The following is a 71,903-nucleotide window of genomic DNA, read 5'->3' on the forward strand; positions in this document are numbered from 1 at the left end:
CTCCTACCGCCAATAGAGAGGGTCTGGGGTTAGAGTTGGAGGACTGGAACGGGCCTGATCCAGGGCACAGAAGCACGAATTCAAGTTGGCAGGGTAGCCTTTTCCCTCCGCCTGTGATCCATGGGCTGGAGCGCAGCCGAGCTGGCTGGCTGGTGCAATCTCCCGCACGCCTTGCATTGATGCAAGAAAGGGTTGAAACAGTAAACCCGAGGGAGAGCAACGGCTTCCGGCTTCTGCTAGTGAATACGACCAATGGGGACGCGAGCCCCATTGAGAGGACCAATCAGAGCAGGACCTGCTACTGTGCAGGCCAATTGGGGCGCCGGCCAGGCACTGGAAGAAGACAGAGGGTAGGCACTGGTGACACATTCGCACAGCTCACGCGTTCGGTTCTTTCCAGCTGACTCGCCGCCTGCGCCGCAGCAGCATGGACACTCCACGGCAGGTGGTCAATTTCGGGCCCGGGCCCGCCAAGCTGCCGCGCTCGGTAAGTCCCAGCGACCACGCGCCGAAAGTGCAGTCCCAGCGTGAACGCGCGCGCAAGTGGCTGTGCATCTCTGCTCGGGAAGCTGAGCATACTGCGCGAGTAGCCGTGCATCCCCGCTCTGGGTGCTGGGATCCCCATTCCTGCTCCTAGTCCCCCGATCGTCCTCCGCCAGCGTGCACCCAGTTCAGGATCTCTCGCATGGGTGCTTCTGGAGAAAGGCAGTTGGGAGAGGAAGCTCAGAAAGCATGCCTGTGCAGCTGCTCTCTGGAGCGTAGCTGGCAGTCGCTGTAGCACACCTGGAGACTCCTGCAGACTACTTTCTCAGGCTCCGGCGTGGGCGCCACGGAAAAGAGAAAAGAAAGCCCCTCATTCTGCGTTGACCTCGCTAGTGCGGCAAGCCAGTATTGAGTGGGTGCATGAATGGACACTGAATGAATGGCGAACGGGGGTCGCGTTAACTGGAAGGGATTGCAAACTGGAGGGCTACACATGCCCCGCCGCCCCATTCCCCTCACTCCCGCCCCGTAAACAGTGTTTGGTTAGCCAGCACTTGGGAACATTGCTTTTCAGAAATGTAGAGTAAATTTGAAAGTCTTCCAGTCCCTCGTCCTCTCCCAGACCCTACCCTTCCCTAAACCCCTTTTCTCAGCTCTGTTTTGCGCGTATGTTTTTTGTTTTGTTTTGTTTTTAAATCGGCTTGTCCCCCACAGGCATAAGAGCATTTATACTCTGGTAGTCTTTGAGCTGCTAGCCTAGTTCCCTTCACTTTGTTCTGGAGCCAAAAGAATGATTGAAACCTACTCCTTCCCCCCCACCTCCCGGGCCACAACCAGACCTTTCTAGTGCAAGTGGCACTCTTTCCGTGCCTTCCCAACCCCCAGCCAGGTTCCAGGGCCTTGGCTCACCCAGCCCCAACCCGTCGCAGCTGTGAAGAAGGCAAAGCCTCTGATGTGCCTTGAATACTTCGACAAACTGCCGCAGCTGCTGTTAGATTTTTATTTTTCTAACCAAGATGATTCTGATAATATGTTGTAGCAACATGAGGCACCGCCAGGCACTTTACAATTATCTTTTGTTGAACAGTGTAGAAATCTCCCTGGGACAGAGACGCCTCTGTATTGTAAATACAGAGAACCTTACAATTTTAGAAGGGAAAGGACATTTCACTTTTTTAGGGATAGCGCTCACAGTAGCTGAGAGAATAAGACATTTTCCCCCCTCTGCTTTTGCAGTCCGTTTTAGGTGAGATTCTCTGCTAGAGCTGTGGAAATGTTTCCTGTACTCTCTTCACCGTTTTCCCCTCTTCTTTTGGGTTCAGATTGTTGTTCCCTGTATACTTTGTTATGCATTTGACATAATGACAGTTGTCATCAGTAATACAGTTATTTGTTTATCATTTATTTTCTGGGGAGGATTTTTGCCCTCAATGTGCCCTGTAACCTGGGGAACAGATGTTGCTTTGCGCGTAACTTGATTTAATTGAAGTAAAACAACTAGAGAAGCTTCTCAAACTTTGGCTGTAAACACAGTGGAAAATAGATATATTTTACAAAATGACCAAGTACATGCATGTAATTATAACTAAAACAAAACCTTATGAAATAACCTAATTAACTATGACATACACAATTTGTATTCTAGTCTGCTCTAGTCTGTTCAGTTTCACTTAAAAAATTCTTTGTGACCCACAAAAGCCTTCTGCAGTTTGAAAAAAAGAAATTCCACTGGATTATGAGGGCTGTGCCTTATGGGTGGTAGTCTTAAAACTCTTTGTAATGGTTTTGGGTATAAGCTTAGAGATGTCTTCAGAGAATACTATCTATAAGAGAAATACAGTCTTAAACAGAAGTTCAAAGATGAGTCTATCGCAGATGGGTGTTTCTTTTTACTGAAGGTAAGGATTCACTCAGGTTTATTTGATCAACCAGTGCTAATAAGCATCCAACAGTTTGCAAAACAATGACAAATTCTTGAACCCCCTTTTCAATGGGACCTTTTTTGTCTAATCTTTATTCTTCAAATGTTGTTTCTTCATATAAGACGTAATCCACTTGTGTTGGTTTTGTGATGCCTTCCTTAGACTGTATCTTTTAGGAAACCATCTTGGATGGCTGGATTCTTCTACAGAGATCTTTCCTCGCCTATTCTGTGCACATGTTTTTTAGCTTTTCTTCCTCTCTTTTTACTTTGTGGCATTCTCATATACACAGAAGTAGAGTTGAATAATATAAAACCATCCATTGGCCGTCTCTGGGATTTAACAACTGTGGATGTTTTTCCATCTTGTTTCAACAACTCCCCTTCCCCTGCCACACGTGCGCGCGCAGGCACACACACACCATCTTTCTCCTCTCCTTCCCCAGGATTATGTTAAAGCCAATGCAGGTATCAGTCATTTCACTCATAAACACATCAGCTTGCATCTCCAATGAGGGCTTGCTATCCTTAGCATTTTACTTGCCTTTGGGAAACAAAAACAATGGATCTCCTCCCTACCTCGGAGAGATTTAGGAGAGATTTAACTGTGGCCCTCACACTCCTCCCCTCTCCCTTTCCTGGCACTGGAATTAGCCCTGAACTGGATCCTGCTTTCTCTTTTGCCCCTGTGAGGTAGAACAGGGATATGGGACTGCAGTGATCCTACAAGGCAGGCCAAGGGGCTGGCCAGTGCGTATAGCTAAGTCACCATCTGGAACCTCAGCTGAGATTTCTCCTGGGCAAATTAGAGACAAGAACATCACCCTCATGGCTCAGGTGTGGAGACCAAAGATCAGTACATCAGTCACTCCTGCAGGAGTCCTGATTCACAGCGGGTGCTTCCCAATTCATGCCCACCCCACCCAGCCCAGTCCAGCACGGACACCAAAAGTATGGATAATCAAGTTACCTGTTTAATTTGGGGCCAAGCTGATTTTTCTGTTGTTGTTTCCTGAACTCAGAACTATATGCATTTTGTACTTTTGCTTTAAGACAGTGGCACATGAGATTGTGGAGGGGACATATTCTAGTTTTTCACAATGGTTTTATCTTGACATTTAAAGAGTTGCCATTAGAAAAATTGTATACTTGCTCATTTTCTTTTAAATTCAAGTTATTTTAAAAAAATATCTAAGTTAATTCATGCCTTTGGAAAAACTGTCCTAGCATCAATTATGTATGGTAATTTCACACTCAACTTTTGTGAAAATTGCATCTTCTGGGCAGTCTGGGAGGAAGGGGATTGGCTGTGGGAGGGGACAGAAGCTTCCAGATCTCACAGGTTCTATGGGTAGGCCCCTACCCTTGCCCTTCCACATCCCCAGGTTTGTGTGTCCAGAAGGAGAGCTATGCACAGAATACTCAAATCACCTATTTTCTTTTATTTTTTTCTAGGTATTGTTAGAGATACAAAAAGAATTATTAGACTACAAAAGCATTGGGATTAGTGTTCTTGGTAAGATTTACTTTTGGATTCTGTGAATGTCCAGGTTTCAAAGGGAACTAATTTAAACGCATTAAACCTGTAATTTCTACAGGGTCTTTCTATAGGCCTTTCTAGATGTATTTTTAAATTTTAATAATTTTAGTTGCACATTTATGGAAGCAATTTTGCAGTCAACATAAACATAAATGTTAGTGAAATTTAATGCATCTCAGCATTTCCTAATTGGTTTTGCTATTTATAGGATCTGAGATCAGAAAGTTGTTATTATAGCCCTGGCCAGGTAACCCAGTTGGTTGGAGCATTGTCCCACAGACCAAAAAGTTTACAAGTTCAATCCCCGGTCAGGACACATACCTACATAGTGGTTTTGATCCCTGGTCCAGGTGCATATGTGCAGGAACCGACTGATAATTCCTCTCTCATATCAATGTTTCTCTCTCTCCCTCCCTCTCTCCCTTCCTCTCTCTCTAAAATCAATAAACATATCCTCAGGTGAGGATTAAAAATAAGTTCTTACTATACATTTGCATATCAGTATCCCAAACATTTATAATATTGCCTCATATCCACTTAGTTTTTACTACACTTAAAAATGAACTGATTAAAAATTTAGAAGTACACAAGCTTTTATGTAGATTTTTTTCAGTTAATAATTTCATGAAGTTTCTCTCCTTTATATGATTGAGGAAGAGGACCTTTGAGTTCTAAAATTATTTTCTTTTATTTAATTTTTCTTTCTTTTTCTGTTTTGTAGTTCCAAAGGCTGCATAGAATTAAGAGACCACAGGGTTAACTGTATGCTCATTGCTATAAAATATTGTTCCTGTGGGTTTGGGACATGTACTTAGGTGTCTATGAGGTGAGAGCATAGTGTAGACTTTTGTCCTGCTGTCCCAAAGGACAAACATTGCATATATGTTCATTTTTAAGAGAAAGAAGGTGAGAAATCACAGAGATTGAAACTGCTACTAAAAAAAGTCATTCTGCTGTGATATCCGAGGTCTGTCCAGAGGTATCCAGCCATGTGATATGAAAATATAAAGGTATTTACTGAAGAAGATACAAGATACAAGAAAGATTGTACATAGGACAATGACACCTCAGTCTCCTTCAAAGTAGGCACCATGGGACCTCACACCGTTCTCCCAGCGTCTCTTCCACTGTTCAACACACTGTGCAAAATCCTTTGTTGGAATCGCTGTCAGGTGCCCCGTCATATTTTTCTGAATCTCATTAATGGTCTGAAATTTCTTCCCTTTCATAGGAGATTTTAGTTTTGGGAAAAGCCTGAAGTCACAGGGCACCAAATCTGGGCTGTAGGGGGGCTGAGTCATCTGGATGATTTGATGTATATCCAAAAATCTCTGCATGAGACATGATGCATGAGTGGGGACATTATCATGATGAAGCTGCCAAACACCAGTTGCCCATAGCTGTGGCTGTATTCGTCGGATGGCATCTCTCAGCTGATGAAGAACATTGAGGTAGTGCTCCTTATTTATTGTTTGGCCTGGAGGGGCGTACTCACGATGGACAACACCTTCCCAATGAAGAAACACAATTAACATTGACTTGATCTTGCCGCGCCTTCTTCAGGCATGGAGAACCAGGTACATTCCATTGGGATGTCTGGGCCTTCGTTTCCAGATGATAGCCATGGACCCATGATTCACCTCTGGTTATGAACTTCTTGAGGAAATCCGGTTCATTGGTAGGGGTTTAAATCAAGTTCTTAGCAACTACAGCACAATGTTACTTCTGCTCTGGTAGCAAAAGCCGTGGAACAGATTTTGTCGACACATTTCATGCCAAGACCCTGGATCAAAATCTCAGACACAGTAGTTTTTGAAATCCCCAGATCACCTTCTAGTTCTCGCACTGTTGGTTGCTGATCTTTGTTGTTTGCAGCTCATATACATTCAACATTCTTAGGTGTTCTGCTTGTTGTAGGCCTTCCAGAACGTGGATCACTTTCAATAGATTCTCGACCATCTTTGAAGCACTTGTGCCACAGTTTCATTTGTGCTGCACTCATTACATCATCCCTGAAAGCCTTCTGAATCATTCAAAAATTTTCCATGGAGGAATGTTCAAACTTAATGCAAAATTTAATGCAGATTTGTTGCTTTACCCGCTAAATCATTTTGAATGTGATGGCCACACAGTATACATGTCACCCAATGGTGTCTACTGCCCCCACTGACTAGTACAGTGAAGTCGTCATTGTTTAGGTGTACACATTCCAGTCTACTGTCCTTGGCTGCCAGGTTACATCAATGTTGCGCAAACCATTCTCATTATATTAATAATGGCTGGACTTTTTCTGGACAGACCTCGGAAGGCTAAAATGCTTGCAATTTGAAAATCAGTTTGGATTTTCCCCTAAATGAAGTGAGACTTGGCCTACAATTTGAATGCAAAATAACTGAAATTGCTACTTATTCTTTTACTAGCAAATTTTATTATTCTTTCTGAAGTTACTTGTGTTTATTTGATTTTGAACTGGTACTTATTTTGTTGTTTATCTTACCTTCCACAGAAATGAGCCACAGGTCATCAGATTTTGCTAAGATTCTTAACAACACAGAGAATCTTGTGCGGGAACTGCTGTAAGTTTATAATTTTAAAGATCAAACTGCATTACTTTTGCTTATTAATATGTATACTTGGGTGTCACATTATTTTCTATACTCTGCTGTTTAGAATATTCTACAAGTAAAAATAGTCTTATTAAGTTCTCTCAAATTCACTAAATTAGTACATAGTGCTTTTTACTTGTTACCATCCTCCATTTGTGTGTTTTTATTTTATGTAGTATTTCCAAAGATTTGAAATCATTATATCTAGGAAAGATTTTTCAGCAGCTTAGAAGTTCAACTAGCCTAAAAGGGATTTAAGTGACAACGAAATGATCATCTTTGTCAGCATTATTAACTACAATGTTGTTTACTGGTTCTGGAAGTGTGGGCCTCATACAACCTGTCAGAATTACCTGGTTGAGGGGAAGTATTAAAAATTCAAATGCTGAGCCCTACCCAGACCTGCTGTTAGAACCTCTATAGTAACTTCATTTTTAATAGGCTCTTTGGGTTATTTTAAGTTTTGAACTCCAGGAGCTGCTGCTCCAACAGTATAGTTATCTGTACTGCTTTTCTTATCCAGAGGAAACCTTATTCTTAAATACATTGCTATTTAAAGGAGAGGTTTTATAATATCAATATATTCACATAAATGAATATAGTAACCTTGGGAACACACACTTTTTTTCTCTGCTCACAAAATTAGTGCACTTTCAAGATAGAAAGTTTAGAAAAAACAAGCTCACAAATTAAACTGGAATTATCTATAAGCCCACCAGCCAGGGGTAATCATTGTTAACATTTTTGGGTTCATCCTTGCATTATTTCATTAATGGAATTGGAATTGTACTGTTTCATTACTTTCCTTATAAACTGCCTTGATAAATACTTCAGATGGGGGTGGGGCATGGTGCCATTTTTGTGAGGAGCAGCAGGAACCCATTGCTATGTGAGTGTTCACAACTGGTGATCATCTGCTTGGCCTCAAATGCCAGGCCTTCCTGTGGGGTCACATGTCACATTCACAGAACAGTCTTCTCCACAGAGGGAGTACTTGGAACCTTGGCCCTGTGTGACATTTGACCCACATGGCTGTGAGCCTCTTCAGACTGGACTCCCAGTTCAATTTATAGACCCATCCCCTTGTCTCCTAACCAAGTTCCTGCCTTGTACCCCTGTAACCTAGGCCTCTGTCTAGTGTCCTTCCATCCAATTCTTGGCCTTGTTAACTGCCCTGCATCTGAATAACATAATCCTGGAACCTTGCCTTGGGCTGCCAGTGCTCCGGCTGCTGAAAACCATGGGCAGAGCCTTCTAAGGCCTACCTGCATGCTTTGCTATTCTACTGAGCACGCATATAGGCAGGCACGGCTCAGAACTGGCTATTTGCACACCACCTATTTCCCAAGACCCTCTCACACTGCCCTGCCCTTTGGTACTTATGCCTTGGCTGGGCTCCGTCAACTGCCTTCTGTCTGCCTGTTCCTAAGCTCCGACCTTGCTCAAGGGCTCGGGTCCAGAGTCCACTGCCTAGTCCTTCTGGAGCTGGCCTTATCATACCACCCGTTGTCACCAAACTGTCATGTTTATTTTCCATACTGGAGTCAAAAATGTCACTCTTAATCTCCATGTGTATTGGGTGCCTAATTATGTGATTAGATCTGAAGCATGAGCAAAGGTCCTTCTCCACTTGTTCTATAGCATGGACCAGCAAACACATAAATACTTTTAGCGCTTTTGGTTGCAAGGGACAGAGAAGCCCAACTTCTGGCCTAACCAAAGAAAGGAATGCATTGACTGTCTCGCACTCACCCATGCCCTTCCCTCCTCTCCTTTCCTCAGGTGCATTCTCTTTGCTTTCTTTGTCCTAAGCTCCACAGACCCCCTTTTTGCCTCTATAACTTGTTTCCTGAGCCCATGCAGCCCATCTGCATCACTCTTTCTATATCTGTGACTTTCTAAATACACTTTTGTTTGTATCTGGAAAAAAAGTGGAATGTATTACCTTGCATGATGGAAAAGTCCAACTTAGGAGCTCAGATGATGTCAGGAAGGTCTTTTTTCCATCTCCTGGCCCTGCTTTTTTATGTGGTAGTTTTATCAGATGGCCACCATTGACCATCTACAAGTTAATTATTTCCCTCAATAGAAACAGCTTTTCTTTACCAGAAGTTTGATCAACAGTTTCAGAACCAAACCCCATTGGCCAACTTGGGTCACGTGCTCATCCCCCAGAGTTGGGGATGGTCACCCTTGAACTGTATGGACTGAAAATGGCAGTGGGATGATAACCTAAAGGAGCAGCAGGGTGTTACTAGCTTCTGTCCACAAACAGTAACCATAGGTTTCCACCCCAGGGCCAATAAATAGTTGTCCAAGAAGTGAATAGATAAATGACTAGATTAGAGAAGGCAAAGTGGTAGTAGTAATCTCCCATATTTCTTGTGGTATATCTATCCAAGGTAAAGTGCTCATAGGGAATCACTCATGCTCTATCTTGGACCCTGTGAGTCTGTAGTTACTATCTCCTGTGCTTCTGCCCAGAGCTGTTCCAGACAACTACAAGGTGATTTTTGTGCAAGGAGGTGGGTCTGGCCAGTTCAGTGCTGTCCCCTTAAACCTGATTGGACTGAAAGCAGGAAGGTGTGCTGACTATGTGGTGACAGGAGCTTGGTCAGCTAAAGCTGCAGAAGAGGCCAAGAAGTTTGGGACTGTGAATATCGTCCACCCTAAACTTGGGAGTTATACAAGTAAGTGCTGGGAGCTGAGGTGGACGGTGTAATGTTGATTGTCATGTGGTCCCTTGTCAGATGTCCAGTTACTCCTGTTTTATTTTTTGTTCCTTCTCGTCAGTAGTTAGTTCGATACCATTTAGATTGGATGGCTGTACTAGTTAAGACTCCTAAGTGGCTGCTGCAGAAAGTGCATTCATAAACTCTCTTAGCTGAAAAGCCTAGGGTCTGGTTTGGGTTTAGGTATGGTTTGAACAAGGGCCCCAACACTAATTCCAGGTCCTGGTATCTCTCACTGTCTTCTGTGGTGGCTCCACAGTCAGGAAAGCTGCCCCCTCAGTTTTAGAAGGTGGTTGCAGCCTCTTTTGACCTTAAATTCTCCCAACTTCCAGTACCTGTGCTCGAGCATTCCAGTAACAGTCTCATGTGTCATGTGTCCCATTCCACATCGGTCATGTGATGGCGCCTGAGTCATATTCTACCTTTGCAGCTTCATGTGGAATTGATTCCACTGGAACCACAAGAGGAAAATATTGGAGCATCAGGAGACATAGGTTGACAAGAAAAGAACCCCAAAACTCACCCCGCCATGTCTGAAGACTTAATAGTCAGCAGGATGAGATTGGTCATCCTTTTAGGATGGAGCAATGACTATAAATGCAAGATGGATAGGGTGCTTTTACTCATGAGTGCTTTGGAATCAGTCTTTCACTGCTAGGCGGGGGGTGTTATTCCTGGTTTACTCCATCTACATAAGGAAAGAAGGGAGTCAAAGTGCAGTATCTTCAACTGTCTTCTGTGATAGAAATTCCAGACCCAGGCACCTGGACGCTTAACCCCGAGGCCTCCTATGTGTATTACTGCGCCAATGAGACCGTGCACGGCGTGGAGTTTCACTTTATCCCCGACGTCAAGGGAGCAGTGCTGGTTTGTGACATGTCCTCAAACTTCCTATCCAAGCCAGTGGACGTTTCCAAGGTAGAGTGTAAAAGAGGGAACTCCAGTGTGCTGGTTTCTATAAGAACATTATAACACATGGTTGATCGGTCATGAATAAACTCATGCTCTCAAGCATGATAGACTGCTGTATAGTTTATCATACCAAAGAAAGTTATTCAAAGTTATATAGAAGATATGTACAGAATTTCATTTCAATACATTATGTATAAAGTATATTGAAGTTTATTTAGATTGTTTCATTTTCATAGTCAATTACAAAAAAATAGCCAGTGATATGGAGTAGCTTTTGTATAAAATTTTCGGTCAACATTAATCTCCAGTATACTAGAACAAAGAAAGGCTGGGGCACCTTGGGCCACCAGAGGCCCCGAGGCCAGAGTCGCTCTCAGTGAGCAGGCCGGCAGTCACTTGTTTACTGCGGATTGTCAGATGTCTGAGTGTGGGTGTTCTCAGCCCTGTGCATTTTAAGCGCATTCACTTTGTTTTTTTTTATTTTTTTATTTTGGTTTTTCAATTACAGTTGTCCCCTTTTCCCCAATTTCTCTCCCCCACCCAACCCACCCCCTCTCCCGCAATCATATCCCTCCTCATTGTCCATGTCCATGAGTCTTTTATGCAGGTTCTTTGACTAAACCCTTCTCTTACTTATCCCACTTCTCTCCCTCTCCCCTCCCCACTATTGACTGCTATTCTGCTCTTTGTTCTATTTAGTTCCTTTGTTTGTGTTGTTCTTTAGTTTCCTGTATTAGGTGATATCATATGGTATTTTGCTTTCTTTGCCTGGCTTATTTCACTAAGCGTAATTCTCTCTAGTTCCATCCATGTTGTTGCAAATGGCAGGAGTTCCTTCTTTCTTTCGCATTCACTTTGTTTTACAGTCGCTACTGCCGTACGTCTTCAGAGTTTTGATTTTCCCAAACTGAAACTCAGCACCTGTTAAACACTCTCTAGACCTTCCTTCTCCAGCCCCTAGTGACCACCATTTGTACTTTTTGTCTCTATGAATAGGACCACTCTAGTTACCTCAAATAAGTGGAGTTATACAGTATTTGTCCTTTTGTGTCTGGCTTATTTCATTCAGTGGAATGCCCTTGAGTTTCATCCATGTGCTAGCATGTGTCAGAACTTGATTCCTTTTTACGGCTGCATAAATATTCCATTGGGTGTATATTTTGGTTATGGCCTGGTATGTATCATTAGTCACCAAGCACTGTCAATTCTAAACACTATTAAATACAGATTCCCCTCCTGCTGGGCCAGGCTGTCCCCTCTTCCCACTTGGGACACCACCTGATTTTTCTTAGGTTCTCATGGGGAGACATGAGAGGGTTCTATATCTTACATGACAAAATTTCCTGGAGTACCTTTAAAGATCTGTTTTCTAAAGTTTCTTCTCTCTCAGGCAGCTTTTCTCATTATTTATCAGCATTTTTCTGATTGTCCCTTTATACAAATACAAGCAGATTAGAAATTCTGGTTTCTTTGGTTATCATGGACATTTTAGCCTCCTTATTTTAAAGGCTAACTTGGGTGTTGATGGAAGGTATGCTGGGTGGATATAAATATATATAAGGTCTTTACAGCGATAGACTTGGGGTAGTGCCTTACTGGGGGAAGGACCAGGCAGACCCTAATCTGCAGGCTCTGAATTCACGAGTGTCTCAGATGGAGATTCCTTTAGAGAAGAGAATATACCCTGAATAGGAATAGAACAGTCACTTGATCATAAAAATCATGCTTTAGGAAGAGGTTAGGAAGTTTAAATACACTTAAGAAAACTGACCAAGTATGCCTATCATGGCATGTTTTTCTTGTTTTCAGTTTGGGGTGATTTTTGCTGGTGCGCAGAAGAACGTTGGCTCTGCCGGGGTCACGGTGGTGATCATCCGTGATGACCTGCTGGGCTTCGCCCTCAGAGAGTGCCCCTCGGTCCTGGAGTACAAAGTGCAGGCTGGAAACAATTCCTTGTACAACACACCTCCCTGCTTCAGGTAACTCCGGTGTGCTGCTCATGGATCGATTGAGGGGGGCTCTCTTTTCCATCAAAGCAGAGGTGACTAAAGTAGAGTGTAGTTCCATGAACTGGTGACCTAACAGCCTAGATACTCTATTATAAGCATCTCTGTCTGGCTCATGTGTCCCTCATGACCCTCTGCACACTGTTTGATCAGTCTTTTTTCTACTCCTTTTGCGGGGGGAGGGGGTTGTTTCTGTTTGATTTTGCTAGCCTTGGTGGTTCACCATTAACCCCAACACTCTGTAGGGGAAGTGCTGTGGCTGCACCTCAAACAATCAGTGTACATTGGGAGAAGGACTTTCAAATGCTGGGCCTCCCCTGCTTTTTGTTTTTCTTTCCCTGCTGGGCCTGTGCGAAGGTTGCTCCATGCTGCTTGGCAGCAAAGATACTCTCTTGGGACAAATACATTCTTGGTTTTCTTCCCAGTCTGCAGGGGTCCTGTTAGCTGCATTTTAGGCCTCTCAGGCTTGCCCATGATCTTTTAACTCCTAAATTCAGGTGGTTTTGGAAAACCTTTGTGACACCTGAAATTTAATTATTGCCTGAGAGATCTTACTACTAACTAGCTGTGTAACCTTGGGCAAGTCACTTAACCTATCTGTGCAGCAGGTCCCTTCTGAAGTAGTAATAGTACCCTCCTCATTGGGTTGCTGTGAGGATTAAATGAGTGTGTGTGTGTTTAGATAGATAGATAGATAGATAGATAGATAGATAGATAGATAGATAGATAGATAGACATAGATATATTTTAATGCACTTAGTGAGTGCCTGGCATCTGGTGTTTTATAGGCATTAGCTGTATTGTTGTTTCCACTGTTGTGAGTTCCCAGAGCCTTAGAAGGGGAGGGAAGATCCAGAATTGATGGGTTAATGTTTCCAGGGCAACTATGACGTAAAATAGTAATACATTATGTGTATGACTCTTTAATCTCCCAAGCAACTTAGGAGGCAGGTACTCTTATTATTATTCTCATTTTGCAAGTGAAGAAGCCGAGGCCATACTTGTAGGAAGTGGCATGGAGCTGGGGTTTGAGCCCAGGCAGCCTGTCTCCAAAGCCCAGGCATATATGTACACCCTGAACCTTAGTGCTCTTTGGAAGCAAAATCATCAGCTTGTGATTGAAGGATATCATCTTAGGAGGGCAGGTGGCTGCTGGAGTTCAGCTCTTGTCATTGCCCCAATTTGTCTGTGATAAGTGGAAGCTCATTTTGTGTCCCCTAGCTGTCCTCAGGGAAGAGGGTATTCTGATGTGAGGTCTCCTGGTTGCCTGCAAGCCCCACTTGGCTTCACCTGGGTTGTTTCTAAGATATCTGTGAGGGATGGGGCGGTGGGGGGGCGGTTGCTGAATCTATTGCCTACCTCTGGGGTTCTAGGCAGTGGAAACACAGTGCTCACTGGCCAGCCTGGAAGCAAGAACTGGGCATGCTGTGTGCTGAAGGCACTCCTGGGGACCGTCAAGGGCAGGGCTCCAGGAGAAGAGGCTTAGGTGCCAGGTTGCACAGTGGCAGGAGGTGGCTCTTACCTGTTAGGAGGTGGGGCCAGGGCTGGCTTTCAATCAGGTGAGTCTTTCAGGAGCCACCTCAGGCTTTGGGAAGGTAGAAGGAGACAGGGAGAGCCCCTCCCCTGGAATGTAGCCTGGAGGCAGGTGAGTTCTGATTAGAGCGCAGCCTGGAGGAGCAAGGGGAGCTGCCTCTCGTCTGGCACCTTCTCCAGGAGTTACCATGAAACACATTTTTAAAAATGCAATGAATAAATTAATATGCTGCTTGTTAATAGGGGGGAAATCAGTGGGAACAACGAGAAAGTAGGCCAGTCTGTCTAATGGGAGATGAGCGTGTCTGGAGTCTACCTGGAGACACAGAGAAAGTCCTAGAACAGGGACTTTTCTGGGTCCTTCTTCAGCCATGGCCCCAGGCCTTGACCAGTTGGGCAGCTGCTCACCTAGAGGTGGATGGGGAGGACAGAAAGGCAAAGGGAAGGAACTGCCTCCCCAGAACCTTCCTGACAGAGCAGAGTAGCGGTAATTGGCCATCCCGGGGAGAATAGTTAATATTTGATTAGATCATGTCAATGTAGAAGATGTAAGAGACTGGGTTAAATGTATTCTGCCGGAAGACAATTCCTAAAAGTTGCTTTGCTTTCTTTCACCCTCAAAGAAGAGAAAGAGAACAAAGTAAAAGCCTGTATAACTGAGCAATGACCCTGAATTTCTAACTTGAACAATGTAGGTTCATTTGCAGTGCTTGAACATTCAGTGTTAGGAATTTGTGGCTCATCCCATGAAAACAGAGTCCGTACACAGAGACATGAAGATCTGTGCAAAACACCCTCCCCAGTCCTTGAATGCCAGCTGATAAGGCACTCAGAACATTCCAGAACTTTCTTTCACATAGAAGTCCTTGAAAAAGTCTGAGTTTGAAAAGAAGACATTTTTTTTTCTTTTAAAATCAGAGCCAAATCACCACAGGTGCTGGGAGGTTTGTTTGATTGTGCCGGATAATTGGCCTGTAGATACTTGCCTGAGCCCTGCACATTGGGTTGGAATGAAGGACACTTGGTCCTTCTGTTTAACCCTTTAGCAAGTAGGACACCTACCTTAAGCCCAGTTAGTGGGTAAGCAAAAAGGTGCCTACATTTTTTTCTAACCCTGTAACAGTTTTTACTTACTATGACTAACTGAACTCATAAGTATACATTCATTTTAGTTGTAATATAGAGTAACTAATATGGAACAAACTAACTGCACTAACTCAGGCCACCTTTCATATCAGAATGGGCTTAACCTTGTCCACCATCAACTGAAGAAGCTCATCTGCAGAGTTAGAATCTTTACAACAGCAGGAAGAGTTTTCTGGTGACTTTGGTATGTGTCTCTAAGCCCAGGTGCACAGAGAGTAGTTTGTATTGCTTTTAAAAATTTATACAAGTAACGCCTGTTACTGAAGCAGAGGTTTCTGAAGTGATCACAGCCCGCTGGGGTCACCATAGATAACATCTTCATTTGTATCCTGACAGACCTTAACTGGACAAGTGCACATATACTAAGCCTTGTATTTAATTGTAAGAACAGAAGTTTCTCATACACACTCTTCTGTGAATGCCTTTATTTCCACCCAACAAAGTATGAACGTTGCCATATCTGCTCAAATGCCTGCCTTTTTTTCCCCCTTTGAATTGCTATATGGTATTCCATAGAGCAGATGTTCTGTGATTTATGTAGCCATTTAACAGGCAGGCTTAGATGGTAAACCCATGCTCTGAGTTTGCAGGTGGCATTTTGGATATGAAAGTATAAATCGGTTAGAAGTGTTGCACTGATAGCGGGGAGAATTGAGACCAAGTTGCAAAGCTGTGAAAGCATTTTAGGGCCCTGTATTTTGAAGATTTTGGATCGTATGGGATAGAGGCATGAGTTAGTAATGAACTGGAAGCTACGGCAGAGTCATAGGTGCCAGACATCCTTCCATTCCAGGGATGTCTTCTGGTCTCTAGGACAGCCCACTGCCTGTTGGTGAGGCTTCAGACACCTAGGCGAAGGGCACTGTGTCCAGACAACGTGTAAATGGGTGGGCTTTCTGCTCACTGCCTGCTCAGATTGCATTAAGATTAGGCAGAGAGCAAGGACAGCGAGTCTGAGCGTGACAAACTCCGAGAAGGTAGTGTGCTGGTGGTGAGGCCTGGCTGGGACTGGGGACCTGGTCCCGGCCTTGCCACAGCTTTGGGTGCGATTATTGAAAGAAGAGCTTGGGGACCCTGGGATTACAGAGCTGCAGGTAAAAGCGAAGTGTGGCCTCTGCAAAGTCCTGTTGTTGGAGAATGGGCATGAGGGTGGCTTTGCTTGGATCTTGTGGCAGGGTGTGTTTCTGTGGTTGGTGGGCAGAGAGCAGTTTGGAGGGATTCTGGACTGTCTTACAGAACAGAGGGGTTGGCAGGCAGCATCATGTCTGGAACACACTCATGTCCACACACGCACACGTGTGCTGTGATGCCCCTGTAGCAGCTGCGCTTGACGACTGTATCTGTGATGCTTGGTGCCAACCTGGCTGCCCCACTAGAAGGTGAGGTAGTAACTCAGGGTCCCAGAGAACCTGGGGACAGTGAGGCCTTTGATACTAGTGAAAAGAGCTTGGGCATTGGAGTCAGGCTACCGTTGGAATCCTGGCTTAATCATCCCTTGCTAGGTGACTTTAGCCAAGTTAAGCTCTGAGCCTCCGTTTCCTTATCTGTAAGATAGGAAACTGGTAGCTCGGACCTCAGGTTTATTGTGTTCAATAAAAGGCAGAACAACCATAAGATGCCTGATCTGAAGTAGACCTCAGCAATACTCATTGTCCTCTCTTATTTCTCCTTCCTCTCTGATTTTTCTCAGGCTTTATCCAGAGAGCCATAGCTGAGGCTGTATTTACTCAGGGTCTGTTTTCTGCTCTGCCCTCCCTTCCCTTTCTGCCACTGGGTGCTGTTTCTCATTCCTCCCAGGGCTGTCTGGAGAGTTAGGGTGGGGACGCTGTGGGTGCTGGCCACTCTCTGCTCATGGCCTGCTGTGCAGCCCGGTGTTTGTTCCTGCTGCTTTCTGGGGGTATAAAAACCTGGGTGTTCCATCCCCAGGATAAGACAGTGCATGAGCTTCCCTGAGACAAGCCTCTGGCTATTAGAGAGTTTTGAAGAGAGGGGCTTTCAGAAGATCACTGGGGAAACCACCCGGTGCTCTTCAACATCATGTGTTTTTCACCCAATTTTGACCAATTAATAGTAAAGATACTACTACCTCTTGCGTGGTACACCTGCCACGTGCCAGGCCCTGCACCCAGCACTTCACCCAGCCCATCTTCTGCAGTCCCCACAAGAGCCCTGAGGTCTCACAGGTGACAGAAAATTGAAGTATTTGGTTTCAAGCTCCATGAAGGACCGAGGCTCACTGCGTCCTCCTGGAACCAAGGATACAAATCCCATCCTGTCTGCTATTTCTGATCTTGCTTCTCTCTGCTGGAATGTTGGCTTCCTATTTTCTGATGAGCATCTTTCTAATGTTCCCTGAGCTCTTAACCTCATATCTCACAGTTTCACCAACACATGTCTGCCTCTTTCTCCTCCCAATTCAGAAAATCTCAGGGAAGGCTCTGATTGGTCCAGTAGGTCCCCTGCCCAACTGTGGGACCAGTGAGGCAAGGGACTCTGCTAGATTGGCCTGTCGGGTAGGAAGGTGGAGTTGGGAAGAGCAGGGCAGTTAAAATGCCACATGTCCACCAGAAGTTGGTGGGTCTCCCTGGTTCCAGATGGGAGAGCTGAGGCTTGGGTTCCCGAGGTGACTGATTCTGGGTAATCTGTTAGTAATTGGCTGGGACTAGAATCCAGGACTGTGACTCTTGAGTCCATGCTCTGAGCACTGTGCCACACTGCCTCCTGTCAGGTGGAGGACCCTGTGTCAGCTCTGGGGTGGAACAGCTGAATGCCGTTTGCACATAGAAATATAAAACAAACGAGCGAATGGTAAAAGCTCTACTGGGAAATATAGGCAGAGGACTCTGGGAGTTCCAGAAGTGAAGGATCAACGAGTGGGATGGGGCCAGGGGTCTGAGGACGCTTGTGGTGGGGACAAAATGTCAGTAGGTGGAGGTAGGGAAGTGTGTCCTGAGTGTTGTGAAGTTTCCGTGAGTGCTTGGGCTAGACAGGTTGGGACTGATTTGACATCCAGGGAGGAGTCTAAACCTCTTCTGAATGGCTTTCTGGGGCCTAGAATTGGGTTGTCCTTGTCCTTGGTCTACATACGGCCCCTTTCATCTTGTCTGTGTCCAATGACATTTTAACAGTTTGCCTGAATGTCTTTCCACTTTTGCAAGTCTGAACTAAATGGATTTTTTGTTTTAATCTTATTTAATCTTATTTCAGCATCTATGTCGTGGGCTTGGTCCTGGAGTGGATTAAGAACAATGGTGGTGCAGCCGCCATGGAAAAGCTTAGCTCCATCAAATCTCAAATGATTTATGACATCATTGATAATTCGCAAGGATTCTATGTGTAAGTCAACAGATTTTATTTAACCTTTTGCCTCTTAGGAATTTTAAAATGTGTATGCACCGGGGACTTTTGGCATATGGATGCATTCACCTTTCTCTGGGATATTGCCGTGCTGGTGAGCTGGGTGTTTTTATGTCCCTACGCTAGGAATCCCAGGCTCTGTGAACTGTCTCCCAGTGGGGGTGACATTTTTTACACTAAAGACATCATCCTGGGCGAGTCTCATTTCACCCCCAGGGTGATCCCCTTTTCCCACTGCCTGCTTCCTCTGCATGCCCCCCAGGGGAGAAAACACATACTTACTGGAAGCTCTCAACTTACCTAGGATTTCACAGCCAAGGGCTAAATAATGAGGCTGGAGCTGGACCTGGAAGCTACTGCCTTGGCTGAAAGTGAAGGAAGGGCTTTTGGATGAGCTTGAGCCTTGGATGAGAGTATAATTAGGCAGAGAAGATGGCAGAAGTAATGCTAGAAATTTTTAGGAGGGCAAGAAATGTCCCCACAAAGACATCAAGGGAAGAAAGGACAGTGTGTTTGGGGACCAAAGACTGGGCTGCCTGGAGGGATGGTTTGCACTGGGATTGGAAAGAAAGTCTGTGGGAGGTCTGAGGACATGTTTAATCTGTTTGTTCATTTATTCATTCATTCATCCATCCATTGCTACCTGTCTATCCATTCCTTCATCCATCTGTCCACCCATGTACCCACCCATCTACTTACCCTCTATCTGTCCATCCTCTTGAGCACTGACTCTGCGCTAGCCTTGTTCGAGGCCTCGGGGATGCATAGAAGAATAAGTCACCTTTCCTGACTCCCAAACAGTGTGTGGAACCCAAATGTGATAAAAGCACTTGCTGGCTATTGTGGAGGGGAAACCAATTTTTGTATTAGCTTTTGGCTCCATATATTTCTCAGGATATATAAGCACAGAATGGGAGGTGATACCTCTGGAAAACAGCTAGGGAATTAGACACACACACGTGTAGAAGGAACACTGGGCATCCCCTGGATTCTTTTTTCCAATGTCCTTTAACTCCAAGCACCCAACCTGGGCATTTCCCAAAAGGCCGCCTGCCAAAGCCAATGTGCCAGGCGGGTCCTCTTGTGCGGAATCTGATCACCTTCCCATTCAAAATGTCTCATTCACTTATAAACAGCCTTGACCCAGAATTTGCATCCTTTTCAGAATAAACCTCTTTCTGGGAACGTCTATCTACCCTCTGGGCCACCTGCCCAGAAAATGTCATCCCGGCTCATGACATTCCCGTGGGACCCGGTTACCCAAGCCAAGAGCAGGCTTTCTCTCTGCCTTTCCTTAGTGTCTGCAGCAGGGTGCTCATGAGTTGTCCCTGCACTCACTTGAGTTTTCAGGAAATTCTTCACTTTTCTTTTGAACTTTGGAAACAAGGCCCCAAAGGGGAGGTGGACCACTTTTAATAGGAATGCCAAGTATAACCTAGTATTAGAATTTGCCATTTACCACCACCTTTGCTTCTCATTTTTGTCCCCTATTCTGTGCCCCTTGACTGGTAAGGCAGCCCCTTTACTGAGCACAGTTCTGGGTAGTTCCTGGGGGTCGCACCAGCTCTGCCAGTGACCTTGGCAGGGAACTCAGAGACTAGTTAAGGCAACCTGTGTTCATTTGTAGGTAACCACCCACATGGTGCTGGCTGATCCCGAGTAGCCCATGTGAGCAGTATAGCATCTTGAGCTTAGAAACCTCATATTGCCACTGCTAACTATAGATAGCACATGAACGTGGGCCAATGACCTTGCTGCTTTAAACTCATCAGTATAATGGATGTAATAATGGTACATACCTCTTATGAGGATTAAGTGAAGATGCATGTGAATAAAGAGTATATAACATAGGGGTTAAGTGCATGGGCTCTTGCACTGGTTAATTGTATAAAGCACTAAAATGGTGTTTGGCACATAGGGAGTATTTCTTAAGAGTTAGTTCTTAATATTATTATTTGTGGTTATTATGGAAAGTACTTAGAATATTACTGATATGGTGCTTATGTTAGATATTAATTTTAATATTATAAAGATGTCTAGACCTGGCTGAGTGGCTCAGTTGGTTAGAGTGTTGTCCCATACACCAAAAGGTTGCAGGTTTGATCCCCAGTCAGCGCACATACTTAGGTTTGCGGGTTCAATCCTGGTTGGGGTGCATAAGGGAGGCAACCAGTCAATGTTTCTCTCTCACATTGATGGCTCTCCCCCCAACCCCCTGCCTTTCTCTCTCTCTCAAAAAAAAAAAATCAATAAAAATATCTTTGCGTGAAGATTAAAAAAAAAAAAAAGATGTCCAAGTGACAGGATTCATATTCATATCTGAGGTCACCTTTCTTACCACCATCATGTGCAGACCAGGCCTAAGGAGGAAAGAGGGGGAAGGAAAAAAAATGCAGGTTTCCATGTTCTCTTATCCCAGGACTCTGACTGCTTCTCTCTGCTCAAGGATCCCGTCCAGTTCCCACCAGAGTGTACCTTCGGGGCCTTCCTGCCTCAGTCAGGAACCCCACACTCCAGACCCGGCAGAGAACCTGCTGAGGCTCCACTCGCCTTTGCAAGTTCTCTGCGAGAACGCCTGTCCTTCTTTCCTCCTGTCCTAACTACTACCATGCCCCCTCCTCTGAAACTTCCTGCGTTCTCCAGGGCTGCATTCCTTGCTTGGCTCTGCATCCACAGCTCTTTGCTGCTATAGCACCTCTCACACACAGAATTTTAATTCCCTACACAGCCATCTCAGTAGATGGGGAGCAGTTAGTCCCCTGAATCTTTTTTCCCCTCTCCTCAGCCTTATATCAGAGAGCACTGTGTAAGTATTTGTTATGTGCCACTTTCATCTTTAATTTCTGGCTCTTATGGCATCATTGCTGTCATGATATCAGCTATTTTCATAATCGGGTGGTTAAATGGGGTTGGGGGGGCAAGCTCTAAATACAGATTCTTCCTTCTTCCCCCTTTTAGTGCTCACCCCCCTCTAAATTAGCTCTGCTTTTTGCTGCTTCACCTTTATAATTGGGCTCTCCTGCTGGTAGCCTGAGGCAGTAAAATATCAAAAGAGAGTATCCACTGAATTTTTAATTTAAATGCCAACCATGACATCTACCACTTTGTGAGAACGGGGGACCGGGAATTCAGGCTCAAAGCCTAGTATCAGACATTTGGTTTCCCTCCTTGCGTTTCTCCTGCGTGGTGTGCACTTGACACCTATTAACTTGAACGGGAATTATGGATGTGCCCTTGGGGGAGAGCATAACTTTTAATGGGGGCTCCCTCACGCTGCTTTTATTTGCTGTTTAATTTTAATGAATTCCACTCTGGAGAAATGAAAGATTAAAACAATTAAGATTAAGGATGTGCTTGCGAAAGGGAGAAAGAGGGTCGTTACATATTTTACTTTTCTTTTATTCAAGAGGAGCATGTCAGTTCCTCTTTCATTTGTGTCTTTGGGTTGTTGATGGAAAATAACTTTGGCTGCCTATTTTCCAAATCAGAAACTGAAGTCAAATCCTAGATAAAAAATTCCCTGGTCACTTTTGAGAGTCTGTATAAGTGCAAGGTGCTGGGAATGAAAAGATAAATTGATTGAATTTAACAGATGTTTATATCACATTTACTCTGTTCCAGACAGTGCTCTCAATTGTGTCAGTTATCTATTTTTGCATCACAAACACCCCAAGACTGACTTAACACAACAGCCCATTTCTCTGCTGGTGATTCCTTGGTTCAGCAGGTGGGGCTGGGCCCAGCTGGGCAGTTCGGCTGCTGCTCTCACCTGGAGTCATTTACTCCGCGGAAGTCATCAGGTGATTCACCTGGTTAAAAATGGCCTCAGTCACATGCCTGGGAGTTGGTTCTGCCTGTTGCGGGTGCCTTCTTTCTAGGAGGCTAGCTTGGGCTTACTGACGTGGAAGCAACGTTTTAAGAGGGCAGGTGTAGAAGCTGCATTCCCCTTGAGGCCTAGACTTAGAAATTGCATAGCATCACATCTGTTGCAGTCTCTTAGTCAAAGCAAATCACAAGGCCAGCCCAGGTTTTAAAGGTGTGGAGAACTAGACCCCACCTCTTGCTGGGAGGGCTGTAGAGAATGTGTGACCACTTAAAAATATGCCACAAAAATTTTTCTAAAAATATACTTAACCCTCACCTCAGCTTTGTGAGGTAGGTTTCATTATCCTTTCCACTATTCAGTAGATGAGGCAAGTGAGGCACAACAGAGAGGTTTAGTTACTTGCTTAAGGTCACACAGCTTGGGACAATGAAGCATCACAAGTGCTTTGAAAACTGCTCAATATTTTAAAGCCTTTTCAACCACTATGAGGATCAACATTTTTTTCTCTGCAACCTTGTAGAGAAAGTGTTACATTGCTGTGTGCCTACCATGTGTGGGAAGCTTTATACATGTTGTACCACTGACCTGTCACAACTAGTCTGAAATGGAGCTATTATTCCCAATATTCAGATGAGGAAATGGAGGCTCATGGAAATTAGGTATAAGTCATACAAGAGAATGCTGTCTCATTGTTCTGTATGCAAGAGGAGTCTCCTAAGTAGATTATAAATGTGCTGGGTCACATCTTTTTCTTTAACTCTCCTGTTTACATCTAGAAAATGCTTAAACTTTTTTGTTGTTGTTTATTTGTTAATGCAAGTTTGCACATTTCAGAGGAGTTGCTGTAATAATAAACATGTTTTTCAGCTGTCCAGTGGAGCCCCAGAATAGAAGCAAGATGAATATTCCATTCCGTATTGGCAACGTCAAAGGGGATGATGCTTTAGAAAAAAGATTTCTCGATAAAGCCCTTGAGCTCAATATGATCTCCTTGAAAGGGCATAGGTGAGTACACATCCCGACCAGAAGCTCATCAGAGAATGGGTTTAGTTTTTCAAATGCATAATGAGATGGATCTCAGAGCCTGCCCTGCTCAGAGTAGCAGTTATTGTAACTTGTTGGGAAAACCAGTTGTCACAAGGATAATCCTTCCTCTTGTTGTTTATGGGGCCCTTAGCATGACTCCCTTGTTGAGAGCGTGGTAGACCATGTATTCCAGCGACTTTGGTTAAAATTTTCCTTGAAAATCTTTTAAATTGATCTTACGGCACAGGGGTTGCTGTCCCACATCCAGTGAGGCAGGTACAAGCCTGTTCGTTGTAAGAACAGATACTGGTGCTCCAGCTGAACATCAGGTAGAGTAGTTACTTCTGCTTGCTCTGTGAAAAATACATGTCCTCGCCTCACAAGAGATGAGACGCCTACCCTGCAGTGATTGCCAGCTCCCTGCTTCCTGTTGACTTCATCTAGGTTATGTGGGAGCTTGATGGACCTTCATTGCATTAAGAAGTCTTTTCTAATGGTTAGATTTCTGAAGCTCCCGGCCACCGTGGGGGTGACTGGAAAGAGGGTTTGCCTTGATGCTGATTAGGTGCTTCTGTTAATGGCAGCCTCTTTGGTTGTTCTAGGTCTGTGGGAGGCATCCGGGCCTCTCTGTATAATGCTGTCACAATTGAGGATGTGCAGGAGCTGGCAGCCTTCATGAAGAAATTTTTGGAGATGCATCAGCTGTGAATATATCTTATCCAATATATACTCTACCCCTGAACAATGTCCAAAATTTAAAGTAACCTAACGGCTTCAAAAACTTAACCATGGTATTTTTCTCAAAGGAATATGCTTATTATAGATTTTTCTTTTGTTTTTCAAAGAACAGCAAGATATTCATAGCTCTGCAAAGCTGGTGGAACAGACACCTTAATTTTGACTTGAACTGGAAGCAGTTAAAAAATCTTCCCTTACCTTTTCTAATGATTCCAGCTTATGTTGTCTTTGCTACTTTTTCTAGCTAGATCTCAGTGTTCAGACTTGCCTGTGGACTTACACAAAATATTAATGTTTTAAACTCGTAGCATTGAGGGTGGATTAGGTTCATTAGGTGCTGAATCCTGATCCTTTCCAGAATGACACCAGTGGGGGCTCCTGGGTTCCACAATTGTTCATTCAGGTCAACCTTGATCACGTGGTGAGTGTTTAGGAGTTCTAGGTCAATTGGAGATCTTTATACTGTTACTCTCATAAAGAGATAAAAATGACATACCATATTTTTATATAGCAAGGTCTGTTTTTAATACCAAATAGTTTATATCTCTATATACTTACATTTCTAATGATGCAGTTCTCAGTGATATATGTAGAGACTTTGGGAATTTGTTAGAATCCTAGACCTGTGCATTTTAGCATTATATTTTCTATGGTTTTGTCTCTCCCCTTCCTTTCAAAAGATTTAGAAGCTCTCTGATTCACTTTTGTTTTCCTTCCAATAGGTGGAAGAGAAGGTTGATAGGTTGGTTGGTTCTTTATTTTTCAGTTATGCCATTAAACTGAAAAAGTCTTTTAAACTCTCTATCCTTTTGTTCACTTGACTATTCTCTTCGTAGTGTTTGACCACAGTGTCACAGTGATACTGTGAGTTCTGGAAGATCCTTGCTGAAGAGTCTTTTCCCCTATTGTTCATCCATTGTCAGTATTTTATGTTGAATTCGTGAAGGACATTAAAGTTCTAAAACACCTAAACCTTTTTCTTTGAATTTCTTTACCTGCTTTTTAGACAGATTGTTCTTCTTTAAACTTTTTTTTTCTGTTTTAAACCTTATGATGGGAAAACTTGAGTTTAAAAGTAGCATCTGATAAGGGTATTTAATTTAGTTCAACCAAAGGTGTAAGACCTGAGTTCAGTACATGTGTTTAAAAAAAAAAAAAAAAAAGATTCAGCACACTGTGCCAGCTTTCTATTGACTTTTGGAATGGACATTATCAACAACAACACCTTCCAAAAGAGTTGATGCTGTAAAGTTTCATGAATTCTGTTCTCCTTGGGTCAGAAACATGCCAATGGGATAGTTTTGAGCTATCATTCCTTCGTTGGATTGTGTAATGAGGAGTGTACTAATCTCTCATCTTAGGTTATTTGCATTCCCCTAGTGAGGGCTAAACTCCCCAGTCTTGATTTTCTCATCTATCAAAGGAGGATTGAAATAATTCCCCCACTTATCTCAGAGATGTTTAAGAATATACAAGGGCTCAATGTAGCATGTGAATAATAACCACAGTAAACGTTTAAACGACAAAAGCCATGGAATCCAACTAAGTGTTCACATATAATAGTCAATCTCTTCTTCCTCATACTTTTTTTTTTTAACCTCGTTCAAGGACATGCTTATTGATTTTAGAGAAGGGAAGGGAGGGAGAGAGAGAGGAAGAGAAACATTGATGGGAGAGAGAAACAGTAATCTTTTGCACATGCCTGACTAGGGACCAAACCCACAACCTAGGCAAATGTCCTGACTGGGAATTGAACCCACAACACTAGCCAGAGCTTCCCTCATTCTTTTCATATGATGGTTGCAAGACCCTGTGGTTTGTACCAGCCCCAAGTTTTTCAATATCCATTTATTTCCATTCCTATTGCCATGGCCAGTTCTGTTGTTGGCCCTCCCCAGAACATTTCAGCAGCTAGTTGGACTATTCCCCTCGTGCTCCTCCTTGATACAAATTCCAGGCTACTTAGCCCAGCAACTGCAGCTTTGTAGCATCATGGCCTCTTATATTTATGGTTCTTAGGACATGACATACCTTTGCCCATGCTATGACATGTTAGCCTGGAGGTCTTGCCCTCACTCATCAGGATCAACCTTCCTTCAAGACACCAGTCAACCTCCTGACCTTGTTTGCGTCTCCTCCCGCAGAACGATGCTCTTTTCCTGTTCTTACATGGGTGACCCATTTGTCCCATCACAGCACCTGCTTTCTGTTCTTTATTGCACTGGGTGTCTGCTTATCTGCCTTCTCCACTAGAGCGGCAAGGAAGGAGCAGCTTCTGTCTCCCGGCATCCCGCCTTGCCCTGACGTGATGCTCAACAATGCTCTGTTTAATGAATGTAAAGTCTTACATGGATCATGTTGGTTTTCCTGAGTTTTTGAAAACAGCCTGGAGTAAAAGGCAGTTATAATCTCATATATACATATTTTTAAATAATTTTCAAAAGCATAATATATAATTTAATTATCCACTAAAATGATCATCTGGCTGAATGAGTACATTTCAAATATTGGAGGGCTCTCAGACTCATCCTTATAAATCTGTGAAAGCTTTTGGAAAATGGTCAGCATAGGACCCTGTTGTTTGGATACGGATTGCTGGAAGGTACTATTCATTGAGCGAAAACCTTGACTTTTGTATGTCACAAATGAATGAACTGATGATGCCAGTCTGCTGACCATGTGGAGAGAGATGGAAGGGGAGATAAGGAGGCTCTTGGCTCATCAGACTGCGGGGGCCAGAACCAGCTGGCCTTCTATTAAGATTACAAGCTGGGTTGACAAATAGGTGCCTTGGGGAATCTGAAAGATGTAGTGGTCTTATGTTCCTTTTGGATCCTCCAATTTGTACTTCTTTCCACGAACTGGATTGGAAGTTTGATCTTCCTCTCTAAAGTTCTTGGCAACACACATAATCATACTAATGTCATTCAAGTGAGAAAAAAACAAAATAGTTCCCATGTTCTTTATGTTTATTTCCATCTACTGCTTTGTCCCTAACACGGAAGTTCTGTTCTTTGTCTGCACAAGAAACGAATTGTTCTTTCCCTAAGTCCTCATTTTCCTACTGGTCTACTCCAGTATCTAATGCTGTCTCATCACAACTTAGCTGATGCCAGAAGGTTTGCCAAGCCCTTAGGTGAACTCTGTGATGTAACATAATTATTTCCCTCTTCCTCTGGAGCTGAAGGAGGCACTGAGATCCATCAAGACCTGTTGCTAGATGTCCAATTCTGTCCAAGGTATTAGCAGGTCTGGTCTTGTAGCACTCCATGGTTAATGTTTGTTGTATCATGTTCTTTGGAAGGAAAATAAATGAAGAATTTTTTCACATTTGATTGGAATGAACATAATTAAAAAGTGAAATACTACTGGGTTGGCAAAGAAATCAATCACTTTACTTGGAAAGAAGATTCCTTGCCACTATCCGTAATTGGGCTTTTAGTAATTTAAAGTCAGCATCCATGACAATTTGTGATAAATTGTCTCCTTCTGGGCTAAAGGCAAGAAGTTCTAATTACCTCTGGATTATTCTAGAGTGGGTGGAAAAACTTTATCAAAGAGATATTGGGAAAGAGAGAAAAGCTAGCAGTGAGAATAGAGTTATTGAATTTCTTTTAAAGAACCTAAAGAGTAAAATAGTTCATTTGATGTGACAAAAACAAGAGCTTGTATTCTGGCTGGGTAGCTCAGTTGTTTAGAGTGTCGTCCCAATATGCCAAGGTTGTGGATTCAATCCCTGATCAGGGTACATAGAAGAATCAACCAACCAGTGAATACATAAGTGGCACAATATATTGACGTCTCTCTCTCTCTCTCTCTCAAATCGATAAATAAAAATTAAAATAAAAGAGTTTGTGGTGTTAGAAGTCCCAAAGATGTAAATTGGATTTTCTAAGAAAATAGGGAACTTAGCATATTAGAAAAAGTTTACATACATACATCAAAGCTCTATACTTAGGTTATAGAAATTAGCATTATTAGTGCATGAGAATATTGAAAATTTTGGGCCTTCCTTGGGGAAACTCTGGATTTTATACTTTGAGTGTTAAAGACATAAATAATAGGCATCAAGGTTAAGAAAATCCAAAATGTCTTATTTAAATGAAAACATAATATAAGTTAGTAGAAGTATAGACTCAATTGATGAATCTGTTGACCAGGTCACTGTTTGTATCTTAACCTTTGTTTCTGTAGGTTAACTAAGAATACCCGAGGAATAGACTGGATTTCAGGTTTCTGCACTGGATTAAAGCTTATTTTGAATTAGGTGTGTTTATTTTATATATCTATCTAGGTAAAGATAGATATAATTTCAAACTTAGAGAAAGGGTGCAAGATTAGTGTAAAGAATTCATATATGCTTTATCTAGGTTCATCATTATTAACCTTTAGCTTCATTTGCTTTGTCATTTACTCTCCATATATAATGTTTTTTTTTCCTGAACCACTTAAAGGTAAGCTGAAGACATTGTGCCCCTTCTAAATAGTGATGATTTCCTAAGAGTAATGATATTCTTTTACATAACCATAGCACAGTGATCTAAGTCAGAAAGTTAACATTGATACTGTTGACTCATCTACAGATTTTGCCACTCTTCCAGTACGGTAACAACCTTTACAGCTTTTTCCCCCTTAGCTCAGAACCCAGTCCACAGTCATGGATTGCATTTAGTTCTCATGTTTCTAGTCTAAATATGAAATAGTTTTTCAGCTTCTTTGTTCTTCGGGTTATTGGCAGTTTGTAAAGAATATAGACCCTCTTGTGTAGAATCATCTCTAGTTTGGGTTGGTCCTCTGTCTACTCATGATTGTTTCAGGTAATTCATTTTTGGCAATGGTACCATAGAAGCGATACTATGTTCTTCTCGGTGCGACCTAACAGGGGACACCTGACATCTCTGGGTCTCATCGGTGTCTTGATTAAGTTGGTGTCCCTGAGGATTCTCCACTGTCAAGTTATTATTTGTCCTTTTGTAGTAAATAAGTAAATTGTGGAGAGATATTTTGAGACTATACTTTTCTTCATCAAACTTTTCCCTAGAAAGGATAATATAGGTAGATTTATTTGATGTAGAAGGTGAAGTGATCTGCCTATTTTCCAGCAGTATTTTACAGTCTATGTCCCTCTTCCCCAATGGGGAAAAAAAAAAACAAACGCCTGCAATATAAGCAAAGGTATACAAAAAAGTACACTGGGGAGTCAAAAGCCAACGGTTAGAAGATGTGTATATAGTCCAGGATGCCCTGGCTGGTTTAGCTCAGTGGATTGAGCGTCGGCCTGCGAGCTAAGTGTCGCTGGTTCGATCTTCCAGTCAGGGTACATCAGAGAAGGAAAACTCTGACTCCCAAAAACCTCCGCTGCCTTGCGGCATACCTCTTCAGGGGAAAGGCTAAGGGAGTAAACCCCGACAGAAAATCCGGAGCCGGAGTCCCTAAGGCGGTTTGATGTTGTGGTCAACACCGGCAACTCCTGCGGCGCACCTGAACCCAAGCTGTATCGACTCCGTCTTTCCCTTGGACCCTTCAGCTGCGAAGAGAGGGGGGGTCTGCTGCATGGGCAACAGCAGACCCTCCATATTACCCTGCCCAGGCTCTGTAGCTTCAGTGTCATCGCAAGATGTCAATTCAACACGGGAGGAGACAGATACCATGTCACTCCCGAGTCGGACTGCACAGCCATTCTCGGCGGTGCAGATGGACTCTTAGGAAGCTACACCATCGTCTCTCGAGACGGACGGCTGCCGACGATATAGTCCAGGAGCCCTGAGAATAACAAACGTATTTTGAGAATGTGAGTAGTATGGCCAAGTATGTTTTGGGTGAACAAGCAAAGAAGGGAAAGAGTCTCCTGATCAGGATATAGGGAATGACTTGCAGAATTTTCCTTCCCTGTTCAGTTAAATGTGTTTTCTTTCCTCAATATTTTTAGAAGCACAGACCTTTGGCAACACAGACCTTTAATCTAATAGCTAGATCATGAACGACACCACCTGATAATATTCTGAAAGATGTCCTATAGCAACCTAAGTAAAATTGTTTCTGATGACTCTAGCTTAGCAAATAGCCCCCAAGAGAAAAATAACATCTTGGCTTACCTCAAGCAGGTAAAAAGCCAAAGACATCTTAAATGCCTGAGAAATAAAATCTGAGTTTGAAATGTAAGAAATGTAAGAAGTTACAGGTCATCCTGGGGGTGGGGTGGGGGATAATAGTTATCGAGCAGAGTAAAATGCCTAGAGGTTGAATCATCCCTTCCTGCTCCCTTCACCTACTTTAAAACCGTAGTTTCTTTAGGTTGAAAACCCAGGGGTTGAAGCAGAATCTGCAGGAGTTCTTGGGAAATGACAGGTGAGCAGGTTAGTAACCTCAGGTAACAAGCATTTTGTTATAAAAATACACTGGGGAAAATACTTCTGAATTTCTGATGCATTTAAGTCTAGGGCACTCTTACACATTTTCTAAATAAATGTTTAAATGAAAGCTCCAGCGGACTGTCACCCGGTCACATCCCCCATTAAGCAATGCCCAATTCTCCCAGCAGCACATTGTTCAACAGGTATTTATTCAGTGTTTTCCCTAAGCAAGGTTCTTGTGGATACAGGGGCAAGCAAAAATAATCAAGGTTTTATATCAACGAGGATCCAAACTGTTAAAGAAGAAAGAATTGATTAGCTGATATGACTGAAAAGTCCGAAAGCAGGGCCAGCCCAGATGTGGTTTGCTGTAGAGATCCGTGTATGTCACCGTTGGGTCTCTGCATCATTCTTCAGGATAACAAGTTTGGTGACATTGCATGTGTCTGTGTCTCTTCCTTCTCAGCCACAGTGCTCAGGCTCACTTTGCTTGAGTTGCCCTCAGTCACGCTCTCATTCCTGAGACAATTACTAGGGTCTGGTGGGAGAATGAACTTCCTCCAGATGACTGGAATACATCAGGGCCCACCCTTGCGGCTGCGTTGGTAGCCAGCTCCAGTTAAATCATATGGAAGCCTGTTCAATTTGCCAAATAAATTCTGCTTTCTGTTGCCTGCATGGAGTGCACAGCCTAGTTGGGGGTTCAGACAATAAACAAACTGATACAAGACATGAAGTAAAGAGCCGTGAGACTGTCGGGGGGATATAGTCCAGCCTGGGAGTAGGGAAGCGACATTGGAGTTGAGTTCTGAATGGACCAGCAGGCACTAATCAAGAAAAGAGTTTAGGAAGAGATGAGCAGTTTGTGTTTTTTGGGGGGACGTTTATCATTTGATTTTCTCTGGAAAGGTAGTGTGTCCTAGTTAAAATATTGAACCATCTTGTGGTGTCCTTGGGAGGCTGCAGTTCCTAAGGCTGGTTAAAGGTGGCCACAGCTCAGGATCAGACAAGCACCCCGCGTTGGCCCACTGATGCCTTGGGCACGCTCCCTTGCTGCGGTCTGAGGCCAGCAGGCCCAGGGTTTAGACAGTGGCTGTTAGCCAACTAGTATGAAAAGAGATAAACATGTAAATAACCGGTATGGCTGCAGAGGTATATTCCTTCTGGATTTCAGCCGTGAGTGTACCTTGTTCTGGGCCCCTTCTCACTGTTTACCAGCCATCCGTCCTTCCCTATGTGATAGTCAATAAATGTTGACTAAACATGTAGGTGGCTATATTCATGGAGGAATAATCTACATTTATGCCTGATTGATATTGACAAGACTTTGCCCCAGAGCAAATTAGCGAATGCTTCTCTAGATTCTGTAGAGCATTGTAGGCATTGATTTCAGCTCAAGGCTTCTGGAAGTTGAATTCACAACTCCCTGAGTTTTGTGAGGTGAAGGGATCTGTGCCTAGAGTTACATGTTGATTCCATTGTAGTTGTGGAAGCTCATGTGGAAAAATAAATTCAGAGTTGTGTTTTGTTTGAACCACCCAATACTTATCAAATTAATGGACATTAAAAATCATGAGATTAAGTATTAACATCTTGTTTCTTATCTTTTGAAGGGGTAGAAAATTAGGGCCAGCATCCCCATGGGGCACCAGTAGAGGCTGCCTCTGTAGATGGAAAGCTCTAATTTGCCTTCCTTCCACCTTGCCCGTGTCTTTCGTATTTGTTACCTACCTGGCCCGTGGGTACTGGGTCTGCAAAAGCAACATTTAAGGTTTCTATTGGAAAACCATCCAAAGGTAAGAATAAGAAGATATTTGGTCATCCTTGGCACCAGCTTCTGGCCTTTTCTGCCGTTATAACCCCTGCAGCAGGAGCACAAACTTGATAGCTGTGTGAAGGACTCCAAAAACAGCCAGAGCAGGCCCCAGACCAGCTGATATTAGTCTGTTAGCTTGTGCAGGCTACAAGCGTTAAATAATCATTTCCAATTACACGTCTTTGTTTTTTTGTTTTTGTTTTAGCAAGAGAAAATAACCAAATATAATACCTACATATATATGGGAACCCTGCATACATGAGAGCGTCAGAGGCTGCACATCCAGGACAGGTTCAGAGATAGAAATGCGGATTGAGGTACATGAGACATCCTGACCTAGAGATGAGGCGATGCCCATTGGGGCTTCAAAGGGTCCTTGCAGGATAATAAGAATAGATGTTTAATACATAGAAGTTTGTCCTGCCCTACAGATAGGTCAAAAGAGGTAATTTCTGATAATCTTCTAATTTAAGTTCTTTTGGTATTAAGGAAGGGGAAGTTTCTCTTGAGCATGTGGCTAAAGTTGCCTTTTGCTGAAAACAATCCACATATCATAGAGGCACATCTGGGTGACTAGTTCTGAACCCCCTCTGAAAATTCCCTGGAAATTTCACATTCCAGAAATTGGGTTAATAGATTGTTCTAATATATCTCGTTAAATCAGTCTCAGGCTTGAGAAAAGTTCAGTTCAGTTAAAGTTGTGTCTCCTTTCAGGAGGCGGTGATGCTGGTGGGCTCCCACATTTAAGGCAATGGTGTAAGCAATCAGACATTTCACAGGATGCATCTTTGTGCCAGTCAAGGTGCCCGAGGTGGCAGAGTCCATCTCAACTAGCCCCTGCCCTAACAGAGCTCCCCTCTGGAGGATCCAGCTGCCCTGGCCTGGCTGGTCCCGTTTCACGGAAGAGAAAACTGACTCCATTGAGTTCCACCTGTTATCATTTCCCATTAGACTACAATTTCCTTCTCCAACCTCTGCTCCTCACAGCATGGAACCCAGAACTAACCCCTTCCAGCTTGGATGAATGATGTCATTAGCCTCCTTTTAGTCTCCGAAGCATATCTCCTGTTTAGGCCCGAAGTCCAGTCCTATAAGATTTCAAGTAAAACTACCATACACAAGTCACTTATCTATCCAAGCCAATCACATTCACTTATTCAATTAGCCAAATGAGGAACAATATTGACAAGATAATTATTCTCAAGGGAGTTGGAGCCTAGTGGGAAAATTAAAATGCGGACCTGCAGTTGTCATACGGTGGGATAAATGCCTACCGGGAAGGGTTGCCAGATAAAAGGCAGGATGCCTGTTAAAACTGCATGGTTTCCTTGTTAAACCTGGCAACCCACCATGGGGGGAGGTGTCAGCGACAAGGGAATGCACACGAGGAGGACCTGGGAGGCTTCTGAGAAGAGTGCCATCAACGTGGAAGTCGAAAGAGGGCAGGGGATAGGGGAGGGTTCTGTGAGGAGTTTGCTGTTGGGTATGTGGGAAGGCGTGGGCTCCAGCAGCCCCAAGAGCTGCAATGGTGGGAAGTCCGGGCTGGAGCATGGAAGGTGGGCAAGAGAGGAGACTGGAAAGGCATCAATGTCCTGCCGTGGAATCTGCACTTGATCCTAAGCTCAATGGGAAGCCACTGTGGGACTTGAAGCAGGAGAGTGACCTAAGAGCTGCATGTGAGAACATTCCTGGCTGGAGTGTAGTGGTGGCTGATGAGAGGGCGAGTCTGGGGACCGGAGAAGGGAGATGGGTGCCTGCTGCAGTAGCAACAGTCACGGCGGTGATTGTGAGGAGGAGAAATGGATGGGCCATTTAGAGGGTGGATTAGATGTGGGCGTTGTGAAAAGGGCTCTGCTGTGAACGGCACACAGAGGGCAGCTTAAGTGCTCTATGAGCGGAGTAAACAACAAGAGATTTCAGAAGCATAATTTTTTGATACCTACCTGCAAAAAAAAAAAAAAAAAAAAAAGAAAGAAAAGAAAAAGAAATAGAGGCATTGTCACATAGATAAAGATTGAGAAGTATTCCTTTGGACTTGTCAACAAAGAAATCACTGGGGGCTTCAAGGAGAGCAGTTTCATGGGTTGTAGGGCATCATGGGCTGAAGTGTAGATGGGAGGGGGCATTGGGGGCAGGTCAAGAAATCTCCTGGTGAAGTGAAATAAGAGAGGGGTGGTGGAAAGACACTGAGAATAGAATGGAGGAGGGCATTTCCCCAGGGGAGAGTCTTGTGGCTACTTACCTATCTCCACAGGTAAGGGGAGTCCACAGAGGAGGAGAGTGCGAAGACGGAGGAAGAGAGGATGGCATCCTGAGCTCAAGGAGGACTGGCTCACATCTTCGTGTGCCTCCCACTGCCGGGACGTTCCCTTTCTCTACTTAGCTCAGAGCCTGCGGAGGCTGCCCGTGACTCCCTGGGCCAGCCACACTTGATGCACTTGGCATCCCCCTCTTGTTTCTCAGCACAGCTGGGTCATACCTTATGTGAAGGTTAGGTTCTTGAATAAGACAAATCAATTACCGATGATAGTTACTTCTTCTGAGAAATCCACTAGGCATGGACCACTTTGGAGACTGTTTCTTAAAAAGCCAAAGTACCCTAGTTTTGTTCTAGCATTGGGAGAGATTGCTGTTTCTTTGAGAACCAGTGAAGGGATTGACTTGCACTTAGGAATACTGTTCCTTGAAAAATGCAAAAGGTGAGCTACTTGGCTATGAGAGGCTTCTGAGGCCTGCGTCTTCCTGAGTGATGGCAGAGTCACACCTGGCACTGCCCTCTGACTCTGGGCTATGAACTCATTGAGTGAGTTGGTAAGCAAAATCACTGACATGGTTCAAGTAATTTTTTGCTCTTTTTCTAATTTATAGCAGACTTAATGGAAATTTGTATAAAATATGTGTTAAATATCCATATGATGGGGTTGGACTGTATCCTTTTTCTACATCTGTCCCCTTAAGCTCTTGAGAATTGAACTTGAGGCCATCGATCCACCCAGTTGGTTATTGGCGTGTTTCTCCCTCCTTCTTGTCTGGTCATTGCTGACACCTTGCCCTCTCCCCCACTCCTGGTGGTCTCACTTCTCTCTAAGTAGCTATCAGATCAAGGGAGTTTGGGTCACTTTGAGCAACTAACTGTCAACTTGTTGGATTAGAGAAAATAACTCTGAGGTATTTATTACTGGTGGGGGTACAAGAGACCTGGAGAAAGAGAAGGCCTGCAGTGCCCCCAGAAGTTCAGAGATGCATGTGCTTGGATCCATATATTGCTATACACCCAGCCTTGCCTTTCATTGTTTTCCCTTTTGACTCCACCCAGGTTTTTGCTTTCCTTGTCCTTTTGGGGAAGTCAGTGCCAACCCAGAGGTAGTCCTAAATTGCTTCCAAGCCCCAATTATACTTTCTGTCCCCTGCTTGGGTCACCCTTGCATTTATTATGACATGGAGAATGGTTTCCTGTCCTAGGCTCTCTCCTCTGGCATCCTTTCTTGTTGATAATGTTGGGGGAGATCATCAAGAGGATGTGACCACTGCTAGACCCTTGAACTGGATCCTGGCCATCAGAGGCTCTTCACCTCTTCCCTGTCCTCAGATTATACGCTCTGTCCACCATTTCCAAGTGGGAACCCTTTTCAAGGGTGTAGCCTTGAGAGAGCTATATGTTGTCGAGACCATCTGGACAGTATATGTGACTGAACTCTGTTAAGGTCTCTATATAAACTCTTAAAATTCCGGTGGGTGATGTGGAGAGCTACTTGTTCTGTGGCTCAAGACAAGTCTCGTAAATAAGTTCCCTTGCTTGGGAACCAATCTGGAGTGGCCTGGCCCTGCCTCTTTTTTGTCCCCACCCACCCCTTGCCCTTTCTGTCCCCTCCCATCCCTGCCACCCCAAGTCCCCTGTACTGGGTCCATTTTTGACCAAAAAATAATCTTAATGCTTTGTTTTCTTCCAAGTATGTACAATCAAATAATGCTTTTGTGATCAAATTATACAAAGAACCAAACACATTTGTATACTTTCTATGATGTCCTTAAGGTACTAGTTGGTGTTAAATTGCTGGTGCTTTCTTGTTCTTCGGGCTGTTTTTTCATCTATGTCTATTTTTGTTTAGACAACTACTAATTTATAAAAATATTATGTGAATTTGGATAGGCTATGTTTTACGCTCAGTTTCGGTTTGTAGCCTTTGTTTTCCAGTGACGACTGGAGTGTTGTTTTTAATACGTTCACACAGGGTTTCATGATAACAAAAATGCTTTTGAAAAATACTGTCTTACATTCGCACAGCAGTTTATATAGCATATGCATAAGTTTTTAATTCCTCCTCAAAACCTAGCTTTTCATGGCAGGACTTGCTCTTACAATTGTGGGGTCAGCTAGGGGCTGGCTGTCAGCGGGGTAGGGGCACTGACTGAACAACAGGTCTTTCATCTCCCAGCAGGTAACTAGCGGAGCTTGTGCTTGTGGTAATGGTAGGACTGCAAGAATTGAAGGATGTCTCAAGGCCTAGCTCCAAATGGACACACTATCGCTTCTGCTGCATTCTATTAGCCAAGGCATGTCCCAACATGAACCCAGATTCATGGCTGGGGACACTGACTCTACCTCTTGGTAGGAGAAACTATAGAGTCACATTGCAAGAGGTAAGGCTACAAGGCATGTAGCCTGAAAGCCTGTGTGCAATTTGGGAAGATAGCTGCTGCCTTCCTCAAGGAGGTGGTCACAAAACCATCATTTTTCAGACCTCCCAGGTCCCTGTAATTCTCCATGTCTAGTCTAGTGGCCCCTAAAAATTCCCCAATCAATTTTGCTGAGAGGGCAAGTTGTGACAAGTGTTGCCTCCAAATGAGTGGCTCTTACTGACATTACATTGCTCCTCATACATTATTTATAAGGTTTTCCTGTATGTGTGTGCAATTATATTTCTGTACATTTTGAGAAATAAATTGCACAGGTCTTTTTTCTTTTGCACTCCCTATAGAGGTTATAGAGGCAGTAAAAGTGTCCAAATTTGTGAGAAATTGGAATAATCAAGAGTTACCTGTATGGAATGCTACTAACAATAGCAATTCATGCTAGAGTACCTTTCATCTGAGACACTTGGGCTGTTAACAGATTAAAAGTAATAAAAGACACCGATCTAGAGAATTTTCATTTTCTTGTGCCTTGAAAACTCAGCCTTTCATTGGTTTGAATGGTCCTGGAATACATTTTTTATTACTAGGAGCATAGAAATCTCTAGCAGTCTTTTTAATAAAGCAAGGTGAGTTATAAGGATCATCTGATGAAGGGTAAATGTACCAGACTCTATTTTAAGAAAAATACAATATAAAAGTCTTACCATGGAACAAAATCTTTATATGATCTTTTAAGAAAACCTCAAGAAAAATAAAGACATGACACTATATTAAATTTAAAGCCGGTGACTTATAAGTAAAGAAAAGCAAAGATAGTCTGATTAAGGCTGTTGCATTGTTCGGCCTTTTCTTTCTTTCTTTCTTTTTTTTTTTTTTTTTTTTTGTGCTTCACCAATTCCTGAGGCCTTTTTAGATCATAAGCTTTTAGGGCACAGAGAACAACTCCATCTCAATGTAGTACTGAGCAAATGCACCGAGAGGTTCTCAATAAACAGGCATTAAAGTCTAAGTCCAGAAGGGGCCTTGAGGAGCCCTCTCTTTACTTTCTGGTAGTACTGTTTCAACCAGATTTTTTTTTTCTTTACATCTCAAAATTGAGAGACTCCACAATCAGAAGGCACTTGTCCATTGTGCCTTGTGTTCTGCTGTGGGTATCTGTAGAGTAGACACTGACCCGCCCTCCTGACCCATGGTTTGAGTAGCTATGGTGTGACGCTGGCTAAGTCATCAGCCCCCAACTCCCCTCACTCTACCACTCTGCTTCCCTCCTTTCCTGATAGGGCTCTGGACTTAAATTTGCCTTGACCATGTTCTTTTACAGAAGCTTGGATGCTGGACCACGCTGACCCTCAGTCTCCTTTGAAGGTTCTAGGGAGAATTAAATGAGCTCGTGCGATATCCAAGGGACTGAGGCGAAGTAGGTAGAGAATGAGTCTTTGCTTCCTTTTAATTAGTTGCAGAGAAGAACAGGACCCGGGGGATGGGATACTGGAGCTCCGACTAGCTTGCTGTTTCTCCACATTTAATGTGCATACGCGTCTCCTGTAGATATTGTTAAAATGCCAGTTCTGATTCATCGTTCTGGGGTAGGGCCTGGATTTTGTATTTCTAACAAGCTCTCAAATGATAATAGGGCTGCTGGGTTGTGGGCTACACTTGGAATATCAAAGCTCTACCTTCTGCCTTTCTCTGGGCTTCCTTTCTGTGGGGAGAAAACATCTGCAATATAAATACTATAACCTACTTCCCTCTTGGTCATGGTGAGCAAAAGAGAGCTGTAGGCTGTGAGTCACTTCTAGGCTCTTGGACGTGAAGGCAGAGTTCTGCTTTTAAAAATGCTCTCCCACCCTCTGGGTGTGTGGTCTTGGGTAAATTATTTAACCTCTCTGTGAGGGTTTCTCTGTCAGCAGTGTTCCCCCTCAGGGGACTGTTATGGTGATTAAATGAGATGAGAGATGCAGGCCCATAGCAGTACTGGAGTTCAGTAAAGAGTGTGGCTTATCTTAGCTCTTATTTTTACTAGGTATTGCTCGAAGATAAGGTGTCAATAGGAATAAACAGTTTCTAAAACAAAAACTCCTACACAAATGTCAGCCTCCTTCCCTCCTGCAGCTTAGACACTCCAGAAAGAAATGGGTCGAGTGAATAACTCTGAGCTAGGGGGCCTCTTGCCTCCAGTAAATGGGGCCAAAGGACTGCTTCCAGGACCAGTGTGTCAGTCCCTTCTCTGAGGGCAGATTCACCTTTTATTGCAAGAAGGTAGATGGAACACACACTAAAAGAAACCTATGCTACTTGGAAACTTCACAACTTTCTAAATTGGAAAAACAACTCCCGACCAGGAGAAAAGAGCCATCCAGAATGGACTTTAATTGGCTATTAGTGTGCTTACCAGGCGGTGGAAATCGCTGGGCCTTTGACTACAGACCATGCTGGGCACCACCCACTGTAGACATTAATAGCTCATTAACGCACACCCTGTCACTGCTTTATTTCCTAATTAATATGGCCTGCTTTAGGGTTAGGGGAACACAGCTATAAAATTGTTTTATCTATTGCTTCAGCAATGAGGAAGGGAAAAAATGTTATTAACACCTCATGCCTGCCACAGTCATGGTTGGGCCAGAAAATCAGAAAGATCATATGGGTCTTATTCCTGTAATCTTTACCTCAGGGGGTAGGTGGAGGTCAGTTCAAACCCAACACCAAGCTGAGAGCAGGAAGCTTGAATTTTGATGGTATAGTCAGCCCTCTAGTTCCTTTGCATATCTCAGAGTATGGGAAGTAGAAAGGAATGACCGAGTATAGGGCAAATTAACCTTATTGTCCCCTCTGAGGCTTGAGGAGAGGGACAGAAGGGGAGGAGAACTGCTTGGGCTGGTGGGCAGGTTGTGCACTATACAATGTTATAGACATAGAAGGTTTGCATATGTTATTATGACAACTTTCTGACAAATGGAAATAAGAGGTTTGAGGAAGTATCTTTTTCTGTTTCTCTTATAGAATAGAGAAATGCTTCTCAATGGGGGTGATTTTATCTCCTCGGATATCCTCAGAATATCTGGAGACATTTTTGTTTGTCACAAGTGGGTGGGCAGGCCGCTGGCATCTAGTGGGCAGAGGCCAGGGATGCTGCTAACCAGTCCTACAGCGCAATGTAACAAATAGCATGTGAGTGGCAGTTGTACCAGGCCTTTTCCACATTCGCTTTTTGGGTGCTGTATTTGTTTGCTAGGGCTATCATAGCAACAGAAATTTATTTTCTCACAGTTCTGGAAGTCCAAGATCTGGGTGCTGGCATGGTTGGCTTCCTCTGAGTACTATAAGGGAAGGACCTATTCCAGGCCTCTCTCGCTTATAGGCGGCTGCCGTCTTGCTGTGTCCTCATGCAGCCTCCCTCCGTGGGCATCCCTGGTGACTCTCTGCATCCAATCTCTTTGTATAAGGACACCACTCAGATTGGATTGGGACATATCCTAAAAGCATCCTTTTAACTTAGTTACCTCTTTAAAAGCCCTTACCATTCTGACATACAGGGGGTTAGGCCTCAACATATGATTTTTGAGGGTAGTCAGCTCAGTCCAGAGCACCAGGCAAGGACCTGATACTGACACCAACACAGTCCTGAATCTTTAACTGTCATTCCAAGTGGAAAGAAAGCCAGGTAAATCTAGAGGGCATTGTGCTAATGAAATAACTCAGAGAAAAACTAACACTGTATGATCTCACTTATATGTGGAACCTAAAAACTTGAACTCAGAAACAGAACAGATCGGTGGTTACCAGAGGCATGGGTAGGGTGAGGGACTGAGCGAAGGAGGTCAAAAGGTACACATTTCAAATTCTAAGATAATTAAGTTCTGGAGATATAATGTACAACATGCAGACTCTAGTTAACAATACTGTATTGTAAACTTGAAAGTTTCACTAACAGGGTAGATCTTTAAATTCTTATCACACACAAAAAAATTGTCATGATGTGAGGTGGTGGATATTAATTAAACGTATTGTGGTAAGCATTTCACAATGTAGGCATATATGAAATTTTTATGTTGTGCATATTAAACTAATACGACGTTATCTGTCAATTACATCAGAATAAAACTGGGGCAGGGGGGAAGCCAGCATCTCAGGTATAAAGCCTCCTCCCTCCTTCCCCTTCACATTCAAGGTAAGGCCGCATGCCCAGGTCCTATACCTGCATTCATCATTTTTCTATTAACTGCGTCAATAAATGGTAGGTGCTTCTCTTCCCACACTTCCCTTTGCCAGCCATCGGGGATGTGGTAAGAGCCACTCTATTGGAGTGATCATATATCTCAGATTCTTCCAGAAAATCATGGTTTCAAAATTCTGTCCTCTTTCCCACCTAAGAGTACTCATGTTTTTCACAAAACACATCTTAAAATTTGGTTTAGAAAAATTGTGGCCATGGTGCCTATGGTGCCAACACAGTAACTGGAGGAGTCGGGAGGCAGTGGCAGGTGACAGGGGAGCTAAACCAGCGGCCAAAGGGAGGAAAGGAGGGAAGAAGACCCAGAAAACCCATAACTCTAGAGCAAATCCCCAAATAATAATAGTTTATTGTAGCGGTAAGTACTAGCCTCTAGTTTACTGCCAAATCTATTCCTCAAATAGCATGCTAGTAGGAACATTTAGTGTAAAATTTCCTAGCTGTAAAATGGAAATATTAATACCTGCTTGTGTTTGAAGGTTATTTTGAGGAGTAATGCTAATATCAATAAAGCCTTTAAAAATGAACTGAAGTAACTCGGAAAGGATTACTTTCCCTCTCAATCACTACCAAGTAGTAGCTCCATTTTAACCGAATCCTGGAAGTTGTCTCTGAATCCTGGAAGCATTACAATAATCGTCCTCATACCTGCCAAATACTCCTGCACAACATGTGCAAACAATTATGGCTCAGCTCTCAGGCCCGTCTAGGAGCTGCTGCATGAGAGGATCCAATCGATACACATTACAGCATCCTCCAGGGTCTTTGGCAAAGGCCTATAGATTACTTTGTTGACGGCATTTGTTAATTGGACAGCAGACCGAGTGCAAGAAAAATGTGCTTGTCAGCTGGGAAAAGTCCCTCTAAAAATCAACAGATACAGGTGAGGCAATCTCAATGCGAAGGTTGATTAGAACGCGGCTTGTATTTGGGACAATAAACTCTATTAATGATAGTCTCCCGGTCATTAAACGTCTCTGCTATAAGAGAAAACCGGGGCTATTAACTTCTCCAGATAGAACCAGGGGGAAGAGCAATCATTTCTTTTATAAGCAGAAGGGAAGGTTCTGCTCAATAAAGATCAATTAAACCTCTCTGTTAAAAGGCTGCTTGGAGCAGGTGCCAATAGAAATTGCACTGTATTAAGACAAGCTCCTCATTCCCTCCAGTCCTCCCCACCTGTGTCTTGCACTGGGGAAAATTTCAAGAGGACACTGGCAATTGTAAGCTCTATAAGGTGACAGAGCTCTCACATCCGTGGCTGAATCATCTTTGATGTTGGGTGACTTTTCATGCATTTATCAGGGGCATCCCGAGAGGATAGCAGGCAAATCAAACACTCCTCTGAATTCAGCTGAGCATCAATCATCCTTATAAAAGAGTAAAAAAAGAAAGATTCTAATGGTGAGCGCCCTGAAAGATAACTTGGTGGTCAGAGCTCCAAATTTCCAGGATGCAGGAAAAGTTTTGGGGGCCCTCAGGGGCCTCTTGTATGATGAAAACCCTCTACAATATCTGCCAACATCTTACACTTACCAAATACTGTGCCCTCTCATGTAAATTCAGTCTTCTCTTGGTCAGAATTAACTGCCTTGCTTTCTGACACTTGAATGATAATACTGCCAGACAGTTAATATTCCAAACATCTGACCCTCATTCGAGATGTACACTCCTTGTTCATCTTTCGTCCCCTATCACCTATCCATCCCCAATATCTGGTTTGAGGCTTTGCATGTGACAGGTGTGTTGAAATAAGCTACACATTGGTCTTGAATAAATGTCATTGGATAGGTGTTCTTGATAAGCATCTTCCTGAAAGGTGGGCTATGCACCCTCTCCTGAGCCAGAGAAGAGTCCAGACAGGATGAATGAATGTGGCTCTGAGGGGGCACATCCTTCTCTATTTAAACCCAGGAACTGCCGGACTTAAACATTGCCAGCAGTAATTCAGACATCAAAGCCCTGGCCCTCTCTGAATTAGTTTTTATAAAAATATTTTTTATTGCTGTGTCACAGCTTACCCTACATAATGTTATTATCTCACAGTTTTTGAGGTCAGAAGTCCAGGCAGAATGTGGCTGGACTCTCTGCTCTCCTAGGGTCACACCAGCTGATGTCAAGGTGTCAGCCACAGTGGGTGCTCCTCTGGGGCTCAGCGTCTTCTTCTAAACTCACTTAGTTGTTGGAAGAACTTGTTTCTTTCTGGTTATAGGCTGAGGACCCCTTTCTTGTTGGCTGTCAGCCAGGGAGCTCTTAGCCCCTAGAGGACACCCACTTATCTTGCCACATGCCCCCCCACACACCCCCACATCACCAGAGCCAACAATGGAGTCTCTCCCCCAGGTTGAATTCTCTTATGTTGGTTTGGATTTTTGTCTCTGACGTCTAGACTCAGGTTTAAAGGGCTCAATCGATTTGATCAAGCCTGTCAAGACAATTTCCCTATGTTATGGTCAACTGATTTGGTTCTTTAATTACATCTGCAAAATGCCTGCCGAGTAGGACTTAAATTAGTGTGTGATAGGATACTTGGAAAAAGGTGCGCATTCCCCAGGAGGTGGAAATCTTGGAGGCCGTCTTAGAATTCTGAGCAACACATTTACCAACATGCTGAGGAGAAAGCTTCACTCACATCCCTGTGCTTGGCCAACTAATGTCCTTTCCTATGTCAAAAGGTGTGCGGCCAAGGACGGTCACAAATCTGCATCTGATATTAGAAGTGCTGCTCCCTGAAGAGGGAGGGAAGAGGCAACCTTAACTTTATCCCTCGATGAGGGTGATGTTTCATGGTGTTGGGAAGATTTTCATCAGATCAGTTGCCTGATTGAGACATGGCCTTCATAAGGTGGCAACTAGCAAGCATTAATGTCTCTCTTTAAATGGAATTATAAATGGTCTAAGAGCGGAGTCAGCAAACCTTAGCCGGCGACCTGTTTTTGTAAATCAAGTATTGGACTGCGGCGTCGCCGTTCATTTCCCACCTGCCTCTGGCTGCTTCTGCGCTGAGTAGATGTGACAGAGACCTTTTGGCTCACAAAACCACAAATACTCTCTGGCCCTTTACCTTGCCAACCCCTGGTCTAAGCCCATTCCCATAGTTCTCTGGTGATAAGAATTACCTGGGTCACTCGTTAAAAAGACAATTTCTGGGCCTAGCCCAGACCCACTGAGTCAGAACCTCCAGAGCAGGGGGTTTGGGAAGCCATAGTGAACAAGCTTCCCAGATGATTTTCATTACCAGGAAAACACCGGTCTCAGGTGTGCCCTCCTGCCAGTGAGGGAACAACCTTCAAAAGAGGCAGGGGGCGTTGCCCTCAAGAGCACAGAGTTCCAGGTTCCACCCCATGGGACGTGTCCCAACTTTGCTTCTCACCAAACCTTGCCGTCTCAGGTAAGTAATTTATAACTTGCAGTTTCCTCACATGAGAAATGAGGATAATACTTGTCAGTGTGTGTATATATTTTGAGTGCCTAACACAATGTTCCATTGTGGTCACCCTTATTAAGAGGAGCAGCTCTGTGTTAACACCAGATGACCCCACTGTGGAAACAGCTCATAAATAAGACAGGCCCAGGGGGGCTTTACAATAATAGTCCACAGTCCACTTCATTTCTTCAGAAAGAAAGCCCACCTTAAAGGAGACTTCCATTATGATTGGGACAGTATAAGGCCCTTTAGAAACTCAAATTTTTCTTCCTGTCACTGAATATTGTTAAAGGGTTGTAATTTATTATTTTAGAATATAACTGAGTTTGCAAAGGAATAGTTAATTTTATGATTGAAAACTTTGGTGTTTAGCAGGAAACATTTATTACTTTTTTCCTATTTCTGAGGCCAGTGCTTTTTGCCTGATGAGATGGTGCAATTCAGCCATCTCTACAGCTATTAACAAAGTTTTTAGATAAATTGCTCTGCCTTTGCAAGATATATCCATGCAAGATACAGGACTCCAATAATACTTCAGGTTACCAGGGAGTTTCATATTTTACTGAAAGGGGGAAAATCAATTTTGAATCTTGTAATCCAGTGACCAAAGAATTATTCCATTGAGTTTGTTCAGCTACTCGGATGAGTGCAATTTATCCTGACTTGATCTTATCTGATTTAAAGTTTACTTTTTGTGGGAAATATTAATCCTAATGTTATATGGATAATAGTACTATAATACCGGACCCTTTTAAAAGCTACTTTACACAGCTTATATAAGCATCCTAGGGTAAAGTTCCCTCCAATGTTTTTTCCAATAGAATTTGTTGCATGTTATTCTTTTTTTCAACAGAAGAGGGAGGCAAAGACTGGGCTAAACAGTGTACCTAAGTGTCAGGCTAGTGGGAAATGGATCCGTATTCTTAGAGGAGCAACAGGTAAACAAGAACAGGATGAATTTTTCCAGCTATGATTTAGGTTTCGTGGAAGAAAAAAAAAGCACAATTGGCCAATGAGTGTGTTTTGCCAATTTCTTAATTTAACTTCAGTTTTAAAAGAATGTACCGGTTGAGAACTGAGAAAAATAAAACTGCAGAGGGGAGGGAGGCTATATTGTTCACTGTTATTAAATGTGGTGTTGGGATCTTGCAATACCCTAAAACACAGCTGGCTGAACAGGGTAGTAGTGCCAGGTCTGTCTGAATGAACTCCCTGAGCAATCTCAGGTCACCTGGGCCTCCTGGCTGAGCTCCAGGCCAGTGACTGCTGGTGCTCGTACTCCTTTCTGCTGGCCTCAAGGGCAAGAACCAGAGGTGCTGACCATCATGCATGTGTTCCTGCTAGGGTTGTCCAACTCTGAGAAAGACTCCTGGGCTAATGTCTCCTGAGCAAATGCTCCCAGGGTTTCTATTGCTTACACCTGGTGCCACTCAGCAGCAGGGGCCTGGCTGTAGGCCCTCATGCAAGGCTGATGCTAATGGGCACCCATGTTGCCTAGAGGCTGCCTTGATCCGTGTGGGCTTCTGCCTCCCGTGGTTTCAAGGGGCAGGGGGTGAGGCAGGGCCCTAGTGCAGTAATTTTTACCCTTTTAATTTTGTGGCACACATAAACTAATTACTAAAATGTTGTGGCACACCAAAAAAAAATATTTTTTGCCAATTTGAAAAAAAGGTATAATTTTATTTCATTCACACCTGACCGCTATTGTGGGCTGCTGCCATTTAAAAAAATTTGATGATCCAATCAGTATCCCTGACTAAATAGTCAGGTATTGCATATTTTAAAATTCTTTTGGTACACCAGCATTCCTATTTGATCCCTGCCCTGTTTGATGGGACATAAGAATATTTGGGTTAGGTTCACTTGCAGACACTCACTTTCCCCTGATAGATAGGAGTGATATCAATTTATTTTCTCTCTCAGTGTGTGTGCGCATGCACGCACGCATGCACACACATGTGCACCCGGTGTTGTGGAAAATAGGGATGGGAACCACTGTAATTGGCTGAACTGTCTTGAGTTTGCTGCCACTTGGCAGAAGTGTGACCTTGGACAGGTGTCTTAACGTTTCTGATCTTTCATCTCTAGAATGGGAATGATAATATTCTCATTTTCTTCTGAAATTGTCATGTAGAACCAGTGAAATAATGTGTATGAAACTGGTTTTGAAATGGCAATGTACTATGTATGTAGTGTGTGTGGCAGATAGTATCCCAGCTTGAATTTATTATTATTATTATTTTAAATATTTTAAATTTATTTTTAGAGGGAGAGGGAGAGGGAAGGGAGGGAGATAGAGAGGGAGATATCGACGTGGGCGAGAGACATCGATCGGGTTGCCTCTTGCACGCTTCCAACCAGGGATGTGCCCTCACCAGGAATCAAATAGATGACCCTTCGCCTTGAAGGATGATGCCCAACCCACTGAGCCATGCTGGTCAAGGCTCAGCTTGAATTCAAATGAGATTGAGAAGTATGATACTTAACAAGGAGGATAAGCAGGGCCGGGAATGGGGTGAAGCAAGGAGGTGGCTAGGGTGCTAAACTTACGGAGGCTCTCCCTCCCGGGTGTGTTTACATGCTGGCTCTTGAGCTTTCAAGACCCTGAGAATCAGTGCCTCCTTGAATTTTGCACCCTAGCTATGCTAATCACCTCAGCCAAGTCCCTAACCTGAGTGTAACTAAAACATACCTGTTAAAATTAATACATGTTCCTTGTAACAAAGCCCTCCAGTACCTAATCTAACTTTGCAGAGGTAACCACTGGGACAATTTCTGGGGTGGCCCTTCCTTACTGTTTTCATCCATATACAGCCTTCAGGTAGTCTTGTTCTCACCTCATGGGCAGCAGAAAAACATGCAAATGAAACATATCTGCCCTGGCTGGGCAGGTGGAAATGCAGTTGGTTAGAGCATCTTTCCGATACATCAAAGTTGTGGGTCTGACCCCCAGACAGGGCACATACAAGAATAACGGGTGAATGCATAACTAAGTGGCACAACAAATTGATGTTTCTCTCGCTCTTTCTCCTTTACACTCTTTCTCTCTGATATTAAATAAAATTTAAAAACCCCACAAATTTGATCCCCAAATCTCGCTGGTGTTCTGCACACTCTGAAGAGTTCACGTGGCACATGACGCAGCAGAGCACACTTAAACCTTACTTCACCCAGCTTTCTCTCCCATGGTCCAAGTCTTCAGCAACTGCTCCAGGATCTCCATTTCCTCTCTAAAAACTTCAGGTACCTCTTTGCTTCCACTTCCTGAGTAGGCTGTCTTTCTTCTTCCACCACTTCCTCCTTCCTCTTGTCTCATGAAGTCAATTTGGCCAGTCAAAGACTCTACCACTTTTCTCCTACTGTCTCCCAGATAATTTCCATCAAGGGTCTGAGTGGTAAGAAGCCACTTCCTTTTAAGAACGGGGTTGGGGGAAAAAGATGGTCAATACTTCCACAGGTTTTGTTCCTGATGTGAATTCTTCGTATATACATCTGTCCTTTGCCACCACCTCCCATTTTTGAAATGGGGGCCCACTATACCTAGTGTCTTCTAATTGGCTTGTTTCACTTAATACATCACAGAGACCTGCTGCTGCAATACTTCTAAGGTGATTTCATTGTTTTTAACAGCTGCCTATATTCTACCATGAGCGCGCCGTAATTAATACAACCCTCTTCTGTACCAGGAGATGTTTTTGTTGTTTCTCCTTTTTCATTCTTGCAAATAATCTGCTTTGAAAATCCTCCTACACTGTCACTTCTGTGAGGTTTGACAGCTAATTATGGGAGGGATGATTGTGAGCATAGAGTGGGATCTGTCCCTGGTATTTTTCTTCCTGACCAACCTCCACTGGTTTCATGTAAGAAAACAGTTTTCATTTATAGCTTAGGGGAGATCAATAAAAATTGGAAGAGCTATTTTTCTAAAAAACACTCAGTAAAATCTTGTGTGGATCACAAATATGACCACTTTGGGAATGGTAGCTCAAAACAGGAATGAGGCATTTTCCCCTACTACTCCATGTAACCCACCCTTCAGCTTTAGCCTGGCTGGGGGCGGAAGCGTGAGGTTGCGTGAAGGAGTAGGACAGGGAGCCGTGCAGAACGCAGCGCCACCCTGTGGCCGGCTGGAGGGACCAGACTTGCAGGCACAGGTCCAAACAAAATCTCTGCAACTAGAAATGCATGAGGGTGTTTTACTGGAGGCTTAAGTCCTGCATGAACAGCAGGGAGATTGGAGCCAGTGACATTTGGGTTATTGTTAAAGTGACTCCATGTGTAACTATAGGCTGGTGCCTGGGGCAACTCAGGTTACTGTTGCTTTTGAGTGAATTTGCATTTTATGTCTCACACTATCTACATACATCAGAACAAGACAGTGACAATATAGCAGGAGCAAGTCATTCTCTAGGCAGTGCTTATCTGACTTCAGGGACCTCTGCCATAACTCCGTGGTCCATAAGTTGGGCACCACTGAGATGGGATATTGAAAAGCTGATTGCAAATGAGATCATTAGTTCAATGTCAAAGAGGAGCATGTTCTTTAAAGGAATCCTGGAGTGAGCTCTCACCATACCTCAGGAACATCCTATTACTCCTGCTTGGGATCCTAAAATGATCCCCCAATGTAACAAATCAACTTCCCCTTTTCCATAATAACTCCCCACTGCATTATGAGCCCTGTTTCCTGCAGCTCTGGCAGGGCAGGCGCTGTCATCCCTATTGGCAAACAGCATGCCTATTTCTGCGTGTACACCTTTGCCTACTTTTTTCTACCTCTCTGAAGTGCCACCTCTGCCCCCTTAGTAATCTACTATCTTTCAACACCCTTCTTAACACCCTCTGCTACAAGTTCCTTTAGCCAGCTTGGGCCTGGAGTGACTTTCCCTTTTGTAAAATCCTGAAGCTTTTACACTTGGTGTCATACATTTGATGTGGTCTCTGTTTAAGGGATGTTACTTCATCTTCTCAACTAGACTGAATTCTGACATCAGTGATGCTTGAGGTCTTCACAGCTACTTGAAGGAAGATGCTGGACACATAATAGTATAATAATGTTTAAGCAACTTGCTGCATGATGGAAACACTTGAAGCCAAGTGTTTTTTTTCAAACTTGGATCTTCGTATATTAATTGGCTCTGCTTCAAGTATATTTAAAAAAATCCCTTACACACACACACACACACACACACACTGCTAGGTACATGTCAGGCACATCCCTAATTGGCAGAGAGTGCAGAAAACATCAGGTTTTCTGGAGCTGTAAGCTGTGACAAATGGACAGTCCAAGCTCTATGGACAGGACTCTCATGACTCACCACCATGACTCTGAAGGTGACTGTTGCGCCAGTTGTGGTGACCAGGTTGTCCTCTACATTCTTATCACTGCTCTGAAGACCCATGTCAAATACTTAAATGAGACTGGACAAAGGTATAGGAGCATAGTCTCCCACTTGGAATGAAAATGTATTCCTGTGAGGAGAAAGCCCACCAATGTGGAAAATCAAATCAGTTGCTCATCAAAAAAGAGCTCATCTGCCTGGATCTGAGATTAAGACCCTAGAGCACAGGCTCACACCTCCCCACATCCCAGGACCTGGTGCATTGCTTAGGAAACACTTGCTAGAGGAGTGGTGTTCATCCTTCCATTGGCTCCAGCTCTGTTTCCTCTTGTTTTGCTTTGTATTGAATTTTCCTATGTGAGCAATGTTTTCCTGACCTCTGGGTTAAGAGTAGTTATTTAATACACACAGGCCAGTGGGCAAGCTGCTAACTGGTAGAAGTTCAGGGGATCTGATATCTTGAGAGGATTTATATCAATTACTTAACTCTCTGAATACTAAGTTCCTTCATATTAGCTTCATAATAAGATGAGCTGGGTCTCACATTTATCCCAAGAAGACAGACTTATCCAAATCATCTATATTTTAGCAGGCAGTGCCACACTTCAGGCCTCAGAAACCCGTTTAAATAATTCTTGCCACGCCATATATTTTAAGTATCATTAAAAGGCCATTTTCTTACTTTAAAAATATGTGCAAAATATGTTTTATGAAACTTATAACAAGCCTATGAAAAATTGATCGTTTTTTCCCCCACAGGGATATGTTCATATGATTTTCATTCTGCTCACCAAATGAAAAATCTAGCATGTGCTCTGTCTTTTATCTTATTTACTCCCTCTCATGAGTATAACCATGTTCCCAAACAAAGAGGAATGGGTTCCTCTCTTTGAGTAGCCAAATCATTTCCTGTGGTGGGCAAAGGGGTTGGTACATATCTAATCTAGGAAGCACGGATTTCCCTTTCAAATGCCTCATTTTCCTGCTCTGCATCTCCTTTCAGTCAGCTCCATGTAAACTGGGTCAGAATCTAATGTGGGGGCTGCTGATGGCCATAGGTCATTATAAGACCCAAGGAAGATGCAAAGAGAGCTTTATGGTCAAAGAAGAGAATTGTTCTGTTTTTCAGTTAGGTTTTTTTTTTTTTTTTTTTTTTTTAATGAAAAATATGTGCCAGTGTCCCCACTTTTCATCTTGCAATTCTCTGGCCCTCATTGCTAAACGTTGGTTCTGGCAGAGGCTGCCTTCCCAGCATTCTCTCCCTCCCTGCTTCTTAGTCTGAAAATCACGGTCAGGGAATAGGGAGGGATGGGTGCTCGCCTGTGCCCTAGTCTCTTCTGAACTCCTCCCCATCAGCTCTTCCATCTGGGAGTGCTGGATACTTGTTAGCCCCCAGAACAGACAGAGGGTGGGGGAACTGGGCACCTTGGGGGAGTGCCAGTGGAATAGAGGTAGTGTCTCACCCATAGCTCAGGTGGGAATGAAAACAGGCTTCTAAGCTGGGGTGGTTGTATGCACAGCCCTTGTTTCACAAATAAGGGTAAACAAGGCAACACAAAGGCTCGAGAGACTGTTGTGATGGATTCTGAGCCCAGGGGAATAGGAGAGTCTAGGGAGGTAGGATGCGCCAAGAAGAAGCAGCAGGAAATGGGACATCATGACAGGAAAGTGTGCGCAGTGCCTGATCTGTTGAGAAAAAGAATGGAGTTTCATGTGGCTGCAGTGGAGGGTGGGTGGGTGGAGTAGGGTTGAGATGAAAAATCTGGTGATGCTTTGTAAACTTAGACATCTAACTGGGGCCACGTGGTGGAAGATCTGATACCATGGGGGGAGTGTGAATTGACTGATTGCATGTTGAGGGGCTACAAGAATTTTTGAGATTGAGACTTCTGAGAATATGATTTGAGCTGAGGCTTCAGAATCATCTTAAAGAATTTAGAAACTATTATGGCTAGTGGCTTTGATGATGTCCCTTTGGGGTCTCTTCTGGTGGGAGGGTCTGGGAAAAGAAACCAAGAGGCTGGGATCTTAGGCCCCAGCTCCCACTGAATCAGGCAGTTCCACTTCTATTTTACTTATTGAGCTGCCAGGTAAGATTTCTTTCTTTTTTTAATTGTGGTTACAAAAAACCACATATAGAATTTACCATTTTAACCATTCAAGTGTTCAGCAGCGTTAAGTATATTCACATTGTTGTGAAACAGATCTCCAGAACATTTTCACCTTGTATAACTGGAACACAATACCCTTGAAATAATTCTCCTTCTTCCCCTTCTCCTGAACTCTTGCTAACTACCATTCTACTTTCTGTTTCTATGAATTTGGCTACCTCAGAAGTTTTCTTTCTTTTTTTCCCCTCAAAACAAAGAAGTTTTGATCATTCCTCATGATCCCCAACCCCACTTAGTGAGGAAACTGGGATCCTGGAGGTCCTGTGAGTCCAAAGTAGCCACAGAATGGAGATGTTATGAACACATATACTTAAAGCCAGATTACCAGGTTCAAATTCTGGTTCTGATGCTATGGGTGTGACCATGGGCGATAATGCAGTTGATTTAACTTGGTGCCTTAGTAGTATCATCTGTTAAAGGGACATGTTAGTAATAGTATCTGCTTTTTGCTGAAAGGAATAAGTGAGGTAATCTGAATAGAGCACCTGGAAGAGAGCCTGGCTCTTACATAAGTGTTTGCTATTATGTTAAGTGACTTCCTAGCATAACATAGCTCCTCTAAGGAGGGCTGTTAACTTCAGGGCTACCTATTGCCAGCTCCCTTGGTTTGTGTCTCTTGAGTTTCCACTTAAGGCTGAATTAATAGCTTTAACTCACATGCTTTCCTCCTGCACATTCTTATTTCTCACCTAGGGCATGCCATTGACCTTGGCAGGTGCTCCATCAATATCTTAATCCTCAAGGGAAAAATGAAGCAGGACATATCAGAACAAGAAGGACGGTTATCCTATGACATCAGTTCAACAAATATTTACCAAATGCTTTTGATGTGGAGATACTTGCTTAGGTGCTTGGGACACAGAATGAACAAACCAGGCAAACATTGTTGCTCTCATAGAGCTTGTGTTCTCAGGGTGGAAGGCTTTGCAATACAGCCCTTCTAATAAATGAAGTGTTTTTCTTTAATTCATCTAGTCCAGGAAGATGAAAAGTTTGCATAGAAATGCTCAAGTTTAGAAATGAACACCCTAGACTTATTGCTAGTGGTGCCTTTGAAAAATGGTTTGCAAAAATAGATACTAAAAATGGTTCAGAAATACTGGTGCTCTCAGGTTGAGACAATTTTTCAGATACAAAGTTTCCAGATCACTTTATCTCAGGTTCTTATTCAAGGGTTGTGCTTATAGTACAGTCCATCATATTTAGAACTTTGCGAGGACAGCATAAGGCTTTACCTGTGCTTCTGTCAGGTGTGAGGAGGAATGTGCGATTCCACCTGCCTACACCCCCTCTTGGCCTATCCTTTGCTCCTTACTGTGAGCAGATGACATTCAGACACAGAGGAAGCTGAAGCAGGGTTTGGGACTATGTAGTCTTTTGGGGGAAAAAAACAGGAATTGCCATCAAAATAGGTAGGATGCATTGACGTTCATCTGTCAGAGGCTGGGACAATCCAGTTAGGAAGGAAAGACCTGTGATACAGGCACTGGTGCTGCTTGCTTACTCCCCTGTGCCATGTGCATCGCAGCGATTGCTAAAACATACAGAACTTCTTTCCTGGGATCTTACAAATGCTTTCTTTATAGCCGCTTCCAGTCTGCTACTGCCAGTCAGTCGAGGTTGGCAAGTGGTATGCATCCCCTGCACCATCAGGAACTGCCAGGACTGATGTGAAGACTGTAAAGCCATCAGATACAACCACTGGCGGCAGCTATGGCCAATTGTTTGTTGCCTAAGCAACCTGCCATGATCTCCACTTCCTTCCTGCTAAGAGTTCCCAATTTTCTTCAGGTTGGGCAGAGATCCCTTGATCTTTGGGAATGACGGTTTTCCTTTGAACCCTAATGGGGGATGAATCAGGAAGGTTTAGACTGGTTGTAATAATCCCACTTCCTTTTGCCAGCCTTCCGTGCAACTCTTAAGTAGCCACGTGACATTGGTTAATGAGTCTGGTGGTGGTTTCCAGGAAAGATTTAAAACAAAATAAAAATCCCAGATAAAAAGACAGTCTTATAAGAAGAAAGGTTTCCTGCCTACCTCTTCCTTCCAATGTGAAACACTGTTGTGTTGACACAATGCTCGGAGCCGTAGCAGCCAATATACGTCCCTGAGTTTTTTGTTTTTGTTTTTTTCTAAACTCCAAAATCAGAGAAATTAGTTGAAGCTCTGATATTGGCAAGCTATCATCCAAACTGAACTGCCTGCTCCCAGATTTTCTGTTATCTGACAATTTGATGTCTTTGTCACCTCAGCCTGTGTTAGTCTGGTTGTCTGTGACTAGAGGTTGTTTTAGTCTTTGTCTTTGAGGTCAGATGCCCACGTTGCATATGGGTTTGCATAATTGCCACTATTGTGTAACCAAGAGGGCACAGGGAATAAATGTACTGAATCATCTATGTTTTTTGACTCAGGCTCATTGAACTTTAGTGCTGAGGTGAAGCTGTAGAGAACATCTAATCTCAAGTTTTCCACAGTAGGTTCTATGGAACTGCAGGCCTATAAGACACTTCCACCCATGACCAATGAAACTTGGAAACCCCTTCCTTCTCAGAGAGGAACAAGTTCTGTGTCTACAGTTCTTTCTATTCTGTCACTGCCTCTATTCAGGACCCTTTTCTTCCTTGTCTGGACCTGTGTGGATGTCCTATTTCTAGTACACTATCCCCACTTTCCATTATTCCTATTTTTTATGTTTTTATTTTTATCTATTTTAAAAATTATTTTTATTTTTCAATTACAGTTGACATACAGTAGTATCTTAGTTTTAGGTGTACTAGTGATCAGACATTTATATACCTTATGAAGTGGTCACCCAGATAAGTCTAGTACCCATCTGACACCATAGGTAGGTATTGACTATGTTCTCTATGCTGAACTTTACATTCCTGTGACTATTCTGTAACCGCCAATTTGTACTTCTTCATCCCTTCACCTTTTTCACCCAGTCCTTCATTTTTTTTTGATTTATCTTTCATGTTGCCTCCCTTCATTCACAGCTGAACACATGCTAGGTGCTGGCACCTTTCCCACTGCTAGGGATACAGGTGTGGACAAAACAGAAGTTGCTGCCCTCATGAAGCTTACATTCTAGTGAAGGGAGCTATATAATAAAGAATTGCAAAGAAACACATGCTATCTATATAGGAATAGAGCTTTGGAGGCAAATTGGTCATGGAAGGGAGAAGAGGTACAACTTTGAAAGGAGTGTCAGGGAAGGCTTTTGTGTAAGGGAGGCCTGAGTTTGGGTGAAGATATCTCCAGGGAGAAAGAGAGCATGTATAAAATTTCTGAGGTGAGAGAGAAGGCCTGCTGCATTTGCAGAAGAGCAAGGAGGAGAGAGTGGAGTGGAGGGGAGAACATGGAGTCATGTGATGAGCCTCCTTGACCCCCGTAGGGATGTGGCTGCCCACTGAGTAAGGTGGGACATCTCAGGGAATTTTTGAGAGGGGGAGAGGTGTAACAGATGTATGTATTTTGCTGTGATGCAAGTAGACTGTGGGGGTGGCACAGGAAGGGAAGAGGAAACCCATTAGCAGGTCAATGCAATAATCCAGCTGAGAGGTAGCAGCTTGGACCAGGGTGGTTGCAGGGGCAGAAGTGAGAATTAACTGGATTCTGAATGTATTTTGAAAGTATGAACAGGATGTCATGACAAATTGGATGTAGTTAATGTGAAAAGAATGGAATCAAGGATGACTCTAGTCCCTGCTGCCCCCCATAAACTAAGCCACTAGATAGATGGAGTTGCTTTTTACTGTCATAGGGAAGAATGTGGGAAGAGCAGGTGTTGGGGGGAAACATAAGGAGCTCAGTCAGACAAGGTAAGTTTGAAATGCCTGTTAGACATGTTGGTGGAGATGTTTAGTAATCACTCATCTATAACCTGTTGTAATGCACATCTGGAGTTCAGGGACAAGCTACAGGCCGAAGGTCTGCACTTGGAGGTCTTCAGCAAATACATCACTCTTAAGGCAGTGAGACTGCATGAGAACACCTAGGGATGAGTGCAGGCGGGGAAAAGAGGATATGTAAAGACTGAATCCTGAGAGCCTCCAGAGTTTATGGAGGTGAGTAGGAGCCTGAGAAAGAGCACCCAACAATAAGAGGAAGAGTATGAAGTGCTGGGTGCTGAAGATATTTCCAGAAGTGTAGAGTGATCAGCTGGGCCACCTGCTGCTAACTGGTCAAGTAGGATGAGGACCAAAAAGAGAGCCTTAATTTTAGCAAGAGGGGAGTTGTTGGGAGTGTAGCTAAGCTACTCCATAGTATTGCTGCTTTGACATTCATATTGCTTGGTCAAGTGGCTCGCAGGGACCTTAATCTGACACTAGCCCCTTTATGAAAATATGTGCCCTAGATAACAGCCCACAAAATCACAAGCAAGTGCAAGGTCTTGATATGACTTACCCAACAGCCCTTGTGATCAAGAGTGTCTCCTGCCTTGCAAGACCTTCCCCTTGTGTGCCTTTTGTAAAGAGGCTGTGAAGCTGTGAAGCTCACCAAAACCCCGTTCTTTTTGTTTGAACAGACCAATCTGGCTTCAGCTCAGGAACACCAAAACACTCTTATCTCAGGTCCTGCCTCTCTGTCCACTTCCTATCTTGACCTCCATGTGTGGTTCCTTGGGGTGTGACCTCTACTAGGACCTGTGAGTAATAAACTTCTCTATCTAAATTTCTTTTACAGTCTGTTGTTGACCCAGGACTCATTCACTGGTACCCTATGCTCCACTTAACAAATATTAATTTAACAAAGTCCTAACAGGCGTTCATCAGTGGAGTTGATGGGGAAGTTCTGGTGGAGGGGTGGGAGCAAAAGCCAGAGTAGAGTGGAAAGGAAGAGGGATCGTGAGTACAAACAAGTCTTACAGGGAGTTTTGCTCTCAAAGGAAGCAGAGAATGGAGATATAGCTGAAGGGGAGTGAGGGGGAGGGGTCAAAGAAGGGAGAATATTCTGTCAAAGCAAAAATTATACTGGACAAAGCTAAACAGGCAAGAAAGGTTTTATTCAAGGTTATTGTAATAGGAGAGAGAAGCCAGAATTCATCTGAGCTCAACTCCCCTGAAGCAGGGGATGGTAGGATTTTTAATGGGTACAGTGTGAGGGAGATATAGGTCATCTATGCCTGTTATTTGGTTTTACTCAAAGGGATGTTAAAATTCTCATATCAGTATGATAGAGGGTAGTCTTACAACGTAGAGCAAGGTGCCCACTGGGTGACCTCCTACCCTGCCACAGAAATTTGAGTGATAAGGATAAGTTCTCCTTTGATTGGATTTCAAGAGATGGTTCCAAGGTCTTTGAGAAAGAGGTCTAGGGTTGTAAAACTGACAAAAATGAGCAGGGAAAGTATTTACAATTATAAATTTTCTAAAGAAGATGCTTTAAGAAGAGGAACATCAGAAACCTAGAGTTGAAAAGACTCTTGCCTAAAGTTAAGTCAAGCTGAGGGAGGAGTATTAAAGCCATTTTGGTCAATTTCTAAAATATACATAGCCCTGGTTGGGTAGCTCAATTGGTTAGAGCATCATCCTTATATGTCAAGGTTGCAGGTCCCATCCCCAGGCAGGGCACATATAAGAATCAACCAATGCATGCATAAATACATGAAACAACAAATCCTCTCTCCCTCTTTCTCTCTTTCTCTCACCTCCCCCTTCCCTTCCTCTCTCTCAAAATCAATAAAAGATATATCATCTTTCTATATAAAATTTCTGATATCTACAGGACAATCAAGATTCTTTCTGCTCTCTGTGCTCCAGACTTCGTGGGTCGGTACCTCCATCTGCTCTGCAGCCTGTGCCATGCGCGAGATTGTGCACCTTCAGGTTGGCCAGTGTGGCAACCAGGTCGGTGCCAAGTTTTGGGAAGTCATCAGTGATGAGCATAGGATTGACCACACCGGCAGTTACTATGGAGACAATGACTTGCAGCTGGAGAGAATCAATGTGTACTACAATGAAGCTGCTAGTAACAAGTACATACCTCGGGCTATCCTAGTGGATCTGGAACCAGGCCCTATAGACTCAGTCAGGTCTGGACCATTCGGCCAAATCTTCAGGCCGGACAACTTTGTGTTTGGCAAGAGTGGGGCTGGGAACATCTGGGCAAAGGGCTACTACACAGAGGGAGCTGAACTGGCAGACTCAGTCATGGACTTGGTGAGGAAGGAGTCAGAAAGTTGTGACTGTCTGCAGGGCTTCCAGCTGACCCACTCGCTGGGGGGTGGCACTGGGTCAGGGATGGGCACTCTGCTCATCGGCAAGATCCGGCAGGAGTACCCAGACCGCGTCATGAACACCTTCAGCGTGATGCCCTCGCCTAAGGTGTCTGACACGGTGGTTGAGCCCTACAATGCCACCCTCTCCATCCACCAGCTACTGGAAAACACAGATGAAACCTACTCTATTGACAATGAAGCCCTGTATGACATCTGCTCCCGCACTCTGAAAATGACCAACCCCACATATGGAGACCTCAACCACCTTGTGTCGGCCACCATGAGTGGGGTCACCACCTGCCTGCGCTTTCCCGGCCAGCTGAACGCGGACCTGCGCAAGCTGGCAGTGAACATGGTGCCCTTCCCACGCCTGCACTTCTTCATGCCCGGCTTCGCGCCCCTGACCAGCTGGGACAGCCAGCAGTACCGGGCCGTGACGGTAGCTGAGCTCACCCAGCAGCTATTCGACTCCAAGAACATGATGGCTGCCTGCAACCCCCGCCATGGCCGCTATCTGACGGTGGCCGCTATCTTCCGGGGCCACATGTCCATGAACGAGGTAGACGAACAGATGCTCAATATACAGAACAAGAATAGCAGCTACTTTGTGGAGTGGATCCCCAACAATGTGAAGACGGCTGTGTGCCACATCCCACCCCAAGGCCTGAAGATGTCTGCCACCTTCATTGGCAATAGCACTGCCATCCAGGAGCCGTTCAAGCGCATCTCAGAGCAATTCACAGTCATGTTCCGGCGCAAGGCCTTCCTCCACTGGTACATAGGGGAGGGTATGGATGAGATGGAGTTCATCGAGGCCGAGAGTGATATGAATGACCTGGTGTCTGAGTACCAGCAGTACCAGGATGCCACAGCCTACGAACAGGTGGAGACTGAGGAGACAGAAGAGGAAGAAGAAGAAGAAGAGGAAGAAGAAGGTGAGAATGGGGCTTAAGAACTTCTCAAATACATCGTGCCTTCTTAGTGAACTTCTATTGCCCTCAATCATGCATGGTCTTTGTATACTGTGGTGCTCTGTTTTGCCTCTGTCAGAAGTTCACACTGTTGATGTAATAATGTGGAACTCCTCTAAAAATTACAATACTATTGTCTAAGGTATCTATACTAATTAAAAAGCATGTGTAAAAAAAAAAAAAAAAGATTCTTTCCCTAGTCTGCCCCACCACTTTTGGCTGTGCCTGGACCATTTTAGAAAAGTGTGGTGCAGCCTTACCTTTTTCTAGCTGTTGCCTTCTTTCCAGTTACCTTTCAGGGCTCTCCCTTTTTAGGGCATAACTCTCTTCCCACCTTCTCCGTGGGACACTCACCTCCAGGAGAATTAGGGCTTCTCTCCTCTGCCAGCCCCTAGAGTCTACACTGCTTTTATAGCACCATCTCTGTTTTCAGGGCCTCATTTGATTTTTGAGTCCCTCAGGGCACAAGCATATTTTATTCATGTTATTGGTTCTACCTAAAGAATGTTTGTCTCTCAGTAACATGTGGGGCAATACATGATGCGTATGTTTCAGAGGAGCTGTTGTCCTTTCTTCCTAAAACATAGATTTTATCAGCTAAGGAAAAGGCATAGAACATTTTATTTATAATATTTGGCATGATCTACAGTTAGTGTTTATTTTGAGTACAGGTCTTAAAACAGCTTCCCTGCCTAAGAAGGTATGGGTGAAATAAAGGGAGTGATTGCCTATGTTCCTGACTAATGGCAAGAATTTGACTCTGAATATGTAAGCCTTACAAGAACTATATTTAATAACTCTGCTAGTAAAATGCACATGTTAAGATCTCCTGACAATGAGGACTCAACTAACATATGGATTCTGAGTAAAGTAGTTCATAAATGATTTCTATTTTATATCACATGGAAATACATGCAGAGAGATCATGTCAATGCCAGACAGCTCTATTCCCCAGCTGCATGAGCTGTGGAAGGGAGTGTAGAACTCCATGATTACATATTGATGAGTTGGTTTAATATCAACTTGAGAGAGAGCTTCAACTACAGAGTTGCTGGATTGATGGAGTACACAGAATCACAAACTCTTAATGGTTGGGGTTTGGCAGGAGGTTTCATGGGGTATGGAGCTTTAGGGTTCAACTTTGGAGCCCATGAGAAGAACTGATGCTTTCACCTGTTACTCTGCTGGGGGCTTGCTGTGATTATAGCTTCAGACCTCTGAATGGGGCTAGAGGCAGGGCAGAAAGCTTTAGAATTAGCAGGAGAAAATGAACATGAAGACAAAAAGCAATAAGTGGTCACGGAGCTGCCAAGAGTGAAGGCAGTAACGAGACAATTAGTTCTTACTGACAACTTGAAATTGCCTGCAACATTATAAAAAAATCAATCAGCCTGTGAAAAGCAGTCTCACAGTGACCACTGGATGGTGTGATGTTTGCAATTTGTCTGGACACTAATTTAGAGAAGCCAGAGGGTTTTAACCTAATATACAGCTTTTGGCTTGTACAAAGGTTTTAAAGAGAAGACTCAAAATTAGCTTCAACTAGGGTTATTTTTCTCTAGCCATCTTAAAATAAGTAGAACTAAAATTAGTTGATTACTCATTCCTCCAACCTAGAATCTATTGCTTTTTTGCTGTCCCTACAATGTATTATGAGATGTTTCAGTGCCTTTTTTTCCTACTGTATAATCCTTTGTGAATTATTTCTCTGCCTCTTTTTTCTTCTCTAGTGGCAAACTGTGGAGGGAGAAAAAAATAAAAAATAACTTTTATCCTCACCCAGGACATGCTTGTTTATTTTAGAGGGAAAAGGAGGGAGAGAGGGAGAGAAACATCAGTCAGCTTCCTTTCAAGCAACTGAGGCATGTACCCCACCTGGGACTTGAACCCATGACCATTTGGTCTATGGGACAATGTTCCAACCAACTGAGCCACACTGGCCAGGGCAGTAAAAATAAATTTTCTTCTACCTTTCTAAGTCCTTCTGGCTGGTCTAATAATTGACATGACAGATTAACAGGAGAAAATAACCAACTTTATTATATCTGTACATATGGGTGTTCCCTAAGGGGACAAATAGGGCAGTTAAAGCTTATGTGCCATTCTGGACAAAGGCCAAGGAGGTCTGGGCTTCAAAAGTAAAGTAGGCAATTCACAGGTAGATGAGAAAGAGCCAACACTTGGTAAATAATCTTATTAGACCACCCAGAAACAATGGACTGCAGAGGAGAGTCTTACAGAAGTTGTTAGGCTCCTTCCTGTCTGCAACACTTGGTTTATATTATGCTGAAGTGATAGTTCCCTTTCTTTAAGGCTGAATTTCTTTAGGCAGTAAGGGGGAGGGCCAAAGTTTTCTTTTTGGGTTTTTGTTTGTTTCTTTCTTAAAAATAACCAGATTAAAATAATATCTCATAAATGTTATGTTTTGGAGTGGCAACTCTGCTTTCTCTTAACATTGTTATTGTAGCACTTAAATTTTTTGAATGAGTATACGAAAATATTAGCCTCCTTAATTCATTCTTTTAACAGATGTGGATGCTGAACATATACAGAAACTCCTCAAGGAACTTCAGTCTTGGGAGAGGCAGACGAGCCACCCCACAATTAGAATAGGTACAGAGGTGTTTGTATTATGGTGGCTGTCATAGCAGGGCAGAAGTTGTATGTGGCTGCTAACTGTATCCCAAGAACTTGCCATGTGGCGAGAACTTTGCTCAATGTTTTTTTTTTTTTTTTTTTTTAAAAAAAAGCTCCAAAGGAAGTGGATGAGTTGAGAATAGGAATTCCAGACATAGAAGCAAGTACAAAGTCCCAAGAGTATAAACAAATCTTCAGGTATTACATGATGGCCAGGTGGTAGGGCTGCAGGAAGTCAAAGTACCAATGAGGTGGGCTCAGATCATGTAGGGCCTGGGGTCCAAGGGCGTCCTCTGAAGGCTGTGTGGAGCTGTGGAAGTCTGCACACAGCAGATGCTTACACGTGTTGGTCACGGGGCTGAATGAATGAATGGAAGGACTTTAAGCTAGGGAGGCCTTTGGTTAGATCTGTGTCTTAGATTCTTCTGCCGCTATGGGAAATGGTCTGGAAGGGGTGGGTCTAAAACGGGGGTCTCAACTGGGAGTGATTTTGCTCTCCAGAGGACCTTTGGCAATGTCTGGAGGTAATTTAGCTTGTTAAAACTTGGGGGTTGTTCCTAGTATCTAGGATGTAGAGGCCAGGGATGCCACTACACACCTTCCAAGGCAAAGAACACCCCCCCCCCCAAAAAAGTATTCATCCAAAAATGATGATAGTCCTGAGGTTGGGAAAGCCTGGTATAGAAGGAGAAAGTCATTAGAAAGCACACAAGGTTGCAAATTTACTGAAACTACAGCTGTAATGTACAGAGAAAATGAAGTTTCTTAAATTTGCCTGGAGCTGATCTGATATTCCTCAAGAGCCCCACTTACTGGTTAGAAGGAAAAAAATTAACACTGTTTAGTCTAATGCAGTTTAGAACTTGGTATGATGCAATAATTGTAAAAAGCCCCTTTAGAGAGTGATCGGTTTTTTGAGGATAATTGCAACACCCTCTCCAACCCAACTTTCCAAGATTTTCTCCAAGTTAATATCTGAGCTTGTGGAAGGAGGGACCACATGAGACCTCAAATGATGTCATGGAACCTAGAAAATTCTTTGAAGAACTCAGGCCACTGCTGGGTTGAAGGAACTGTCATCTTACGGATTTCAACCCAGAGAGGCTCAATATTTTTTGGTTTTGTTTACATATTTGTAAACAAATCTTACATGTAAGATTTTTGAGGAAAGGGGTTCTGCTAAAACCACTAATCTGACACACCACTGAGGTCATCTACACTGGACTGCGGGTTAAAGGCTTAGATCATTGTCCTGTGATCAAAACATTTTTATGGGTATTGTGACATTTGTTTTTAGGTTTTACTCCTGAGAATTGGGCTGCCCAAACCTCTTAGTTATGTCCAATTTTTTCATCAGTGTGTAGATGTGAATACAATCTTTCCATTATGGTTAATGTGTCTTCTTCTTCTTCTTCTTTTTTTTATACAAATATAGCACTTTCTCTTTGAAAACTGCCCTCCTAAGGGACCATAATAGATTTCATGGTTCTCCAATGAAGAGGGAAGGTGCTGACTAGCTGTGGGCTCAAACTAGACAATTACAGTAACAACTTCCCTTTGAGGAATAAAGAGCTGGTATTATAGCCTTAAAATTCCCTTTTATTACCAATAAAAAGAAATTTTCACACTTGTCCTATGAATCAAGTTTGAGTAATTCCTTCTGTATGGCTGAATCTCTTCTGTTTCACCATGAGATTAGGAGACAGATGAGAGAAGGGTTGAATAGGGCTGAAAAGGATTTATGATGAGGAGTTAATAATAATCGTCGGCAGCCGTCCGTCTCGAGAGACGATGGTGTAGCTCCTTAAGAGTCTATCTGCACCGCCGAGAATGGCTGTGCAGTCCGACTCGGGAGTGACATGGTATCTGTCTCCTCCCGTGTTGAATCGACATCTTGTGATGACGCTGAAGCTACAGAGCCTGGGCAGGGTGATATGGAGGGTCTGCTGTTGCCCATGCAACAGACCCCCCCTCTCTTCGCAGCTGAAGGGTCCAAGGGAAAGACGGAGTCGATACAGCTTGGCTTCAGGTGCGCTGCAGGAGTTGCCGGTGTTGACTACAACGTCAAACCGCCTTAGGGACTCCGGCTCCGGATTTTCTGTCGGGGTTTACTCCCTTAGCCTTTCCCCTGAAGAGGTATGCCGCAAGGCAGCGGAGGTTTTTTGGAATCAGAGTTTTCCTTCTCTGAGTTAATAATAATTATAAATATAATAGTCAATATTTTGGGGGACTTACTATGTTCTCAACATTGCTCTGAGCAGTTCTCACTTATTAACTCTAACCCTCACCATAGCTCTACAAATAGGTGCTAAAACAGGAAACTGAGGCATGAAGAGATGAAGTAATGTTGAAGGTCATACTTGGCTGAGTCTGATTCAATCAAGCCCGGGTGGTCTGGTTCCAAAGTCCAAGTGCTGGGTTTTCTGTTGTTGTGGACGGACTGTTCTCTCTGCTTCGATGCTTTCTGCATTAGGTTCATCCATCTGCCTGCATTAGAAAAGCAACATCATGTTGTCAGTGTCCTTTAGCAAAGATTTGGAACACTTAGATCCTTAAAGAGCAAGGCAGTGAGCTGTATATTGTGGGGGATTTGATGAACATTCTTGTAGTAGAGAGTGAATTGTAAGCTCCAGAATTCTTCCATTTATGATGGGTCACATTGTCATGGATGGTCCAGCCTGGATTTGTGTGGCCTAAGGACATGGGTCTAGCAGGGCATTGATCATAAAGTCTATGATGAACCTAGCACTATGCCAGCGTTGTGGGGGTTAGAGAGACATCTGCCTGCTTCTTTGCTAACAGTTTGATATATTTGGTGAAGAAAGAAGTTTTTTTAAAGCACTATCTCTGTAGCAAGTACTATGCTAGGCATTTTACATTGGTTCTCATTGGATTCTTCTGACATCCTTGGGAGGTCAGTACTATCCCCGTTTGATGGATAGAAAACTGAATCTTACAGGGACTGAGACACCTGTTTAAGGTCACACAGCCAATAAAGGGCAAGCCCAGGAATCAAATCCAGGAGTAAATTAAAGAACACAGTGTCAGTTTTAATGAGGTCTGTTTATTATGTATGGCTGTCACTGCATTCAAAGAAATGAAGAGCAAGTTAGCTTTGGAGAGCAGTGTTTTTTAACCACTTTCCATGGAATATATGTTTCTTTGCGGGGGGAGGGGGTAGAGTGGGGGAGAGAAACGTTTCTGTAGTCAAATGTGAGAAGTGACATACTATTTTCCTCTTAGTGATTTACAAGGCTCATTAGCTTAACAAGACCCCCAGAAACCCTGCAGAAGGAAAGTTTTATGACTTTGTTTAATCCATCCAGTGTTGCCCAACTTCCTGAGGCATGGTGATCAGAAGACCAGCTTGGGAGATTGTGGTTTAAAGTAAGAAAGCCTTAGGAGAAGCAAGAACATGGCCAACCTGCCATTAGATAAAGTACCATTCGCTTTGTAGCATCTGGAGCCTCTGTGGGTCATCTTAGGTGCCAAAGGAGGAGGGAACAAAGCCATACAGCTCAAACTCATCGTCGCTAGAAGTAATTTCTGTCTGCCAAGTCACATTTGCTGCCCATGTTAAAAGTGTTATTTTTTTTTATTATTGAGATAATTCACATATCATAAAATTCACCTTTTTAATGTATATAATTGAGTGGTTTTAGAAAGATTTGTAAGGTTGTACAATCAACACAGTATCTAATTCCAGAGCATTTTATCACCTTAAAAGAAACCCCCTGCCCATTAGCAGTCACTTCCCATTTACCCTTCACCTCACTGCCTGGCAACCACCTATCTATTTCTGGATTTGCCTATTCTGGACATTTCAAATAAATCACACAATATGTGGCCTTTTATGCCTGGCTTCTTTCAATTAGCAAAATGTCTTCAAAGCTTATCTTATGTATCAGTACTTCATTCCTTTTTAAGGCTGAATAATGTTTCATTGTTGCACCTGCAGTTTGGGAAAGCAAAGTGAGAGCAGGAGAGGACCCAGTCTTCTGTGACTAGGGAAAGGTGTGAGGTGGGTACACCTGTTGTTTTTCTATGTCTGCTGCTCACTTGGAACTGTGGTTTGTGTGAAGGAACTTGCTCCTCAGATCAGGGCAGGGGAACCAGGCCTCGCCCATGAGAGGTTTGGTTCCAGTTGAGGCATGTGACCCAAGCTTGCCTGGATTCATCAGAACAGAGGCCTGTCCCTTGTCTAGAGTCACTGTGGGCCAATGTGTTAACTGTTTTGTTACCACTTGCAGAGACTCTCTGTGAGAACAGACGTAACATAATGAAAAACAGGTCTTGTAAATCACCTAAAACAACAGGATCTCTTAAAGCCCTTGGGTAGTTTTTGACTAGTAACTACTGAAAGGTTTAAGGTGGGTAGGGTTGACAATTCTGTTATCTTGCTTTCCTATTAGAAGGTGAGCAGGTCTCACAAATTCTATTGCATAGACAGACAGCTAGTAAATAAACACGTAATTGCAAGCAGGAGCCAAAATAGTTCAATCAGTTTGTTCTATTAGCTTTATGAATTTCAAAATCCCTTCTCTTTTATGTCTGCAGTAGAGTCTGACTTCATTTTTTTCATGCTTGACTACTGACAACTTTTAAGCCTCATTCCTTTCTCTTCCCCTTCTGCTCTATATGGGTAAGCTAATCAGAAAGTCTGGGTGCTCTTTCTGTGATTCAGTGGTGGGGGGAATTCAAACCATGTAAGCCCCATCCTTTGTGTGAACCTTCCCTCTGGTCCCTCTAATCACAATAAAAACCCAGAGCAGTCTCTTCTCTTTCAGTCTCCACATCTGAATCCAATTTTAGGTTAGGGTGTATTCTGTGTCTGCAGAGTGGCCACATCAAGGTCTTTGTGTTTGAAGATTGACTTGAGGCAGAGATGATAGTATACCAGAGGCAAGATTCTTCTACGTTGGAGTCAGCATCAGATAATCAGAAACCTTCCAAACCTCTAAACCCTTGACTTGACACATGACTACTTAGGGATGAATCTCGGTGGAGCTGGGGAGCACTTGTAGGGGTAAAAGCCATAGCTCTGGCAGAAATGATAGATGCTATTCTTGCAAGGGGAAGAATGTCTCAAATATTCAGACTATCCACATATCTTTAATATCTTTAATTTCACCACTAAGAACCCATTCCTAACATTCATCATGCTAATTAGACACCATTTTCTTAGTCACTGAGGTAATTGGCAAAACCTCTGGTGTTGACAGAGATCTTCTAATTCTTGATCTTTGTAGAGACCCTGAATCGAGCTATACTGGATGCTAGCATTTTTGTGAACTTGACGATTATATGAGCCAATCAATTCCTTGTATGTTTTAGTTTAAGCTGGTATGAATTGGGTTCCTATCAGTTACTCCTAAAATATTTCTGAACAAAACAGAATGCTAGAACTGTAGAGCTGGAGGCACAACAGGCCTATATTTGTCCCTCTTATTTTGCTTCTCAACATTCCTCAACTAAATAGTTTGCCTATATTTGTCCCTCCTACCTTGTTTCTCAACATTCTTCAACTAAATAGTTTCTGATATTTGTATGTTGGGGAGGGAAGAATTCCCCCTTCTACCCTTTTGTTTTTATGTTTGGACTGATAACAAAACAATAAAATTGACACAACACTAGATTAACAGGAGAAAGAAAACAATCTAATTTGTGTGCACAGGAGAATCTCAGTATGATGCTCAGGTTATAAAATGAGGCTCAAAGAAATAATCAAACCAGGTATACTGTTTAGACAAAAACAATATATTTGTGAGAAATCAAAAGGACAAAGATAGTTAATGATCATTATAAAGGAATCTAAGCAAGGTCTGGACATTTGTTAATGAGGAACTTAAAGTAGTAAATTTAAAAGGGGGCAATAGGAATTGATTATCTAGACTTTCGGCTCTGAGTTGTTTAATTCTGGTGCTAAGAGGTATCTTCCAAGTGCTAGAAAGACATCTTTCACATGGGAGATTTATTTTCTGTATCTAAGGACACATGGAGGGTCAAGATGCTCTCCTGGACCAGCTGCTGGTCAAGTAACTTTAATTGTATGTAATCAATATGCCATTTTGGGATATTTTGGGGTATCTCATCTTGGGCCCCAACACTGTAACTTCATGTTTAAGGAAACTAGTAAAATCTTCAGTATCCTAATCTAGGCTCAGTTCTTACTACCAGAAAATGCAAATCTCCTCTGCTACAATGTTAAGTATTGTTCTAAATTCAAAAGCTGCTTTAGTGAAACCTTCTTCCACTTTATTCCCCTCAAACCAAACTTCATGGATGGGCACTTTGTTAAACAAGTCTCCAAAAAAATTAAAGCACTGGAACAAAAATGGAAAGCTTTGCTCAGCCTTGGAATACATGTTAACAGCACAGGAGGCAGGAGAATCCTCAAGAATAAACATAACCACAAAAGAAAGATCCTTATTTTTCAAGCAAATCAGCATTTCCAGAGGACTTCAATGTTCTGAAAACCAATCCAGGTTAGAAGCAACTGAGGGCTCTCCTGATAAATTCCCGCCTCTGCTCCAGGGTGAAAATTGGTTGTTTTCCACTGGATCTTTGCCTTTTTGGTTCTTTGAGTCATTCAGTGTTTATAACAGCAAGATGAGCAAGAGTAGTTTAAAAGCCTCTACACAGAGTTGGGTCCATTGGAATTTGGAGAAGACCAATAGTTTTTGCACCCCAGATGTGTGTGTGCCCCTTCTGTCTGATGCCTAAATGCAAGGCACTGTGTTCTATGCTGATGAGGTGATGGGGCCCCCTACACAGAACTACATTCGTTGACCTTACGCTCCAGTGAGAAGATGCTTAATAAGCAAGGAAAGGGATATGTGACTAAAATGACTTCTAAAATTAAATAGTGCTGCAAAGAAAACTAATAGTAAGTAGAGGGAGAAGACAGCCGATAGACCTGTTAGAAGTAACAGACAACATTGAGAGATTTCAGAAGTGGGGAGGGAGGAGTCAGCTTCTTACTGAGGTAAACCAGATAAAACTTCAGATGAAAAAGGGCACTGTTATCCATCTGTTTGTGCACCTAAATTGCTTCTTATAACAAGGCCTTTGTAAGAGATCTAGCAGTAAGTTTATTGGACATGAGTATTGTTAGGTAGACTTAGCAGCTTGTCATTTAACAACTGGGGGGTTGGTTGGTAATCATTCAAACCTTGTGTGCTTGACACTGAGGATATGACATAGAGGCCTTGTTTGAAAGTTGTTTAGGGTCTGGCTACTTGATGTGTGGGTCACTGACCAGCATTGACATCCTGGGAACCTGTTAGAAATGCATAATCTCAGACCTGACTCCAGACCTGTTAAATTAATTTGCTTTTTATTTATTTGTTTATTTTGAATAGTTCTTTTTTTTTTAATATGCTTTATTGATTATGCTGTTACAGTTGTCCCAATTTCTTTTCCTTTTGTTCCCCTTCACGTATTGACAACCCTCCCTCCAGTTGTCCCCCCGCTTAGTCCATGCCCATTGGTTGTGCATATAGTTCTTCTCAGCATCTTCCTATCTACTCCACTCCCTCCTACTATGCTTCTTAATTCCTGTACCATCTCCCTCCCTTTCTCCTCTTCCCCCTCCTAGCTGACCCCCCCAAATGTTCCCCATACCCATAATTCTTTTCCCACTCTCGTTGCCTACTTAATTTGCCTTTGTTTTGATTCCCTAGCTTCTGTTGTTGGTTGTTGTGATACAGTTTTCATTTTAATGTTCATAGTTTACGATCCTCTTTCTCCTAAACAAGTCCCTTTAACATTTCATATAACAGTGGTTTGGATCTGATGAACTCCTTCAATTTTACTTTGTCCTGGAAGCACTTTCTCTGCCCTTCTATTCTGAATGACAGCTTCTCTGGATAGAGTAATCATGGTTGTAGGTTTTTGCTTTTCATTACTTTGACTATTTCTTGCCAGTCCCTTCTTGCCTGCAGAGTTTCTTTTGAGAAATCAGCTGACAGTCTTATTGGGACGCCTTTGTATGTAATTCTCTTCTCTCTTGCTGCTTCTATGATTCTCTCTTTATCCTTAATTTTTGATGGTTTGATTATAATGTGTCTTGGTGTGGTTCTCCCTGGGTCCAGTTTTTTTTGGAACTCTCTCTGCTTCCTGGACCTGTAAGTCTATTTCCTTCCCCAAGTTAGGGAAGTTCTGCTTCATTATTTTTTCACATAACTTTTCAATTTCTAGTTCTTCTTCACCTTCTGGCAACCCTATGATTCAGATGTTGGTCCGCTTATAGCTGTTTCATAGGTTTCTGAGCCTCCCCTCATTTTCCTCACTTTTCATTTCCTCTTTCTGCATTGGCAGACTGTTTGTTCCTTCCTTACATTCCAATTTGTTGATTTGCTCCCTGGTTTTCTTTCCCTCACCACTAGTTTCGTATGTGTTTTCATTCATTTCAGCAGGACTAGCTTCATTCCTTCCCTGTCTTGTTTAAGATCTGCTGTTAGGTCTGTAAGCATTAGTATAATCAAAGCTCTGAACTGTGCCTTAGAAAGATTTCATATCTGTTGAGCCGTTAGATTAGATATTTGCTGGCTGGTCAACTGTGTCACTGGGATCTCTATCATGATCTGTGCCATCTTAACAGTTTTGTGTTTACCTTTGCTTCCTGGGAGGGGCTGTCACACCTCCTACTCTATAGCGGGCAGAGCCCTGTGCACTTATTACTACTGGGCAACCCTTCTCACCACACTGTGGCATTTTGTGTAGGGCCAGGGGTCCAAGATGGATTCCTGCTGTTTACTCTCCACTGAGAGACTAGGAGCCTCCTCCTCCATCCCCACGCCGTCCGGGCCTCACAGTCCAAGGCAATGGGGGTCTGCTTCCCTGGTGTTGGAATTGCAAGCTGATAAGTTTGGTCTGCAGCCAGGGGTGCTCCCCAAGTTCTTCTCACCTCTTCTTAAATACAGGTGTCTGTGCTTACTACCATCTTGCTGCCATTGCTGCTGCTGTCACCACCAGCACAACTTGACCTCTCTGCCCGAGGTTGGCCCCTCCTACTCATCCAGATGAGTACCACTTCTTTATAACTTCATATGTTGGACTTCCATGAAGCTTTATTTTCTGGAACTTCTGGTTATTTCTGGTTTTGCAGTAGTTGTATTCCTTCTTAGTTGTGGAGGGAGATGGAGTGTGTCAGTCTAGGCCTCCATCTTGGCCAGAAGTCTCTGAATAGTTCATTTTTTATTGTATTTTTTCCATAAACATTCCCCACTCCCCATACTCTCTTCCACTTCCACCCACCCTTCTGCCCCCAGCAATCAACACACTGTTGTCCAAGTCTGAGTTTTTTTCTTTTTTCCTTGATCCCTCCACCCACCCCTTCCCTCAGAGCTGTCAACCCACCCTCTTTCCATGAGTCTGTCTCTATTTTTCCTTGTTAGTTCAGTTTGTTCATTAGATTCCACATATGAGTAAAATCATATGGTAGTTGTCTTCCTCTGATTGGGTTATTTCACTTAGCATAATGTTCTTCAGGTCCATTAATCTGCTTTTTAAACGAGATCCCTGTGATTCATGATTTGGAGGTGACTTACTTAACATTCAAGAAGCACTTGCTTAGGTAACAGAAGTAAAGATGAATAGATCTGAAATCTGCACTTACCCCAGGACATAAGTGTGTTCATGGAAAGAGGCAAGTAAATATATGAGGACTTAATGTGAAAGCTACAAGCAGGTAACAAGGGGCTTCAAGAGTGCAGGAGAGGAAGTGAGTGATGCTCAACTGATCCTGGTGGATGGGGAAGTGGAGGAAGCTTAAGGAAGGCTTCTGGAAATGCTAAGATGGGAAAAATGATCTAATGTGTATAAGATTTTTAAGTGGAGTAAAGTCAGGCTGATTTGCATTTGATGCACTGAGGAGTTTGTGGGAAGATGGTTTTGGGAGTGTAGAGCAGAATATAGGAGACCAGAGTCAGATGAGACCAGAAAGACCTGAAACCTTGTGGTTGGATTCATCCAGGCTCAGGAAGAACCACTGGTAGGTGTAGGTAAAGGCAGTAGGGAGCAGGCCAGGACTGGAAGAAACATGATGCTTGAGTTGATTTTATTCTTTACTGAATCTTACCAGATAAACCTACATGAGTTTTCCCCCTCCACAGTAATTACAGATCCCCTCCACCCCAGCCCCACCACTGGCTTGCTCCCTCTTCTCTGCATAGAGTACCATTTGGAGGTCAGAGGTGCCTTGACCCAGCTCAGAGCTAATTGGCCCTAAATGGTAGTTAGTGGAGTGAACAAGAAAGGAGGGACAAACT

At 43.3% G+C, this 71,903-nt stretch overlaps 1 protein-coding gene and 2 pseudogenes across 1 annotated transcript; all 3 read left to right on the forward strand.

Moving 5' to 3' along the window:
* Nucleotides 1-329: 329 nt before the first annotated feature.
* LOC150013212 (phosphoserine aminotransferase) lies at nucleotides 330-24,498 on the forward strand. Its single transcript, XM_090274195.1, has 9 exons — nucleotides 330-487; nucleotides 3,860-3,920; nucleotides 6,451-6,520; nucleotides 9,035-9,240; nucleotides 10,028-10,200; nucleotides 12,004-12,173; nucleotides 18,087-18,215; nucleotides 22,930-23,067; nucleotides 23,691-24,498. Exons 1-9 carry the CDS (start codon nucleotides 428-430, stop codon nucleotides 23,794-23,796), a joined length of 1,113 nt encoding a protein of 370 aa, XP_090130321.1. The 5' UTR covers nucleotides 330-427; the 3' UTR covers nucleotides 23,797-24,498.
* Nucleotides 24,499-33,836: 9,338 nt separating this feature from the next.
* LOC150013213 (U11 spliceosomal RNA) lies at nucleotides 33,837-33,940 on the forward strand (annotated as a pseudogene).
* Nucleotides 33,941-57,599: 23,659 nt separating this feature from the next.
* Nucleotides 57,600-58,976, forward strand: LOC150013214 (tubulin beta-2A chain pseudogene; annotated as a pseudogene).
* Nucleotides 58,977-71,903: the final 12,927 nt, after the last annotated feature.

Source organism: Furipterus horrens, unplaced genomic scaffold (genome assembly GCF_987537825.1).
Source record: "Furipterus horrens unplaced genomic scaffold, mFurHor1.1.pri manual_scaffold_4, whole genome shotgun sequence".
Lineage (NCBI taxonomy): Eukaryota > Metazoa > Chordata > Mammalia > Chiroptera > Furipteridae > Furipterus > Furipterus horrens.

Excerpts from the sequence above, each read along its gene's own strand:
- LOC150013212 (XM_090274195.1), top strand. The coding sequence starts at position 428 with ATGGACACTCCACGGCAGGTGGTCAATTTCGGGCCCGGGCCCGCCAAG. Across the intron at positions 6,521-9,034 it reads AATCTTGTGCGGGAACTGCT|AGCTGTTCCAGACAACTACA; the intron begins GTAAGTTTATAA and ends GCTTCTGCCCAG. Across the intron at positions 12,174-18,086 it reads AACACACCTCCCTGCTTCAG|CATCTATGTCGTGGGCTTGG; the intron begins GTAACTCCGGTG and ends ATCTTATTTCAG.